General features: G+C 40.9%; 5 protein-coding genes across 6 annotated transcripts; 2 read left to right on the forward strand and 3 right to left on the reverse strand.

Moving 5' to 3' along the window:
* Nucleotides 1-9607: 9607 nt before the first annotated feature.
* Nucleotides 9608-12316, forward strand: marcksl1b (MARCKS-like 1b). The gene is made up of 2 exons (XM_062436109.1): nt 9608-9884; nt 10888-12316. The coding sequence occupies exons 1-2, from the start codon at nt 9798-9800 to the stop codon at nt 11449-11451; spliced, it is 651 nt and encodes a 216-aa protein (XP_062292093.1). The 5' UTR covers nt 9608-9797; the 3' UTR covers nt 11452-12316.
* Nucleotides 12317-16047: 3731 nt separating this feature from the next.
* On the forward strand, nt 16048-22007 carry hdac1 (histone deacetylase 1). The gene is made up of 12 exons (XM_062435514.1): nt 16048-16130; nt 17175-17287; nt 17572-17689; nt 17782-17856; nt 18123-18261; nt 19036-19177; nt 19264-19356; nt 19454-19562; nt 20094-20474; nt 20559-20714; nt 20796-20841; nt 21072-22007. The coding sequence occupies exons 1-12, from the start codon at nt 16082-16084 to the stop codon at nt 21097-21099; spliced, it is 1449 nt and encodes a 482-aa protein (XP_062291498.1). The 5' UTR covers nt 16048-16081; the 3' UTR covers nt 21100-22007.
* A 786-nt stretch (nt 22008-22793) lies between these two features.
* Nucleotides 22794-27064, reverse strand: eif3i (eukaryotic translation initiation factor 3, subunit I). Its single transcript, XM_062436439.1, has 11 exons — nt 26952-27064; nt 25899-25991; nt 25727-25814; nt 25560-25625; nt 25306-25455; nt 25049-25176; nt 24677-24787; nt 23928-24017; nt 23738-23811; nt 23475-23567; nt 22794-23364 (listed from the first exon to the last, which is right to left on the reverse strand). Exons 1-11 carry the CDS (start codon nt 26952-26954, stop codon nt 23283-23285), a joined length of 978 nt encoding a protein of 325 aa, XP_062292423.1. The 5' UTR covers nt 26955-27064; the 3' UTR covers nt 22794-23282.
* A 2405-nt stretch (nt 27065-29469) lies between these two features.
* Nucleotides 29470-35807, reverse strand: txlna (taxilin alpha). 2 transcript variants are annotated; one of them, XM_062436180.1, is made up of 11 exons: nt 35748-35807; nt 34749-34952; nt 32936-33196; nt 32737-32828; nt 32422-32592; nt 32128-32322; nt 31890-32009; nt 31716-31790; nt 31522-31614; nt 31329-31424; nt 29470-30595 (listed from the first exon to the last, which is right to left on the reverse strand). In XM_062436180.1, the coding sequence occupies exons 2-11, from the start codon at nt 34939-34941 to the stop codon at nt 30227-30229; spliced, it is 1665 nt and encodes a 554-aa protein (XP_062292164.1). In that variant the 5' UTR covers nt 34942-34952; nt 35748-35807; the 3' UTR covers nt 29470-30226. The 2 variants fall into 2 exon arrangements, with proteins under 2 accessions (XP_062292164.1, XP_062292163.1); XM_062436179.1 differs by lacking the exon at nt 35748-35807 and adding an exon at nt 35188-35240.
* Nucleotides 35808-40713: 4906 nt separating this feature from the next.
* On the reverse strand, nt 40714-50022 carry kpna6 (karyopherin alpha 6 (importin alpha 7)). Its single transcript, XM_062435564.1, has 14 exons — nt 49920-50022; nt 47489-47622; nt 47245-47337; nt 46148-46247; nt 45965-46059; nt 45372-45503; nt 45192-45280; nt 44993-45092; nt 44350-44513; nt 44182-44260; nt 43684-43809; nt 42645-42772; nt 42129-42313; nt 40714-41875 (listed from the first exon to the last, which is right to left on the reverse strand). The coding sequence occupies exons 1-14, from the start codon at nt 49921-49923 to the stop codon at nt 41688-41690; spliced, it is 1617 nt and encodes a 538-aa protein (XP_062291548.1). The 5' UTR covers nt 49924-50022; the 3' UTR covers nt 40714-41687.
* Between the last annotated feature and the right edge of the window lie 21470 nt (nt 50023-71492).

A 71492-nucleotide genomic window follows, 5' to 3' on the forward strand; every position in this document is an offset into this window, starting at 1 on the left:
CAATCACTCTCCATTCACTCACCCAGTGCAGCCAGTTGTTTCCGACAGTGTCCAGAATGGGACCCAGTGAGGCTGCAATGGATAAACCTGTTCCCTCCGCAGGTTCAGAAGATGAGAATGAGAGGTAGGGAGTCCTCAAATCCAAAAACAAGTCAAAAGATGAAGCGGGGCACTGGTGTTGTTGTGCTTGGATATAAAATATATATAAGAACATCTGGAGCCTGAACCTGTCCAAATGGAACAAGTGAGGAAACACAGGAGTAGTTGAACTCAAACAGTACAATTTATATATCACTTTGTTTCCTGCAGTACACACCAATAATGGCACACTCCTCTGCATGGAGACACAAGAGATATCTCAAAAAACACATGACGTCTTCACTATAACTTTTATTCTGTGCTCCAGGTAAGGCCTACACTATAGACACGTCACATTTTGGCTAACGCATGAGGCTATAAAAGGTTAAGGACCTTTCAAATGACTTGAACATCATATGAAGATCATCCTTAAAAGACCTGAACTAAAGTCCCTCTCGCCCACACTCAAGAAAAAAGGATATACTTTGAAAACTAATAGGCATTACAATCCAAAAATACATTTGACAGATTTAGAAAAACCCAGTGGGGGCTAAAGTTGTGAAACCTAGTATATGCTTCCTGTGCGGGCACTGCACTGCTTCCTCCATTTCATGACCTTTAACAGCAGACAAGTCAGTGATACAAGCAGAAGTGTACCAGTGTGTAGTTTCAATGTGTAATTCAGCTGTACATATCCTACAGTAACAATAAAACCACACATGATGAACAACTAATCCTGGCTTACACTCCTTATAGAGTAAGAGGAGAAAAGGTTATTTCCCCTCCTTTACGATGTAAGGGAGTTGTAAGTCCAGTTAAAAAGGCTATTAATTAGTGTAGATGTATCAGAGTAAATGTGTGTTCTACCAGGCCAAGTGAAGCCACTGGCAATGCAGCTGCAACATTAGTGGGTCAGTGTGCCATCAACCCATTCATCAGCACTTCTCCCTGTCTTCCCTCAGCCTCCATCTCCCCTCTGACTCATCACCCATCCATCTATGCCTCGCTCTCCTGGCTCGTCGGGTCTACCTCGCACTCCCTCCCCTGCTCACTTAAGTCGGTGAAGTGTGCACAGGCGTACTATTTTCAAGTTCTCAATGAAGCCTTTCAGATTAAAGGTGCCAAATGAGCAGCCCGTCCACACAAGAAAAACGATAGATTTTCATATTAGGAGGAGGCAGATTGGGTGGATGGTTGGATAGATAGATGGCAAAAGACCGCTGTTCGCTTTCCATTTCCAATTATGAATCGGGACATTTTATTAAAAACCATAACTTTGATTGTAGTGGAATTACTGTTGCCACGACAACAAAGCTAACTTTCACCACATTTCAAGTGATCATTTCAACCCAAACTATGATATTTCTCTAACCCTAAGAAAGTGGGGGGGTTTTCCCTTAAACCTAACCAGACCTTAACCACAGCATCGTCACACCATTAAACACCATTATTTTTCACCATTACTGCAGATATAGGCAGCGTATTTGAACCTATAGGCCATGGTAGAAATGTTCTTATAAGTCGTTCTGGAGTGCAGACAATTGAACTATGTGGTCATTATGAGGACGTGTTGCAAATGAGGTGTGTAAATGAAAGGAGCTAATCGGGTGCATGCAAGCAGTCAGTGCAAATGTTAACAGGTTCCCATCAGCGATTTGATTGATTAAGATGTGCAGGTAATGGCATTGAGATTCTTCAATTTGATGTCACAAAACAGCTTTTTATACCTTTGAATTTATAATGTTATAGTAAGATATCTTAAGTCGTAAAGATGCTCCAAAGGACAGGGGACACCACCCTAAACTTAAGCATATATTCACCCTGATTTCAACATGCAACAGTCAACATTTTATAATAATGAGATCCGGAAAGCCTTTTATGTAATTGATCATTGGCTTAACCCTTCCTTCAAACATTGCTTGCCCAATCATAGCTTAGCAATTGTAACTAGCACATGTTTGCTCTAACACAAGATGCTAACATTAGCATGCCCGGCTAACAAGCTTACTAACTACAGAACTAACATTAATGTGGCCTTACTTTTAAAGCCAAAATAGTGATATGCTAGCTTACTAACTAGCCTACTTACTAGCTAGCCTACTAACTACAGTAGTAACATTAATGTAGCATTACTTCTATAGCTAAACAATAATATATGCTAGCAGCAGCTGTCATTTCAGCTGCAAAAAATGCTTACAAAAGGCATTTGCTTTGATGTAACAGTTAATATGAAATACTGAGCTCCCATATTAAATGCTAGGCTCATGTGCTACAGTCTCTTTAAATAAAAAGTGCAACATCTCTTTTTATTTATTTTCCCTTTCCTCGAAACCGCCTGCCATGCATTCATGAGATATATATTCTAGTGATGAAACACAAAAAGACAAGACGAGTCCATGACTCTAATACTGTTGGTCAAAATAGCATGCAAAAGCACAATTTTTTTCCCTCTTTCCCGGTCTTCCCGTATTTCCCTACTTTCCTCTGACATTTTCTCTCTCTGTCAGGATGGATGGAGGAAAGCGAAGGAAAGAGGAGGAGGCAGAAGAGGAAAAAGGGAGGGGGTGGATGTGTTGTTCAGTTCTGCTGAATGCGCTCACATGTATGAAAGAAGAAGCATTTATTTTAGGACTCTCGCGTGGGTGTACACAGATTTGAAAGACACACACGCACACACACGCACACACACACACACACACACACACACACACACACACACACACACACACACACACACACACACACACACACACACTGGGGAAGTGAGAGCTCGCAAGCCCAGAGATAGGCCTGACCTACCTTTATATCAATCTTGTTTTGAAAGCTGCTGGAAGGGTGCTTTTCCTCTCTACCTCTGAGACATTTCCATATACCTGAATTTTCTAAATGCGTTACACATTGCCCAACACAGACAAACACACACACATACACACAGAGAAAGAGAGTGAAAGAATGGGGCACATGAAGCATAGGAAAAGGACATGAACCACAAGAAGCTGGAGAAATACAGAAATGGAAGAATGGGGGTAAATAAAAGGCGAGTGGTTCACCTCTCAGCAACACATTGCACAATAACGCGTCCACGTTGTTGTGTCATATAGTGTCAGCATTGCCACAACGTTATTATCCTGTAGAAACTGTTGTCATGGTAATAAGGTCACTGGCATGCTCATATGTCAAAAGGGATTTATACTGGGCTGACACAATTTCCAGTGCTGCATGTGCCAAGCGTGTGTGTATATGTGCGTGTGTGTGTGTACAGTATGTTAGACAAAGACCAACTGGGAAGCTGAGTCTGATCATTTCTTGGTGTTGAGCAACAACCGAGAAATTCCACATTTAGGAAAAACTCAGTTGTATTTCCTATAAGCGTAGGCCGATTTCAAAATCAGGCCTTATACCAATGACCCATGGCAAAAACTGGAAGTTATCACATTGTTTAAAACTACCTTACAACACTGAAAAAGTCCTCTTTTATATCTACTATAGTCCTTACACAATGATACATACATATGAACACCTACTCTGGAATCTCCACAGGGATTCCCCCTCTCTGACTTTAAATCAATGAGAGATGGAGAAAGAAGAAGTATAAAGAAAATGAAAGTAAAATGTAAAATGACATGAATAACCATTGCTGTTAAAGGTTCAGTATATCAATGGAAAGTCCCTAACATTTCCCTGAAACTGTTTATTGCCTGTTTAGTATTGTCACGGTTCCTCAGTCAACACTGAAACTTCTTTTGGTGTCAAACTTTCAATTGAAGTGTTGTGTTGTACTGTCAAAAGTGCTCCTTTGTCACTCCACGCAAGATGTAAATGTGACCTACTTAGCTGGTATTTAACCACAAAACTCCACCTCCCTGCTTCCTTGTGCCATTGTTGGTTGGCCCCCAACTCTGACCCCCTTGACCTCCAAGTCACTGAGGCAGCTCAAAGCTAAAGTCATGATTATTTTTTTCCTGCTTTCTATTTGTCCGGCGTGGACATCTGTCAGCTCAAACGCTAAGCCATATGCTATTTATTGTCCCTCTGTGAGGTCCGGGAATCAGTGCTTATACGATTGAGCACTTAAGAGATATTGACCACAGCTAGGCTGGCCTTGATTAAAATTACTGATTATAATCAAGGGTAGTCACTGTAAGCTTTCCAAAAAATTTTGACCCATTCATCTTAACATGAAATTGATTATTTGTGTATGATGGCGATGTCCAGAAATGGCACAAGGACGTATACGTTCATGAAGTATGTGCACTCTCTCTAATGATCAGCTCAGTTTCTGCTGATTTAATACCCATAATCCCTTGTCTTCACCCTTCACTGTCTCTATACCCACCCAGCGCTACCTCTTTGCAACCCCTCCAGCCGACTTGTGACGCTCATCCATAGGGTGACGATGCGCAGAACAATGGGGGCCCTTAGGAGACAGAGCTCGCTCACTCACAGCGTGAAAAACCCAACATCCAGGAATACATATACAAAGCTTCATTGACTGCAAGCCAGACAAAAAGAGAGTGAGGGGGTGGGGTTTGGGATCATACATTACTTAAAAAGAAATAGCTACGTCTTGGGCTGACATGAAAATAAATTACTGCCCCGGGATAAAAGGGACGGGGCAGGTAAAAGTCACCCAAAGATGAAGTCAGCATTCCTACACCAAAAGGAATGCGTTCTCGGTTGCAGTATAGTTGTATTACGAGCCTCAGTAGACGGCTTCCAGCTAGTGATCAAAAGGGAGTGGAGGGGGGGTAGCATGCCAGGTCAAAGGGCAGGGACAGCTCAGAGTATACCCCAAGGCCAAGCACTTTAGCTTGGTGTGACAAGGTGACAGCAAGCAATGAAGAAAGTGAAAGGGAATGATTGGCTCAATTAGACTTCCAATGAGGTAGCCAGTCCTTAATAATAATTTTCCAGCAGTTTGTGGGTGAAAAACGATTCTGACATCTGCCCTTTGATGCTTTAATGGAGTTATTGGCAGGTTTTTAATTTTTTAAATACAGGCAGAACCTTGAAAGTGGATTGCTTTCAATGTTAGCTGAATATACAGGAATGAAACGGAGGGTAGACCCACGTCAAATCAACTGAAGATTTACAGCACAATACAATTTCCACCTGTTAATATCCTGGAATATTGATAGTACGTCAGTCTAAACTGTGTCTAACTGTTGTCATTTAAAGCCTAAAGGGTCTTTGAAGTGCTGTCATGAAAAAAAATTAAAGGTGTGGGAATTTTTCAGTTTCCCCCACCTACTACTACCCCACCACCATCATGACATCACTCTTTAAAAGACAACACAAGCAGAAGTTAGGTGACTTCCTCTAAAGAAGGTGAAATACCCTTGACTCACCTCACCGCTTCAGAAATATTAGTCAAGATTTATGCCATATTGTTGTATACCTGAAAAAAACATAGAGGCATTTTGCCAGTCGTCCATGAGCCAGAATTTTAATTTCAACCGCATCCTCAGCCTTAATTATTCCTTTTACTCATCCTAATGCGTTCTTCCTTTCTTCCATTAACCCCCAGGGTCAGAATGATATGCTGCGTGCTCATATTGCCAGGATGATCGCCCAGGTATGTCATCTAACTCTACTATGATGGATTTTTATGCCAGGAAATGTTCAGGTAGTCATTTTTTTCACGTAAAATTGGCCTTGATACAATACAGTTTAGTCAGGTTCCAATCAAGTCATTCTTCTTAATCAGAGGCTCTTTCATCAAGCCAGGAATAATACTGGGGGTAATGTTGTTTTTTGGGGCATTAAGCATACATATTTTACATTGATCATACATCATTGGCCTTCAAATCCCATGTCCGTTAAACCCCACTCTATCCTTAAATTTCTTCCTTTCAGTTTTCTCCTCTGCCTCCCTCATGGAAGTGTGTGTGTGTGTGTTTTTGGGTGTGTGTATGTGTGTTTGTGTGCTTGTGTGTGTGTAGTGGGGGGTTTTAAGTGACGTTTGACGACCTCTTAACACATCTCTCGACCACACCCAACGCTATCACCCTGCAATCAGCACATGATTCCTTGTCTTTCATACAGAACAGCACATCCAAACAATGCTCCTCTACCTCTGGCTGTCTTCTTTCTTTTCCACAATCCCTTTCTTTCCATCTAAGGCCTCGGCTCTATCATACAGATCAGAACAGATCCCCCCCACCCCCCCACCCCCAGCCCCCACCCCTCCTCGTCTCTGCATTCCAGCCCTCGGTGCATCTATATGAACTCTGTCACAGCTGATGCCCTCCTTGCTTGGTGTGTGTGTGTGTGCGCGCGAGTGTGTGTGTTTGTGTGTGTGTGCGGGTGCATAATGTGTGTCTATGTGTGAAGGATTGCTTCTCTGTGCCTTTCACCCCCTGACGCTCACTGGTCCCATGACAATGCTTCCCTTATATGCACATAACACACGGACGCACATGTGCAAACACACACACACACACACATGTATAGCACAGAGCAAAGTGTCGATGAGGAGTTGTGCTTCAACACCGTCGTCATTACTATTACACATGGACGGGGGGTTTTCGTGGAAGAAGAAGAAGTAGAAGAAGAAGAAGAAAGGGGCACTTGATGTAGTTCCATCTGCGAAAGTTAACCATGATGGCGTCTTTCTCTCACACTCCTTTTCATCCCCCCCTTTACCCCCCAACCCCCAGGCTGTGAGTTACCTCAGGCAGGCTGAAGAAGCCCATTCACAGGAGAAGATGGCTTGAGGAGACGGGAGGGCCTGCGTGCCAGGCATTCCACAGCACACAGTGGACACATTATTATGACATTTACAAGGCCAGTTAGATAGATACAGCGTGATACATGTGTGAGAAAAGGTTGTCCTCTCAGTGCGACTGCTATGAAATGAAAAGAGCGAAGGGCAAAACCAGAGTAACACGGAGTGAACGGAGCAAGAGAAGCCTCTGATGTATTGTAAGACAGCAGAGTTTATGCATATGTGTTGTAGCTTTATCACGTCTGATTGCATAGAAAAATCTAGACCTGCAACCTAAGCACTTACAAACCCTCATAGAGAGCTGAGCTACTAATTTAGATCCTCAGAGATGTGAGATACATGTATTATTCACAAAAGGTCTGATTATTAATAATCAACCTCATCATCATCATCATCATCCCACCTATTCAGCTGTCCCAAGAAGCCCACGTCCTGTAGGTTTTCTGACTCTTGTGTAAAAAATCTCCCGCTTCCCTTTTCCACCAAACTCCTTGTGTGCGACTATTGCTTCCATTTTACAACAATTCTTCTTCATTTTCGGCTCAACATGAGGAATTCGCACAAATAAATAACTTTCAAGAAGTGTAAACAATTCCAACAGTAAGTGGAAACATCCTACATAGACTTTTGTGCACTTCTGAGGCTGTTTTTCATGATTTGGGCTCCAGATGAGGAATATTTTAACACTTTACCATAAAAAAAGATATCTAGCAAAGCCTTCTGATCATCATGACCCTTGCTCTAGATCGCAGTGACTGCACATAACACAAAGTGATGAAAGAATGAGGAGAAGCAGCAGTATTCAAATGAAATGTTCAATAATCAAGTATGGGTGTGTCCACTGACTTGTGGACATATAGTGTATACACATGCTCTAACTGGCCTATTGATTTGAATAATATCATCAGAGAAAGATTATAACTGTGAAATGCTTTTACTCATAGCATAAACCCATCACATGGATATAGCATTTGGAATTTTGTAAAATGGTATTTACCACATTAATAAGATGTTTGCATGAGCTGCATAAAACATAACTGTCTTAACTGAATTATGATCGCATTTTTAATACTTATATAATGTGGCTCAGCATGCAATAGTCAGCTTTGTTCTGTCACATGGATTAAGATACGTCACCAAAGTGTGCATGAACTTACATGCGGATCGAAGAGCTGATTTTGCATCAAGACGGGCTGCTGACATGCATTCCGGCGTTCCCGAGTCTTTACGAAATCAATTAGGCTGATTGGTCGCAGTGAAGATCAATTTGTAACATGGAAAACACAAGGATCTCTTCCTACCATAGCTAAGATTTGTAGCTTTATGACAGCTGTTGTGAAGAATGTGTGTGGGAGAAAATGATCAGGTGGAATGTGCATGATCATCACATTGACATATTTTGCTCCTGGTATGTTGTTGACAAGCGGAAGTGAACAACACATCTAGTCATGGAGCCATGAAGAGACATCGTGACATGGTGTTAGGCCCTGACGCGCCGGTCAGCTCACCCAAAAAAGAAGTGTCCTTATACCCACAATAAATGCACAACACTGAACAATAGTTTAGACCCTTATTCACCATTGTGTGACTAAACTTGGTCTATTTGACTATTCAGCTGCTCCTGCTACTGGTCAAAGAAAAAAGCAGAAACAGTAACAAGTAAACAAGTCACAGCAAATCTTAAAATCCACTTTTTCTTTTCTCCTTTTCAGCTGAACTTTTAACCTGTACATTTTGTCACAATTCTTGTCCTGTGTCATGTCATCCGTCACTTTCTTTTTCCAAAGGGACCGTAATCTCATGACCATGATAATTGACTTATATCCAATCATTGCCGTGCTAACTGGCTAGCAAGAGCCAAATGAAAATTAGTCGCACGGTGCTCTGTCTCTGCTGAGTTTTGTGTGGAGCAGATAAGAAAATCAAAATGTTGGCATTTTCTGGATTTGCTAAGACTATGAATGACTCTGTATCACAATGTGTAGGATAACTTTGCTTCTGACAGCACCTGTTGCATTACATTTTACTGACACTCTGACTAAGTGCTGACTCAGACTGTAGTTCAAGAGTCCTGTGCATTTAGGGGAATGTTTAGTGATAATGAAACCAAAAGAGGCAAACTCCCTGGTTGCTTAAGAGACTGCAAAATGAAATTGATGGCATGCAGAAAAATGCATTCATTCCAGTTACATGTTAATATTAAAATTGAAGTGGAGTGCAGGAGCTGACCACAATGTGACCCAGGTCCTCAGTTGTCCAGGCACTTGCCTACACGCTCACATGACACACACATACATGCTTTACAGACTTTATAGCCCCTCAGAGGCAAATGTATGGTCTTGGGCTGTGATTATAAAATTGATTGGACTGTACACCCTTATAATAAGTACATATTAACTAGTACTCATTCTAGCCTCAACTCCAGCAAGATGTTGGATGGATTGTCTTTAAACACCTCATGAGAATTTATAGGTTAAAGAAAAAACAGTCATAGAGATAGAAAAAAAGAATTCAATGGGGTAAAAGTGAATCTTTTATTTCAATGCCATGTTAGTGTTGTGTTTTACGAACATGAAAGTAAAACACTGGATTGAATTGGATTCATTGCTGGGGGTCTACTGGCGGGGGCGGGGAGACTTTCAGGGTGTGTGCGGTCATTGGCCAGAGGCGGGTAGACTTTCCCTTTCTGCGGACGCTGATTGGTCACAACCTCAGCAGGTCCCACCCAAAGGCGGTGCCTTGAACCTGCTGTATGTTGAAGCGTTGCGTTCAACAACTGATGAGTTTAGAGGGTCTCTCTCAAGCGGGGTGACAAGTCCGACAAGAGGAGCAAGGGAACTAGCTGCCATTTGAAGAAAATTAAAAACACTTTTCGTCGCTTCACCGCTGGATAATAACTCACCCTGGGGTTGGATTAACTTGAACCCACTCTTTTTTAGTTTTTCTTTTTCATTTGCTTTAGAAGAACCCCCCAACCAACTCACCGAAGACAATGGGATCCCAGTCATCCAAAGGAGAGGTAGCCGCGGAGGCAAACGCAGCCACAGCCGACGCTGCAGCTGTCAAAACCAACGGACAGGTAATGACAACCACTGTTACTCTTCTTTTTTTCAAAGGTGGAGAAACGTAGAAACGTAGAAAAGTTTATTTTCTCACATAAAAACATTAGTTAGTCGACGCTGAATTGATGAAACTTGGATGTGAGGAGGTTTTGGGCAGGTCAGGTGGGGCTTTGAGCATCCTGCCCGCCGCTAATGGGCTGAGCACGGAGCACCTCAAAAACAACAATAAAAACACACCTGCCATGTTTGTCTGTCTGTTTCTTGGTTTATGAGTTGAATTCAAGTTGAGTTTAAGTGAGTATGTTTGTCAGAATCGGGGTCTATCCCAAAAAATCCGCACAGCGTGTTTGATAGTGCCAGGCTTAAAGGGGGAGGGGGGCAGCAAGAGTGCACGTAGGCAGTCTACACCCCCTGTATAAAACAGCTACAAGCCTGCTGGTGTGTGTCTGAGCACCCCCCCCCCCCATTTATTTTTTTACAAACTGGGGCTTTCCCAATTTTAATATGTGTAATATGAGTCACATTTAGTCATAAAATTGATACTTTGGACCCTCATTGTGAATCAATCTCCACACACACAAGTGGGGAAAAAAAATTCAATGATGAGATGAAATTTGTGTTTTAATATGTCAATTGATCGTTTAACATATAATTATTGCTGTTTGGGTTTTACAAAAATGTCAATTGATGTGTTTTAATGCTGTCATGGATGAGCTCCAGTCTTGTCTTTGTTGAGCCGATGTCTGTCTGGTACTCTGAGCGGTCTGCGTGGCGCTACCGCCGCCTATAGTCTGATTAGGGTACTGCAAGGCGTCGCCTCTGAGCCAGGCGACACGGTGGTTAATTGATGAGCACGACGATGCTCTGAAAAGAAAAGAGGAAAACGCGTCTAAAATCGCTCCGGCTCGTATTTAATGCATATGCAGACATTTTTTCATATATATAGACATGCATTTTTTTGTCAGATGGTTTGGCTTTAGAAGCAGATTATTGATTTTGTGACTTATGTGTTTTTTCCAGGAGAATGGTCATGTGAAGACCAATGGTGACGTCTCCGCAAAGCCTGATGGGGATGCTGCTGCTACCAACGGCTCTGCTGAGGCAGCCAAGGAGCCTGAAGCCAGCGCAGGAGGCGACACCATTGAGCCGGCGCCGGCTGCAGATGGAGAGGCCGCCAAACCTGAGGGCGAGGCCGCAGCTAAGGAGACCCCCAAGAAGAAGAAGAAGAAGTTCTCCCTGAAGAAGTCCTTCAACTTCAAGCTCAATCTGAAGAAGAGCAAGAAGAGCGAGGCCGTCAAAGAGGAAGCAGCCCCTGCCACCGCTGCTGCTGCCACTGAGGAGAAGCCTGCAGAGAACGGAGCCGCTGCTCCTGCAGAGGAGAAGAAGGAGGAGGTGAAGGAGGAGGCTGCTGCTGCTGCTGCTCCTGCTGCTGCAACCGAGGCAGAGGCTCCAAAAGCAGAGGAGCCGGCTAAAGAGGAGGCCCCCAAGGAGGAGGCCAAGGAGGCAGCTGCTCCAGCCCCTGAGGCCACAAAACCAACAGAGGAGAGCAGCTCGACTCCTGCTCCCTCTGAAAAGAAAGAGTGATTGTACCTTTAACTCACAATGAACTGGGTGAACTGTTTTTCAAGAGAGAGAGAGAAAATTTAAGAGTATATATATATATTTATATATATATGTGTATATGTATACATATGTATATGGATATATGTATATGTAAATATATACACATGTATGTGAGAGACTCCTTCGACGTGCCACTTTTCGTCATGATAACAAGACGACAGACTAGATTCACTAGATCACTTCCCTGGTTACTGCTCGACATCTGGACCCGGACTGAGTTTTAGGCTGTGGTTTGGTCGCTGTGTGTGTGGAAAATGTGGATTTTAACGGCTAGAGCGCGAGCTAATGACACCACAAAGTATAGATGAAGGATGGATGAAGAAGGATGGAGTCAGAGCATCTTTTTCCCTAAAGAGCCTCTTTTCTGAAGGAAAATGAAGCTAGATAATATACTAGGACACCACCACCACTTGAAATGACTGTTAAATAGAACAAAAAAACAAAAAAAATGAAATCAGACAATTAAAGAGACTCGCCAACTTTTTACATTCCTATATTTTAACCCAAATTTGAAGTATTTTGTGGTGTATTATAGAGAACCATCTTAAAGATTCAGAGAAGCTATGTCTTGTTTGTTAAAAAAAAAATAGACAATGTTGATTTTTACCTTACTATGAGAAAAAAAAAAGAACACTTAAGCTTGCTATGTTCACTGTTGCGGTTTGATATGAAGCAGAGTTGTTTATCTGTCGTGTGTGAGCCTGAATCTGCTTTGTCTCTGTAAATACATTGGATTGATTTCTGTTCTTTATTTTGCTAATGTTGACAGATGTTAACTGGTTTTATTGTAAAGTTGATAATGGTAAATAAATGTTGGTTACCTGCCCGTTGACGTGTCTTTACACTTATTTACACTGTACATTACATTGTGTTATTACAAGGCTGTGTAGTTTATTGAGCCTATTCGTCATATGGGAAGTTTTTATCGAGTCTCGGTGCCAAATCACACCCACAGGCATTCATCTGGCAGCCGCTGAAGCAAGCACTCGGGATACATCATTTTCATCCAATTACTGAAAAGACCATGTTTATAGGCTGATTTGACAATAAATCCATGACCATTTTACAGTGTGTTTTGGTGTCTGCATATTAGACAGATTAAAGTGACACGATAAACTATTTTTAGTTGGGGGGACCTCAGCCTGTCACAATAATTACATTAACAACATACGGTACTGTAATTATCAGCATCATCATGTCTATATATCGACTTATCGCACAATAATTGTAATTATCAATATGATGATGTCTTGACTTGTATGATACATGGACATGACCCTCATTTTTAACCTCAATATTGCCACACTTCACATTAGCAGATAAGAGGATATTCATGTCACATTGACTAAGCAAGTAGTTGCCTCAATTCCTCACTGTGCACGTCCTGAGTGGAGACTGTCGAAGCAAGCAGCGCCGCTCATATGGAATTAAAGGTAAATAACGACGACAATATCGTTTATCACGATTATTTCTGAGACAATATATCATCCAATAAAAGCAGTTATCGTGACAGGCCTAGTCCCGACCCATAATGGCAGTCTGTTCTTACAGAAGTGTAGCACGCACTCTCCAATCCCACCACCCACCCCCCTTGCATTGTTACGCAATTATAAATATATCAGTGGTATAAAATGATCTTCAAATGACAATAATATCATGTATCGCGATTATTTCTGAGACAATATATCGTCCAACAAACGTAGTTATCGCAACAGGCCTGTTGGGGGCACCTGTCCCCTTTCCGTCCAATTTTGACCTCAAAACCCACTTCAATTAAACATGAACACATCACCTGAACACTACAAAGGGATTTATAAGGATTCAAAGTATAATATCTGATCAGCTGCCACCCAGAGAGCAAACTTAGATCAATAAAGCCTTGTTCCACTCATTCAGGTGATTCTTAGCCAACGCTGGAGTATCAGATCCACCTTGAAACAATACAAGAACAAACATGATCGATCCATGTGTAGAAAAGCAAAATTCCACCATTACACACACTGGCTTTGTCATTAATGCAGAGTCAACAAGTCTGATTGATGATTGATGGATTAAGGTGTCAGGTTGTTACATTCCCCAGATGGCTCAGTCTGTGATTTTTTCTTAGCAACAAGAAACACCCACAACTTTTTAACGGATTGGTTTGGAGGTAATTGAACGCACTGGCGCTACAGTGTTAGCCCCCGATGAACCCTATGCCTCTCTATTAGTATGCTGGCCCTGAGATCAGCACTATTACTCCTCCCCCCCATCTTCACATCTCCAGTCTTCCCTCCATCTGAAGGCCTCCTGAGCATCTCGGCTAACTGAACGCAGCGGCAGTCCTGCTCTGGGTGAGCTGACCTAGTTCACATGGTGATATGATGAGTTGAGATCTGAGCTAAATTTGGAGCCAGCCTTCAAACAATTAATGAATTATTTAAACAAAGCTGCGGCTTCAAATTGATACAACTATTTGCCCACTGAAGCAAATACATGTGTAAACCTTAGACTGTAGATTTCCAACATTTTATAGCTGGCTTGAAATTGTAAGCAGCATCATCTCAACTCAGACCCTACACTGTGAAAATCTCTCTTCTTCCACTATATACTGGCAGTCATTACGTAAATTATCAATGGATGCTCCAGAAATCACCATGTAACCATATGAAAATAGATCCTCCATTATTTATATTATTATTTTATCTGCATGGTAAACTATGCTCAAGATTCTGTCACCAATCAGCTCAGGTGCTGCATTTCTCGTTCAATTAGAGTCCACAAAGGTTTGTAAATGGTAGTTCAACACAAGTGAACTGAGAGCACCACCTGGTGGAGAGCCACAGAACTGATCCTGATTGGCTCCAGTGTTTTTTAAGATGCTGGAAGTATTCTTAGGATAGCATTAATATACACAATCTTTAATATACAGCCTCAGTGTACACTACAGTATAAAACAAGGCAGTGAGATTGGAAAATATACACATTGTATTTCATGTATCCTACATTCCTCTGTCATCCTTCTTATGTTCATTGTTTTGAAATGTACAGGAATTGGCAAGAGCATGCGTATATACATGTTCCTGTCTTATATTTTTTTAAACATTTAAATGGCAAAAATACATGACCTATATTAGATTCATCAGGTGTCTTATTTATTTTTATTTTTAGGGGATCACTTCTTCACATCTGACCACGACAACTGACAGCAATTAGCATTTTCTTTTGTTGATCATTGAGCAAATAAACTACTAAAATCAAAATAAATATACAAATATCTTGACAAAATATATACAAATATATTGCATTTCACTGTTCAAGTTAAATGCCAATTCATTGCTGTGTGTATATGTGTTCCTTTTGATTTTTAAAGATCTACACCTGAAGTTGATATGACTTCTTAATGTACGTTTAGATGCACATTTCAGAGAGATCAGGCTAGATTGAGTTAAACTAGAATTCAATTAGATCACTAAACCATAAATACATGGAGAAAAACTTGTCTGAACCCAATGTATCAACCTTTTAAAGCTGGAATAAAGGTGTCTTTATTTAAGGCATGCAAACAATATTGAACTGAGGTAAAATACTGACTGCACATACTCTATAAAATGCTATACTAAATAATCATTTTAAAATAGAAATTGTAAATGTTAAATAAATAAAATAATGGTGTTATAGGGGAAGTTAAAGCCATGTCAGCAAGACAAAAGTTGCTCAGGTGTGATTACCCGAGTATCAGCAGCTGGGTATGATAAATTACCCAAAGCTATTTTAATCACCTCTGCATCACCGAACTAAACATAATAACACTTTCTGTGCCAAGGGATTTGCATCAGTCTAAACCACTGGTTCCCAACCTGTCAAATCAAAGTGGTCATGAAATGATAAGACAGGATAGGATACAGACTTTTTTTGGTGTGTGTGTGTTCTTTTTAAGTTTTTATCTGATTTTTGCTTATTTTCTTGTGGATTAGGCTACTGTGCTTTACCTCCTCAAGTCTCTAAAAGTACATAAAACAAAATAAGTCCTTTTCTTGGAAGCTAAGTCGATTAATCGATTAGTTGATCTACAGATGATTAATCAGAAACTAGGCTATTTTGATAATGAAATAATTGTTCAAGTCTTTTTTTTTAAAGTAAAAATGGAAAAGAATAAGCTGGTTTCAGCCTCTAAAACGTGATGAGTTATCTCTTTTCTTTTGTAGAACATAATAAACTGAATATCTTTGGTTTTTGGGTTGTTTGTCAGACAAAACCAGACATTTGAACGCAACCCTGGACTGTAGAGAACTTTCATTGACATTTTCCACTATTTTATGAACAAAAAACGGTTTGGCCAAGAATTAAAACAATAATCTGTAATTTAACTGCTAGAAAATGTAACATGTGAGGGGTTCCAGGTAGACTTCGTTTGTTATAATGAGTCACAGACCACAAAGGCTAGTAACCACTGTATACAGTATTCAGTGGCTTCAACCGCGGCGGTGTTCGGTTTGTAATCTGGGCACCTCCCAGGCGGGCGGGTGTGCCTCTGTGATTGGTCGACCAGAGCTCGGTGCGAGTTCAGTGCAAGAGCAGAACCGGTGGGCTGAGGAGTAATTGGTGTAAAATGGCGCTGTCTCATGGAACAAAGAAAAAAGTTTGCTATTACTATGACGGTAAGTATCCCTATACTGCACACTAGTCTCTCGGGCGATGGAAGAGGCCACTGAAGCACGTTGATACATGTGAAATTCCGCAGGTTCATCCTCTAAAATGTTCGCTGAACGAGCGAGCTAGCCAGGCTAACGTTAGCATCCACTATTGGTTTGCTCAGCTAGCCATTAGCTTGTAGCGGTAGCAGCAAGCGGTTCATTCGTCGCTGTTGCAAGTTATCAAATGAGCACACAATTTGCCTCAGTTTATTATCACACTTTATTAAGATGTGTATTATGTGTGTAAGATAATTTGTTCATTCTGGGATTATTAGGCAGCCTGCAAACGAGCCGGCGCTAATCACATCAGTGTTCCCATTAACTCGCTAACAACTTCCGAGAAGTCGGCACTGATGCACCGGCTGCCGGTTTGATCGTTTAGCAAAAACTATGCGCGGACACAGGTGTATAAACGTTATATGTCTACTTTTTCTTCTGTTATACATAAGTACCTTTCATACAATGTCTGAAACTATAACTGTGTAGAAATAACTACAGTATCTAGTCGGACAATTTAGCTTCACTTTCTTTATGCGAGTTTTACATTTCTGTTATCCAATTCAAACGACCTGAAGACTCAATATTAAATAAACCTTGCCATGTATGTTTGCATCGATTTTAGACAATGAAACGCATGGATTTTTTTTAATCAACTATCAACGCCAATGTCCAGTCAAAGTGTCACCAGCATTTAACTCAGTTGTAGTATCAGGTCATATCAGCATCAGCAGTGTATTTTACTGTAGAAGATTGTCTGACTTAAAGGCAAATCTGTTATAACAGCTGCCGAATTGGACCAATTAAAGACTTGTCACCAGTAATAAATAAACATGCTTCATTTCATGCATTAAATAGCAATTGAGCAGTTGTTGATTAAAATTAGATATTTCTGAATGGAGTTTGGCATTAGTTCTGATCTCAAAGCAGATTCAAACTAATCTGGGCTGACTTGTTTTCATTCATATTTTGTGATGTGCGTAATCTTTTTTATTTGACTATTCATTGTAGGTGATGTGGGAAACTACTATTATGGCCAGGGCCACCCTATGAAACCTCACAGGATCCGCATGACGCACAACCTCCTCCTCAACTATGGACTGTACAGGAAGATGGAGATATATGTGAGTCAAATCACTCTACACTCAACTCCTACACAGTGTGTCACTACGCTCCCTCACGATAAGATCAGTTGAGAAAAGTGTAAAGTGAGAAATGTTCTGAGCGAACCTGCTGGATCATAATCAGTGTGCTCAGTAACTGCTACAATAGCCACATTATTACTGTGCATTCATATTAATCTAATAGTGTAAATACCGGCTACATGTTTGCATGTGTGGGATATAAATCCAAAGATTGACAAATGGAGAAGTGCCCTCTTCCTCATGACCTTTCTGTGTGTTTCCAGAGACCACACAAAGCCAGCGGTGAAGAGATGACCAAATACCACAGTGACGACTACATCAAGTTCCTGAGGTCCATCCGACCGGACAACATGTCTGAGTACAGCAAACAGATGCAGAGATGTGAGTGTTTGGTTTTCTTACAATATACAGTGCTGAAATCTTTTTTTCACAAAGTTATATTAAAACTTTCTGTCTTCTTCTTTTTCTCACAGTCAACGTGGGAGAGGACTGTCCTGTGTTTGATGGTCTGTTTGAGTTTTGTCAGCTCTCTACGGGTGGATCTGTAGGTACGTTTCATCAACCACACTTCCAATAATCCTCATGATGCACTGTCATCATACAGAGTGATATACACAACACAATGTACACATCCAGTTTGCTAAATAGAGTACAGGCCTCAATCTGGTAAACTACTACTCCTTCCTTTTGTGACAATGCAGGTGTACTTTTGGTTAAAAGTGGATCTCCACTTCATTTTCTTCATAAATGTTATTAAAAAAACAGTAAACACACTAAAGTCCATCAAACTGACTCTTTGTTCTGTCCTCTCCAGCCGGGGCTGTGAAGCTGAACAAGCAGCAGACAGACATCGCCATCAACTGGGCCGGCGGACTCCACCACGCCAAGAAGTCTGAGGCCTCCGGTTTCTGCTACGTCAACGACATCGTCCTCGCCATCCTCGAGCTGCTCAAGTAAGCCGAGCATCACTGCTGCCTACTCTCTGTACTTAACCACCTGTCTGTCAGGGTTTTAGTTCTTTTGGACCCCTAAAGGAATTTGGCATTGGCAGAGCTTTATGACAGACAAATAAAAAGTCTGAGTTCTTCTCTCCATGCCAAACAGCAGACTGCTGCCTTCCTGCAGCATTTAAGCCTTTTCAAAGATGAAAGTAACTGCACCTCATCTCCCATTTATTAAAACACACAGTTTTTGTGTTAGAGCTGCAATGGTTAGTTGATTAATCAGTTGACAGAACTTAATCTGCAACTATTTTGATCATTATTTTAGTTGTATTTTAATCACAAATGCCAAATTTTAGGTAGTTTCATCTTCTCAAATATGATGATTTAATGCTCATCTTTAACATGGTGGAATATCTTTGTGTTTAGGGCAAAAAAGATAAAGACCTCATCTCTGACTCTGGAAAATGATGCATTTTTCCAAATTTTCTGATATTTTATGGACATAATGGATTAATTGAGAAAATAATTAGAAGATTACTCCATAATGAAATAATTGTTAGTTGTGACCTTTGTCTGATTCACATGGACATTAATTTGATTTCAGATGGACACACTTCATTTTTGATAAGATTAGATTAAAAAAAATCCATATTAATACACAGTTGTGACAAAGCATAATGTTGAGGCTGCTGTCTGTTCTATGTGCTAATTACTTTGTGTGCATATTATTTGTACGTGCGTTCATCTTCAGACATCATTAACTGAAGTGTCTGTCCTGTCCAGGTACCACCAGCGAGTGCTGTACATCGACATCGACATCCACCACGGTGACGGAGTGGAGGAGGCCTTCTACACCACAGACAGGGTCATGACCGTCTCCTTCCACAAGTACGGGGAGTACTTCCCCGGCACCGGAGACCTGAGGGTAGGTTGTGTGTTGTCTCGTGAAAATCATCCGTGTGTCTCGTGCACATGCGAGCGTGATGTTCATAATGTGTGTAATGTGTTCAGGACATCGGAGCTGGAAAGGGCAAATACTACGCTGTGAATTACCCGCTCAGAGACGGCATCGATGATGAGTCGTATGAAGCCATCTTCAAACCTGTAAGTTCTCCCTGAGTGTAAAGTAATCACCATAATCAGATTCTCTCCCTGAACTACGTTGTTAATATATATGTCTATTTGTTTATGTGTGTGTTAGATCATGGCTAAAGTCATGGAGATGTACCAGCCCAGTGCTGTGGTGCTACAGTGTGGAGCTGATTCCCTCTCAGGAGACAGACTGGGCTGCTTCAACCTCACCATCAAAGGTATAAACACACCTTACACTCCTGATACTACGTTAAAAAGTGCTTTGAGGAATTTAATCCATCAATGAATCAGCCTTTATTGGTAAAGCACTTTCCATACATAGCAATGTATCATAAAGTGCTTTACACACACACATTGCATGCACAAACTATCTATCATACTCTCATGAATCTGCAATAAGGAAACACCAAAGGGAGGATACAAATGTAAAAAATTGAGAATAGCCAAATAAAATAAAGTGAAAGATAATAAGAGATTCATAAAATATAATAGATAAATAATCAAAAAGTGCGTAAAACCAGAAGTGGGTTATTAAAAGGAAAATTAAGATAAAAATACCATGAGAATAAAATCATAAAAGCAGACATAAAAAGTAGGTTCTGAAGAGGGAAACAATTAAGAAAATAAGAGTAGAATAAAAAAGGATAAACCAGGTAGTAAAACATGCTAAAACAAAGATAAATAAATAAAATTCAATTAAAAAGGTCAGTTTTGAGTCTGCTAATGTGTGTGTGTGTTATCTCTTTTAGGCCACGCCAAGTGTGTGGAGTACATCAAAAGCTTCAACCTCCCCCTGCTGATGCTTGGCGGTGGTGGCTACACCATCCGCAACGTGGCGCGCTGCTGGACCTACGAAACAGCTGTGGCCCTGGACTCCTCCATCCCCAACGAGCTGCCCTACAACGACTACTTCGAGTACTTCGGGCCCGACTTCAAGCTGCACATCAGCCCGTCCAACATGACCAACCAGAACACCAACGAGTACCTCGAGAAGATCAAGCAGCGCCTGTTTGAGAACCTGCGCATGCTGCCGCACGCCCCCGGAGTCCAGATGCAGGCCATCCCCGAGGACGCTCCCCATCCGGACAGCGGGGACGAGGATGAGGAGGACCCCGACAAACGCGTTTCCAGTAAGAGACTCAAATGCTTGTCTTGTACGTCACACTCGTTTAAAAACAGCCAATGAGATGGTGTGGGTTTTTTTTATTTTTCAGTCCGGGCTCACGACAAGAGGATAGCCTGCGAGGAGGAGTTTTCTGATTCGGAGGACGAGGCGGAGGGACAGGGAGGAGGCCGCAGGAACGCAGCCAACCACAAGAAGCCCAAACGAGTGAAGAAGGAGGAAGAGAAGGAAGATGAAGAGAAGAAAGGTGAGACCATTCATTAGATTAATTTATACTAGTGCTGTAGATGAAGAAACACTTTATTAATCACGTCTCTTTGCATCCTAGAAGTGAAAGAAGAAGAGAAGGAGGAAGAGAAGATGGATACAACAGGGTAAGAAGATTGTAGATTTAAATTTTGATGAAGTGATTGTAGAAAGGAGCATTTAAAACCTGGAATCACAGTATGGAATTAATCTAAAAGACTGTCATCCAGTAGTTTGTGAATCATATACATTTTTGCTGTTTTTTTTTGGTTGCTGTAAAACCGTCATTGTCAAAAGCTGTTGTACAAAAACAATAAGTTACCTTGTTGTTTTAAGTCTTTAACTGTTTGTGTTTCAGACCAAAAGAAGAAGTGAAGACAACTTGAAGTCTGAATTGAAGAATCTGACGGTTGTACTGTTGTCCTCAAAGCTCCACTGATTCCTCTCTCCTCCTCCTGCATTGATAGGACCTTTTTTTTGTATTCCTATTTTATTAACGTTCTGACGGGCAAACCTGGTTCACACTCAGTTATCAGCATTTGTTTCCTAAGCACTGGAGAACCAGGCGGTGGGCTCAGTACAGTTAACACAGCATCGTCAATTCAGCATGAATTTGTGTGCACTGAGTGTAAGCCCCACCCACCTGGAGCTCCGCGTAGTATAAAACTAATGCCATAAATCCTCCTCAGCTCTTCTGTGTGAACCAGGTGTGCCTAAACGTGAAGAAGAACAGCCAGAGCATTACTGTTTCCTATCACGGTGTTTTCACAGTAAAACACCCACAGAGATGCAGATAACTTCTAAAGTTCTCACATGCAAACAGTCCTTTCTGTTAAGTTTTTAAACATCTATTTATGATACTGTTAGGATAACCAGCATCTGGCAAACAGCTGTGTTCATTTCTTATTAAATGCATGTTTAGAATAACCTCGCCTTCAGCATGTACATAATACTGTCCCTCTGTCCAGGCAGTCACCATTTCTGTCTCTGCTCAGTAAGTTATTTTAAATCATGAATACAGTTGATCCCTTTTAGCCCGTCTTCCTATAAATATCTGCTCAATGTTTTTTTCCTTCATGCAGTGTTTGTATGTGAAGTGTGAATGGATGTGAACCCCTTCAGAGGGTGATGTTGGGAAGTGACTGACTTTGTTTTAGATATTTTGTACCATTCTACATGAAACTGATGAAACTGGAGCGACCGATGAATGGCTCTCTACATTTGGTTGTTTGGAGTTCTATCCTTGTGAAATGTGCATTATCATAACTTTGTTATAAAAAATAAAGAAAACTGATCTACATTTAATTTGTACTATTTATTTCAATTGTATACGCACACCTTGTGAAAGTGTTTCCAAAGAGGTTTAGTGTAGTTCAGGGTTTGTCTGAGGTGGCTTGGTAATGTTAATAGTGTTATACCCTATAGTGGGTTAAATATTTGTATGCAATTATACATTAATAGGAGGGGGTAGACTATCAATCTGCAATGTATTGTCACCATTAGAGATGCACCAGTACACTTTTTACACTGGTGAAACATTCTGATGGTATTAATACTGCTAACTATTTCTGTGAACATAGAGCAGTGTTCCTTTTTTTAGTCAGTGTCAGTTCTGCTAGTGTTTCTAAGCAGTTATGTATAGAAGCTGTGCTTAGGGACAGTTAGCTCTACTGATCTGTAAATATAACGTGTGTGTGTTTACTCACTTTTCAACCTTGTTAAACACATTCATCTGTTAACAGCCAGCAGATAACACCACAAGTCCTACTACAGAGTTCTTGCACTTTACAAATAAGTAGATGAACGTGTGTAGAATCTAAGAGACACTGAGCTGCGTTTAAAGTGATTTCCAACTGATACTGAACTATTTGTTATTTCTTATTAAGAGTACAGACTAAGCTGCAATATACAGACCTCTTTTCAGTGAATAAAACCTCAGGTGATGATGTTGGGAAATCACTTAACTACATTGTAGCACTAATAGAAGGATTTCAGGAAACACTGAAGCTGTTGTTTTGGACTGCATTGTATATTACTCATTGAATGATTATAAGAGTGGCATAAATCACACAAACAGGACTTGAATAAGTAACTTTATGTTGACTTTTTAGTGGAATGGTTACACAACAGAAAAAGCATTATGAGTTCAAATCCTTCTTTGTAGAATCAGATTAAATAGATCTGGGAATCAGGGAGTGTGAAATTAAGTCCAGTCGTGACAGCTTTTGAAGAACCACTGTACAAAAAGATTCAACTCTAGATTCTCCCGATCCCACCAAGAAAGTTTCCAAGTGATGTTAGAAAATATTCCTTTTTAAAAAAAACACCACAAACCCCTCTTGTCATTGAGATGCAGTCAGTGGTCTTCTGACCTCTTTAACTTTATTTGAACTGATCTGTGACACGTACACAAAGCCGACCTGAATCACTGACTTGTACCCTGACTCCAGATCAGTTCAGATGAAGGGAGAAGAGGCGAGGTGGTCGGTCAGCTGTAAATTCACACCAGTCCGTTAATCCTTCCTGACTGGACTGAGTCCGATGTTGAAGCTGGAGCTGTGGGGTCTGTTTACGCCTCCAGCTCAAAGTCAAAGTACTGTGGATCAAAGTAGTGAATCCTTGTGTATCCGTCCTCTCCTCCACTGGCGTAACTGTAGAACAGAGTACAAGAGCGCTGTTAGCACCGTGGCAACAAACAAAGCACTTCTGATCAGACTATTTCACATTTGGGGATGTGTTTTTCCATAAAAGTGTCTCATACCTCTTTCCATCCGGGTGGAATGCCACGCAATTGATGGGACCGAAATGACCCTTGACCCTGCCAAACTCCTCTTCATAGGCAGCGTGGAAGAACCTGAGTAGTGAAGAAAAGCAGGTTACTATGTGATCACAGAATTTGGTTCCTGATAGTATAAACCTCAATCTGAACTGTGCCCAGAATAATAAAAATCAAGCGCAGCAATTTGCTTCAACGTCTTTTATCACTCCTGTCCTTGTTATCAACTACAGCCTTATTTTCCTTACCTGGCCTCAAACTTGCCGATCCTTGTGGATGTCGTGGTGACCTCCATGGCTTCCTGTCCACCTCCCATAACCACCTGAATAACACACATACAAAATCATACACGAGTCAGTGATGAGACAATGTTTATTGTTGCAAAACCCTATGAAAAAAACAGAGGAGTATGTCATGGTGCTGTGAGTGTTCTCTTACATGATCCATGATGGGGGAGATGGCAGCAGAGTTGACGGGTCTCTCTGTCTTGAAGGTCTTGATGTGATCCAGAGAAGTGGAGTCGAACAGCTGAGAGGAAACACACTCAACACTCAGAAACACAGTATGATATCAGACAGACATACATGAACTGTGGATTTAGCAAAATAAATGATGATAAACGTGTCACAATAAATATCAAATGTTTACTCATATTGAATAAGGCAACAAACAAAAGTAGCAATTTGATGACTTGGATTTGTTCAGTGTCTACGCTGAATAAATGAGGGGAAAAAACGAGGGTGTTGTCAACTGTGTAATGAAAAAGAAGTGATAATAGTATTGATAAAGAAGTGGACTAACAAGTACTGTGCTGAAGAGTAGTAGTATTGATCAAATCCTAACAGAAGTCAATACAGCTGACTGATGGCTACTCTCTATGTGAGGATGAGTAAATTCACAGTTGAAATCCATTCACTTATAAGCCTTAGTTTATTAATGTGCTTATGTAATTATCGTTTGAGGCGTACTGTTCTGAGTGCATTGTGAAAAACTCATACCTGAGGTGTTTGTATTAATAAATATTGTGATGATAATGGTCCAAAATGATTTGAAAATGCAGAATTCTCACATTTTTTTAGGGGAGGACTCCCACCACTACAACACAGCACCTCAACCCTCCAGAAACTAAACATCCACAGCTTGTATGTTTCTGGCTATGTGAAAGCAGACAAACAGATGAGTCTTACCTTGGCAGTGTTGTCCTTTGAGGCGGTGATCACCATGCTGAGATCCACTGATGACTGGATGTCATTGATCTGCCTGCTGTGCTCCTTTATCTTCTTCTGGATCTCTCCAGTCTGTCCATAAATACAGAGTAGCCACGTTCATTTTAATTCAAGAAACACTGCTCTCTTCAATTCCTGCTTGAAATCTTACATTAATATACTTCCCAACCTACATCACTGAAATATGTTATCTTTATTGTACAAATTTACTTGAAAACTAACCAGATATTTCCCATTCTAGTTCATTATTATTTCACAGTCTTGATAATCAGTATCAGTCTTTTTTACTTCACATAAAGCTACATGAACACAGTTGGCTCCAGTGTGACCTACCTTGGCATTGAACTGGTTGATCTCTCCGTTCTCGTGGCCGGCGATGACAAACTCTCCCAGAGGTCCCCACACAGCACTGGTGATCTTGTGCTCGCTGCAGGGTATGGACAGGTAGGGCTGGTTGTCTTCTACATAGACCGATGGAGAGAAACACTCATTACAGCAACAAGAAAAACTTTATACTGGAACTGTGTAGTCTATGTTAAACACTGCTACAGAGCTACAGCCTCCATTTTTATTTAACGTATGCTATGTACCGATTTGCTGTGGGTCCCTCAGGTCAAAGTAGTTGAGGAAGCACTGGTAACCCATCTGCTTGTCTGTGGAGAACATGATGATGTTGCCGCTGAAGTCGAAGCCGCACGTCCTGACGGCAGAGTTGGTGTTGAGCAGGGCCAGCTGTTTACCTGAGGGGCGGAGACAAGGAGGGAGGGGGGGGGTTAGATGTATTGCACTGACAATATCACACAATCTGTGTGCATCAATCTAATACAAACACGCTTTTATGTACCTGTCTCGCAGTCCCACAGTCGACAGCTGTTGTCTGCTGATCCTGTCAGGACATTTTTAGTGTCCCCTGAGGCAGGACGAGTTAAGGAACACAATGTAAAACTGCAGCTTGCATTTCATTATTTGACAATACTGCGAGTTAAATCACTTTATTTGAAAAAAGGATACAGTCACAGTCGACACACCACACAGCTCCTGTGTGTCCGTTGTAGGTGCCAAGCCTCTCGCCATTGACTGAGTACCACACGTTGGTGACCTACAGCAGGAGATGTAACACAAACACGTTAATACCGATTACTGCTGCTAACATTAACACATAACTGATTTACTATGAACTCACTGTGTCTTTAGCTACAGAGAAGAGCAGGTCTCCTTCTCTGTTGTACTTGATTTGAGTGATGGACCTCTCATGGCCCTGGAGCAGGATGGGTTTCTGTGGGAAAAAGAGCACAAATCAGCATCTGGATAGTGTTAAAGGACAAGTTTATAATCTATTAAGTGTGTCTTAAAACAGCAGTCATTTGTCCAAATAGTTTTTTCTTGCTGTAATCTTTCCAGCTATTCACACTTAAAAGATTCCTTCGTAATATACTTTCAGTGTAAGTGATAGAGGCCAAAATGCACAGTCCTCCTTCTGTGCCAAAAGTGTATTTGAAGCTAATATGAAACTTAAATCATCCAAATTACTCAAAAAAGTAGATATCTTTCAATGTTAGTCCTTCTTTCTGTTACTATACTTCCACCACAGCTCAACAGGACAAAGAGGGAATTTGATGCTAAAAAGACTGTAAATGTGTCATATCCACTTGATATGATGAACTCAGACTGCTGAAGCCTCATTTCAAGCTTCTAAATGCATTTATGCACACACTGACTGGATGGATTTGGCCCCCATCACTTCCATTGATAGCACATTACAAGGGGCTAGTATAACAGTGTTTATGAAGAGCAGGAAGGATTACAACGAAAAACCTCTTTCACTGTAAATTTGGGCACCCGACAGTTGCTTGAAAACCGACTTGAAAAATAGTGAACTGGTCCTTTAACTGATTAGAAAAGGCCTTTATATCATCTGTCATGTAGAGATAACGCTAGCTTTAACTTGTGTCTACAGCTGTAATGTTAGAGCACTGTCTCTGTGATTACAAACTAAGTAATAATGTTGTGTTTATTTTATCTTTACAAAGAGTACACCTGTGCAGCTGTGGCAGCTGTAAAGGAGGTGAATCATCTTGCATCACCTCCATCATGTAGCTAACAGTAGTGTTAGCGCTGGCTCGCCTAAAAGCTAAGCTAACGTTAGCTAAACCCGCGCTAACGGCCACTAGAGAGAAAGCCGCAATTGTGGTGAAGATATAACTCAAAGCTAACTGTTAAAGAAGAATATACGAACCATTTTTGTGAGCGAGGTGTTGCCAGTCGTTCCGGTATATCAACTAAAGTCTCTTTACGGAGAGAATAGATGCACACTCGTGCTTCAGGACGCCGGAGCCGCGGCGGAAGAGGAAGGTGACGTAGTTACTGTGTCACAGCAAGATAACGGGAGCGCGCCCTCTAACGTCGCTTCGGACGTACTGCAGCCAGACCGGCTTCACATGATCATTATTATCCCAACAAACTGAGAGAAACACAGCACACATATCGATAACACATGTGACTGTTGGAAATAATTAAGGATTATTTTAACACTTCAACCATCCAATTAAACCGGAAGCTAAGGATGTAATACTATATTATGAAAACAAAAAATATAAAGTTCAGCAGACTGTCAATTTATACATACTGGGAATATTCCAAATCCACAAAAGTATTGAGTCTGTACAATTTATAAACAATGACAAATGTACATGTACACTAAGTATGCTCTGTTTCTTTTCTATTTTTTCTGTTACCTTATTTTTCCTATTCATTTATTATTATAACTTTGGCTCTCTTACCATGTTGACTATCAACAAACTGAAAGGGAAGTCATGTCATGATATTTTCATTTCATTATAATTGTTTTCTGTTATTGTATTATAACACACGTGACGCTTTCTATCAATAAAGTGATGGGGGAAAAATATATACGATACATTAAATTAATAAAGATAAATATAAAATATATTCATGTATTTGTGATGGGTTTTCTGCATGTTTTAAATGTTTAAGAAGAAAAACCCCTTTAAAAGGCAAGAAATGGAGCCATGTCATTATATATTATGAAAACATTAATTCTATAATACAAAAATCATGTATGATACGTCACGCTATGACTGATAAAAATCAAGAGTGGGAGTAACCAAGGGAGTGTTTTACTCATCTCCATTAAAAATCAAAATCCCCTTTACCTGAAAGGCTTTAAAGTGTGATGTATCGTAACTGAAATCTTACTTTGAAGGCCATATTTGATGTGAAACGTATAGCTGTTTGCAATGCAGACTGTTGTGTTTTGTCACAGTATAGATGAGTAACTTTTTTTTTTCTGAAACCCACAAAAAATTGATTATCTTTGCTCTACATGTAATATAAGTATTATAATGTGCACAAATTGCTTTAGATGAATGAACAATGCTGGTTCTGGATTTCTATACATCCACTTCAAATAATCCAACAACTCAAACAAACAGTTACATCTTTTATTTAACAAGAAACAAAATATACAGGGCCAGATAAAAGTACTGCAAAAGACAAAAAAAAAGGAAACATCTTTGGTTCCTTCTCATGGTCAATGAACCTCCATCACCACTGCAGGACCGGAGGTACAATGGAAGAAATAAGGTTCGCCATTTCTACTGAAGTTATCACCTTGTTACCAGTGCTACATATTAAAGTAGTACATAACATAAGAATGAATGTGTGAAGAGAAACAACCACTCAGAAGACCCATAACACATTCGCTCTCAGTTTTCCTTCCGTGTTTCGGCTCAGACGCTGCAACTTTTAGAAGCACCGGGGGGAGGAGACGCACGGTGTTACGTTTAAATAACAGGCTTCAAACTTAAGCGGGAAAAAAAAAATAGAGTTCTGCTGTGAGATGTGTCGTTTTCTAGAGTACATCCATGCAGGACAGTGGATATGATGAGTATACATTCTCAGTTAAGTGCTTGTCAGTTCTGACTGCCACAGAATAAAACCAGGAGGCAAAGCGTTGCATAGAGGTCCTTGAACATTCTCTTTGTTAAAACCTGATTACTAGCTACTGCAATTACCCAGGGGGGAGTTGGGGATGAGACAATCTTTGCCAAGTGAGTGACACACATACACACACACTCACATATACACACACACGCACGAAGATGGATTTTAAAGTGGTCATCATTGCGAGGTTGTAAGCTGACTGCGGAACATGTAAGAACAAACATGTAGCGATGAGAAAACAGAAGTCAGGAATGAAAAGTTCACATTTAAATGATGTAAATTAATACAAAATAAACTTTTTTTTTATACAGTGGTGCTCTTTAAAAGATACACATCAGATATAATGCTTCAAACAATAAATACAGACCTCACTGAAAGAAGTGTGATGCAAACAAGAAAATTAAAGGAATGTTCCCCTAAAATAGTAACAACTGAAAACTGATCTGTGAGAAAAAAAAACAGAAAAAAAGACAGTGAGAAATTTCCTTCAATAATTTAACAGGATATGTAAGATGGTAATTATTTATTTTAATGTTATTAAGAATTATACTGACTAAATTATTTGACATCTCTGTTAAGACTTCACCTTTTACAATACTGCGAAGCTATGAATCGAACCCCTTTCAACCACACTGAAAATGACACACACACACACACACACACACACACACACACACACACACACACACACACACACACACACACACACACACACACACACACACACACACACACACACACACACACACACACACACACACACACACACACACACACACACACACAACAAATCATTCAGCCTCTGATGATTTGCCAAGCTGTTCTGTGGTCAAAAAAAAAAAGGAGGGAGGAATGTGAAGTAAAAACATCACGACGCAGAGGCGGTCAGTGCATTTACACGCACCATGATAGGTAGATTATTACTGATCATGTAAACTGAGGTTGAAATTGAGAAGGATATCAAACTGTGATATGTTAACACCATGAATCTGATGAGTGTCAGTGTGTAGACTGAAAGCAGCATGTCTATGTAAGTTTTTTGGGGCGTCAGCATTAATTATTTTGCAACTAATGAATGAAATCGAATACATCACTTACTTTTCTTCTTCTATAGTGTAGTGATAATAAGATGTTTCCTTTAGGCTTGAGGATGTTCACCAAACTCTTATATATAAAGATATGAATGTGATTATTGGGGAAACGCTTTGATCAAACTATATTAATGCGGTTATATTTGCAGTATTTGAGTTCTAATGTGCATGTAAATGTACTGACAGATGAGGCACAATCTTCCCATCACCTTATTAAAGCCTGCAGAGTTGTACGAGCAGGACCGCAGGGCTGATTATTCTGCCTAAAACATATAAAAAAGGTGAATGACTGACTGATCTGCTTCTAGACCAGCGTTTCTAACATCAGCTTCATCCAGCAGGAGGTGTAGTGGCTTGCAGGGCTGGTGGCTTTATTGTTTTGGTGGCTCGACGCTGGAGGAGAGGAGGAGGAGGAGAGGAGGAGAGGAACCCCTGCTCTCCTCTCTAGTGAGAAGCTTCATTCCTGCGCGACGACGACGGGCTGAGGGCGAGCCTCTTCTAGAAGGGCGACCGCATCCAGTTCTGGCTCACAGTGGCAGGAGTGTGAGCAGGAGGTGCTGTCAGGGGCGGGGAGGCTGCTGCTGCTGTTGGTGGTGGGCTCTAAGCTGCCTTCCAGCTGCAGAGAGTCTGTGGGGGGAGGAGGGGAGGGGGAGTCGGTTCCAGGGTCGGTGATGGGGGCTTCTGCCGCACCACCGCCGTTCTGACCACTGAGGTTCTGCACCTTCTTGTTGAGCTCGTTGCGTTCTACTTTGAGCGCCCTCCGCAGCTTCTCCAGCCGCTGGACTTTACCCTGCAGTGCCTCGAAGTCACGATCCCGCACTGATTTCTGTAGAATAACACACACACACAAAGATACAAATATACGTTTACTCAAATCTATGATTCTGACTTTATTAATTTAATGAGCCAATAACATATTATCCGCATTAACGGAAGGTTTTGCAGTTATTTCAATTCTCTGATGTACATATTGTAACATTAGTACATGTAACTTGTGGAAAAGTCCATTGTAGTTACCAAAACATTTTTTCAACAATAGAGCCCGACCGATATATCAATCAGTCGATATTATTGGCCAATACTGACCTATCACAAATATATCGATATCAGTGTATATGCTGTCCAATATATTTTTTTATAGGCAGCATTTATGTACATTTGATCCTTTTTCTTAAAGTTTAATATATGTATTTATGTTTTTTTTTAATATATTGAAGTTTACTGTTTCAGTGCACTGATGTCATTTTATACAATACAGTTTATTGTTAAACTGTAAAATATCATGCATTCATTACATATCTTTGTAATAAGTGTTTGATAACTACATTTGAGGCATCATGTATGTATTTTCTATGTATAGATTATCGGCTAATATATCGATATTGGAATTTTTTAATCCCTGATATCAATATCAGTATCCGCCAAAAAAAATCCAGTATCAGTCTAGCTCTAATAAACAAATAGAAATTGGTACTTATATTAACAATTTCATTAACAGTCAATTCATGTGCATTTACACTCCGTACATAAAAAACATTAAACACCAAAAGTTTTGTTACCTCCTCTGCCATCTCCAGCAGAGCCTTATTGCTACTCTCCCATCTGGAGCGATACATGGCCGTCTCCTTCTCCAGCTTTTTGATCTTTTTAGTCATCTGTGAGCATTAAAAAGGAAACAAGACTGTCACACCAGCTGATCAACACAGGAAAAAGTTTGTGCACCCCCCCACTCAAATCACAGTGACGCCTCACCTTCTCCATCTCCTGTTTGAATGTGGTGAAGACTTCGTTGCTCTTGGACAGAGTGGTCTGGAACTCTTCGAACTTCTCCGTGTACAGTGACAGCTGGGGGAAACAACACAGGGTTTATCGTATGAAGAGAAGATGTCACTGAGTTATTTCACTGTCAAACTGTACAACGTAAAGAGCAAAGAGTCATGGGAAACCTGCTGTTTGAGATGAACTTCCTGTTGCTTCATCAGCTCGCACATTCTCTGAGACTCCACGGCTTCTTTCAGCAGCTGGAGGAGAGAGAATCAGATGAGGGGAGAGGATAAATACATGCAACATTTATGTTATAATAGCGGATTACATTGTGTGTGTATATAATGTATAATTACAAAGTCTTTCTCTCTGTCGTGGCGATCCTCTGACTCCTTCAGCAGTTCCTGAGCCTGGTGAAGCTTGGTGTCCACCAGCTGTTGCTGCAGGTCCTTGTGCTTTACCACTTTATCTATGTGCTGTTAGAGATCACACACGGTCAGAGTTAAAAACCCATCTCACTGATCCTGTATTAATGTTGTCAATTCACATAGTTGTATAGTGCTACAGTTAAACAATAACAAAGAGCTGACTCACGTCTTCCCTCAGCTTGTACTGTTCATAGAGCTTCTTGAGCTTTTCGGCCAGCTCTGTGTTCTCCTGTCTCAGGCTGGCGTTCCTCTCGTTGTGCTGCTCCATCTGAGCCTGGATGTCGTTCAGCGTCACCTGAAAATGAGACGTCACCTCCTTCCTTTTTTCCTCCTCCAGACGAGTTCTCTGCATCCCTTCATCCTGTGGAGACAAAGCACACATTATCGCATTAATATACGTTAAAACAAATGAACACGTATTATAATGAGCTGTCACAGGATCACTGTGCCTGTGGTGTACCTTGAGTGTGCGGTTGTGTCTCTGCAGCTCCCTGCAGAGGCTCTCCAGCTTGCTGCGGGCCAGGATGGCCTTGCTGTGTTCGTTCCTCAGGTTGTCTTTCTCCTGGACCAGCTGGTTCTGCTTCTTCTGCAGCACTCGCATCTGCTTCTGGGTATTACGGTGCTCCTCCAACTGTAGCAAAATGACAACATGAGGTGAACATATGTAGGAGTAATCTCTGTGAGCTTCAGACCAAAAAAATGTCATGTTAATTAAAATGGATCAAGCGTAACATCATAAAAAGGCTTGAGAATTATAAAAAGGAAGTCCTCTCACCAGTTCTGCATACTTCTTACAGAGACCTGCCAGCTTTTCCTCTGGGGTGCTCAGTGTGTTCAGAGTCTGCATGAGGAGGGTGATCTCTTTACCTGCATTCACAAGCCAGAATTAAACATCAGTGCAGCTACACAGTCTAAGAAAATATACACAGCCTCTCTCAGGTGAGCAGTGCAATAGATTCATAGCTTCTCCTCACCCAGTCCCTTCACTTTCTTCTTATCCTGAGTCTTCTTCTGCTCCTTCTCTACTCTGCTGTCGCCCCCGTTGACTTTGCTCCCCTCCGGCTTGTAGTCCCTCTCGTTAGCGAGGCCGTTGAGCTCCAGGCTGTGCGATTGGCCGTTGGGCAGCGTGCTGGCGTCGTCTGAAATGGCTTCCCGGCAGTAAGTGCTGAGGATGTCTTCCAGCTGCCTGCTCAGCTGTTCAGCCTTGTCGCACTGAGATAACGCTGCTTCTGCAACTGGACACAGCGGAGGGAACAAAACACAATTAAAAAGAAAGCACAGTTTGTCACTTCTTGACTCTAAAAAACTCAAACCTGGGATTTGAGATGGCTTCTGGGCATTGCATCCAGCATATTTGGCTCCTAGGCTTCATTTGTCATTTGATTTGTTTTATAGAACAGCAGATTTCACCTCTTAAAATTAGATCCCACCAAATCACAGAGTAATGGTCCCTCTCAAGCTTTTAGATTGATATTCTTCTCACAATCTACACTCATAACCCACAGCAACTGCAGACACACTCCCTGTGGGTTGTCAATATGAATTTCTGGGATTCAATTTAAAATGTGTTGGACTCTTTCTAAAAAGCTGTCAGACATCTGCAACATCAAAAGTGACAAGGGACTGATGAAAAAAACACTACTTTGACAAACTCTCCAAATCAATTTTGAAAGCAGAAGACTAAACATAATGCACCAGTGTCTTTGCTGAGTCACATGCATCAATAACAAGTAGCTCAATCCAATTTTTGAGGAGGAAATATTTTTGAAACCATGTCCTGCTTTGCACATTATCAACTAGGGATGGGAATTGAGAACTGGTACCATTTAGAACCAGTTTCAAATTGTTGTTAGCCGAGTGGTTACAGCGCATGCCACATAATGGCAGCATCCCTGGTTCGACTCCTGTAAGGAATCTTTGTTGCAGGTCTATGTTTCATATATTGATCAGCATGCAAGGTCATTAACAAAACAATGGATATAATAAAACAGTTGCGTTGTCACTGAAAACCTGTGCATGTCAACTTTATTCCATAAATTGAACAGGAATTGATTAGAGAATCTGATAAAGAACTGGACCAATAAGCAGAATCGATAATGGCACTGATAACAGTCATTGTTGTTTTCAGATGGTCTTCTATTACAACATACACTTACCAAATTTCCATAACAATCATTTTAGGATTTTACTCATTACTTTTGAAGCACTTCATGGCTTAGTGATCAGCTGAATTGCTGAGTTATTACTCCCCTACAGCCTGGAGCACAGCCTCAGATCTTCAGACTCAAGAGTAAAAGGGGACCAGGCACATCCAATCAAGTCCCCTCAGCTCTGAAACTTCCTGCCTGAAGATTTGAGGCTTGTAGAATCATTAACATAACATCAAATCACTTTTCAAACCTATCTTTTTAGGAAGGCCTTTATTTTCTTGATACCAGTTTTATCTCCAACATATCTTGTATTGTATGAATGTATTTCATTACTACTGTTGTTTTATTATTATTACTTTTAACAGATTAGTTTTATTTTAATTAAATTGTCGGATTTTGCTTCAATGTTCTAACCATGTAAAGCACTTAACACACCATTGCTTTGAAAAGTGCTGTGTAAAAAAAGATTATCATTATAATTATAATTATTATCATTAGTATTATTATGACATATCCTTCTGTGACAGGCAGACAGCAAAGCTTTCTCCCTGCTAAGTGTCAAACACAAGCTTCTCATGTACTTGAAACTATTAAGCAAACAACAGACAATTTACATTTAAAATAAGCTGAATCTCACCCTCGCTTCCTGCGTCGTCACTCTGCGGCGGTGTATCTGTCTGTGGCGTCTGTGGTTCAGACTCTTTGGGGCTGGGGCTGCTGTCCTCGCTGTCTTTCGCAGCTGCAGGTGACTCGGCTCCCTCCACTCCATCTGTAGGTGGAGCATCCTCACTGGCCTGGCTGGCAGACTCTTCTGTGTCTTGTTTTTTCATCTCTGATATTTCTATTACAAGAACAAAATGCACATGATGACATTCTCAGTGTTTTTGCTAATGTGTCTTACTGAGTGTGTGTGTCTGTGTATACCCCACACCCCTACTATGGTGAAGCCATCCCTCCTGCACAATGTGTTATGACAATAAATTGCATTGAAAAACACCTGTGATATTTGAGTTATTTGATTTAAAATAACATGACGCAGGCTTATTTAATCATGAGCCAGCTCTAAATAGGCCTACCTGTGAATGACTCAGTGGAAAAATGAAACATCACTCACGTTCTTCTTTTCAAGGCCCAAAACAGGCTCAACTGTCAGGAGACAATGTCGCATAAAACACCAACTTAAACCACTTACTGTCATCCTGTCGTCTCATGTTATGTAAAGCTGATGCAGTTTTAACATCACTCAAATAAAAATGAAGGTTGCTTTGTTTGGTTGGTGAAAGCTGAACTGACAATTTTCAACTGCCACTACTGCAGCTAACATCTCATATATATGATTCAGTCATGCGATGTTAGGTTAGTTAAATAACCTGTTAACACCACGTAGTTACAAAGGTAGCACTTCTAGTTTAAACCTGACGTGTGAACTTTAAAACCTCCCGTTCAGTTTCAGTTTCAGCGAGCTTTTACATGACGTTAGCTCGCCCAAGCTAACGCTCGCTAGCCGACAGTTAGAGCTAAATTAGCCTTTCGCGGCTACGACTTAGCTTTCTGTTAGCTCGCGTTAACTTCCCGTACAGGTTTAAAGCGTACACACACACTACTAATGGACTTGTTGCAGTGGGGCACTGTTTACCTTTAGACTCAAGGAGGAACTAGCTGATGCGTCTGTGAACTGCAGGTTTCCTCAACAGCGTGAGCCAGAAAAAAAACACTTCCGGTCATAACTTTGGATTCTTCTTCGTTGTAGTATTTCACGGTGGTTTCCATCAGCAGCTCGATTGTTTGGCGCCATCTACTGGACTGTGTAAATTAGCACAGGTGCCTTTCAAGGAAATCTGTGCTATGACAAAATTCATTTTTATAACAGCATAAACCATTGCTTTAAAACAAAAAAATATCACACTCTTTGTATTTGTCAATTTAATGTTTAAAAATAATCATTTTTAAGCTGTAAAGCAAATAATTAACTCTTTCACAGACTTATTCTGGCTGGCTTTATAAAAGGATTTGGAATGCTCGATAAGCAAACGTTCCACCTTTTTTCCCCTCACTTCCTCACACTTGTTTAGGCTTATTTAAATCAAGGACGACACGTACTACTGAACTGAGCTAAATGAGGTTAAAATAAATAAATAAGCTCAAACAAGACACTGAGAAAAGACACACATTTACAGATTGCTTTCATTAATGGACTACAGTGTTTGGTCATGCACCAAAGGCCCAGTGTGCAGTTTCCAATTGTCTGTAATATGGGAAATTGTTCTCCCATGAAATGAGAGCAAAATTTAATGGACCAAATAAAACATCCAAACTGCATATTGTGGCATGCTGCAATTTGAGTTTTTAAAAGTCGAAACAGACTTGAAATAAGAGTTTATAAGTAATGCAATACTGGTAAAAATATTTCACATTTGTTTTTGACATTTTGTACGATATAAAGCTTAATTCTTCCAATTTATACATAAAAACACATCACTTTAGCCATGTAGATGCCACCTGAAAGTAAAGAGTACAGTAACATTTCTTCACAACACATGCCTGTGACAAAACAACAAACATATGCATTTAAAGGGTTGCAACATAACTTTATTTGTTTTGTACAGTATTTCCACTGAACAACTTTAACTTTAATATATTTTCTTTACATTTTTTTTAATATTGTTGCCGTTTCCTATATGTATTTTTTTTCCCATGTTCATGTTTGTGTGTCATGTTCAGTTGAAGTGTATTAGTTTCTCGTCACTCATTCATACCGTCGGTAAAGTCAAGTCAAGTCACAGTATTTAAGATGGGTAAATTTTGAGCAAATGAAAAAAAAAAAACCCAAAAAAGAACAAAAAACAAGAATAGAGAAAATAAATACATGTAAAAGAAATGAGAAGACCAGAGCAGAGAATACATCAGCGCTGGTCAGTGATGGCATATGAAAAGTATTTTACAAACATGTAGCATTGTAAACATTTGTAGCGTAGACAACATTACTTGACCAAGCCAAGCATGGCTTTAGATTTTGATATAGACATGAACACCTTCTAGGACGGAAGACAAGTCAGATTTCGGGATATTTAGTGACGTCTATTCAATCCCCAATAGATAACAAGGTTCCTGATCATGCAAGCCTGACTATAGGACAAACTTTTATTCTAAACACAATTATCCAAAAATATAGCCCAAAATATCCTGATCAGGAAAAAGATCAAGAAAAGCAGAAAAAAAGGCTTGTATCCTCACCTCCTATTTCAATTCTTTTTTTTCTTCTGTGACGTGTTCTAATGAGGCTTTTTCATCCACTTCTCAGAAGTGATTAGAATTGCATCTGAATCCCTGTCAATGTATCATAACATACATATAGTTTAACTTATAATACTTTTTAATGTAAATAACTGCACAATTTCTGAATCCCAGATTTTTATCTTAGAAAAGTGTCAAGTAGTTGCCTCCGTTAGCTCCACCCCAGTGGAAGGAGCATCACCTTTGAGAGCAGTTTAAACAGGTGGATCTTTGCCTCCAGGGTGCCTGATTTTGGACAATATATTATTGCAGTCTTCTGGATTGTTACGCAGGTTTTTCGAACTCTCCAAACAGTACTTGGAACTCAAGAGAGAAGAAAAACAGAGGAGAGGGACTGAGCTATTGCGGCTTCTAATGAAAAGAAGCGAGTTTCGATGGACTGAAGCGAGCTCTCATTCATACGGAACTGGGTCGACACAAGCCAAATTACAAACTACTGAAAAAACAAAACATCAACTCAATCAGTTAAATCAGCCTCAAAGATGACGGAACTTTGGTAAACTAACTTTGACAGTAAGGTTAGTACATGAAATTGTCTGCTATGATAGTCGCTTCAGTTTCTGCGATTTGCATCATGTGCCACGTTTAAGTACTACAACATTTCTATCAGCGCAGTTTTCTGGGGTTTTTTTTGCTCGGAGAGGGGCTGGCTACAGACCAACACGTTGAAAAAAATGCTTAATATTATACTCTGTTTCCACAGCATGAAATCAATTCTTTGATTCCGAAATGTTTGCAGCTTAGCTATGCACAGTGAAAACCATTAAAGTTTAGAAGACTGTAAGAGTGGGGACCATCACACCAATGGAAAACGGGTCGGTGGAAAGACCAGTTTTATGAAGTCAATCGAGTCCTACCCCCATCCAGACAATTACACTTCCTTAATTCAATTCCTTATGTAGGTGCCCACAGTAAAGAATGCCACTCCTCCAAAGAAACAATGGCAAATAATGTAACTTTTAAAGATAAGGAAAATAGAGCAGCAATGTTTTGCACAATATGTGTGCACATTCAAGTAAATAAAAGATATAAAGAAAAAAAAAACAAATCTACAAGTCAAAGACAGATACATAAGAACCTCCAGTCTTTGTTGGTCGGATTGGCACTTTTGTGAATAGGAGTGCATTTTTCATTTTTCAGAAATATAAATATGTTTTCCTGGTTGATGCACTGATTTTTTTTTTCTTTTTTCTTTTCTTCAAACATTGCAATTCTGGCATTATTTTGTAGGCCAAGCGCAGAATTGGCCATGAAATCCAAGACTTCGGTTATAAATGCTCCTCTACACATCTTGTCATGTAGAGGTATGTTCTTGATGCTCAATTATACATGATTTGACCTCTTTTACAACTACGAGGAGCACGCATGTTCTGTGGATAACATTAACTAAGCCTCTCTAACATACTGTATGTTAATTAATGCTTTAACGGATGCACATAACTGTGGCAACTTGCACCACAATATTCCGCACTGACACAGGAAGTTCAATGTAAAAAATATAAAAGTGAAACCAAACTAGCAGAAAAAGAAGTATGTATATCCAAATCAAAGAAAAAATGTTGTAAGTGAAAAACACAATTAAAGTAATTGTGTCCACAGTTGTGATTTAATGTGAGGTCTAGTTTTAGTAATCCACAGAACAAGGGCTCCCAGACTCTGATAGGGACATAGTCATAGAGTCAATCAACCTCTTCCTCACACAGTGCCTGTCAGTCAAACATCACACGACCACAGTTCTGCTCATCCGCAACACCCGAACGCTGACCCCAGATCAGCTTCTGATCTAAGGTCAGCGTTTACAGGGCTAATTTAAACCATCGTAAGTCATGTGGCTAGAAACAACACAAAAAAGAAAAGAAAAAAAGGTTCAATGAGACCTTCGTGTGCGCCGAATCGCTTTTGAATTCAAGAAAAAAAAAAAAAGTATCTTTTTCATTTTCTCAATTAAAACAGAAAACAGTCTCAATTAAAACGCAACCAAGGGCAGCGTTTTTTTCTTTCGTTTTTTTTCATAAATAAAGAAAATATACTAAGTGCATTGAAACAAATAAACCTAAAAAAAAAAGAAATAGCCAAATTGGCAATTTTCAAACTTCGGAGAAAAATCCAAACTTTAACGCAAACCAAAAAAAGAAAAGAAAGAAAACCTATGGAAATGATTTTCTTTGCCACTAGCCACTCATCTGTGTGAGGTGTGTGTTCAGTGTCTGCTGGTGTTGTATGCAAGTGTGCATGAAGTGTGCGCAAATATATATATATATAAATGCAGATATATAAAAATTCAAGTATCCGTATACTTGAACTTCAGTTGCAGTTAGGCTTGTCACGTATCTGAGATTTATCCCTAGCCAAACTCTGGTTGTTGTTAGACCCACGAGGGGGAGAAAGAAGCGGCATTAGACTTTCCCAGCAGCCGGGCAGAGGATCGGCTATATACATCAATACCTATAATATCACAACGGACCCATGCAAAAAAATCATCATGTTTCTCATTGTGATAATGAATGCCATATAAGTTCTATATCGACTCTAACACTATACAAAAACACCAGCACCGTCACTACACTATCACTGCTAACACCATCAAACCAATACGCCCAGTGTGACCCAAATCCAGCTTGTTACAGCCACGTCTCACAGCGTCTTCACACTGTTCTCTGTGCCGGCTGTGTGTCTGGCCAGGGATACTCAGTGACAGTAGGCAGGGTAATATAACACCATGCAAAAAAACCCCACCGCATATAACTGGGGAGAGAGAGGGGGGAGTGCAGGGCCTTCGCTAAAACAGCACAGCAGCAACAGGTTTACACGGGGCATTGATAGTATCAGGAAATTAAAACTAGAAACATTATGTCCTCATCGTGTCTGTACCACAAGTGGCTTTATTTTGCCCCCATTTTGAACATCTATGATCGCTATAGTTCAGTTATATATTTATATATAAAAATAAATTTGCTTTGCTGCTGCTTCTGTCGGCTCTTCGTCCTCCCCTTTTTCCCCAGCTACGCCTCGTTTAATAGTTAGATCACTTCATAATTCAAATGTTTTGTTATTAATAACACAGCACACGACGAACATTGGATCTCTAACTATACCACCCTCAAAAACCTTGAATTTTCCTTTTCTTTTTCTGTTTTTTTTTTTTTTTTTAGATCTTTTATAATATCCTCTAAAAACCCCAGTCCCTTTTTCCAATATCCCATTCGGAGCCCCTCCTAAATCCAGATTATTCAGTTTTCTCTGTTTTTACACTTCTTCCCAACCTCGAACCCCTACCCCCCCCCCCCCCCCCCCCAAAAAAAAAAAAAAGAAAAGAAAAAAAAAAGAATCACACTTCTTTGCTTCAGCGTCAGAATTGGGGCCAGCAGAAAGCCCTTGACAGCGAGTGGGCATGTCGCCTCTGAAGCCACTGTACAGAGGTTTTTTTTGTGTTTTTTCAGCAGATATGCAGAGACCAGCCCTAAGCCAAATGATCAGAGAGACTCTTGGTTGCAAACGAAGTGCTTTCCATGGTAGGAAAAACCCCCACAAGTACTTAAAAAAAGGGAGCAGATAAATAAAGGGTTTTGGGAGGAAATAAAAAAAATTTAAAAAAAAAAAAAAAAAAAAAGGGAAAATGTTACATGTAATTTTGTTAAATTGCACTAAGTCAGACTGACATCAAGAGCTGGGCATATTTCACCTCATGCACCCCGGGGTCTGTTGCCTTTTTGCATTGGGGAGCAGGGGAGGGGTTGTGTGGGGTAATCCTGAAAATAGGAATGTCCCATTGGGAAAAAAAATCAAAGTATATATATAAAGATAATAACCAACAAACCATCGTTACTGCTAATGAGAGAACTTAAGATGTCTGTGTGTGCGTTTTAAAGTCATGGCAGACTCGCACTTTTGGCTGGATTATGTCCTCTTTTAAGCATAATGGAGTTTGTGTGCCGCTCCCCTGTTTCGCCAGCTGACATGTGAAGTCTGCCCTGCGAAGAAGTCAGTCCACTGGTTTGAGAGGGGGGAAACAGGGGTGTTTTATTTTGGAGAGCGGGACATAGTTTTAGTTTTCCTCCAAAGGATGGGGGTTGGGGGAGAGGGGATTTGTTTGTTTGTTTGTGGCGGGACAGTGGCAGATCATCAATAAAGGGAAGAGGGCGTGGAGGTATGACACAAGCATCTAAGGGGGCCCTCTATGAGATGGTGAGGTATGGAGAGGGGTTCAATGGGTGTATTTTTTTTTTTTTTTTTTTTTAAGAGTAGAGAGAGGTGGTGGTGGGGTGGGAGGGGGGTTGCTGCCTTATAGCTGGAAGCCCTCCATAGGGGCTTCCTGCTGGGGGAAAAGGAACTGCTGGTTGGCCTGGTCCACCTGGGGGGCTAGACTGTTGTCCTCATCCTCCACCCCGAAGTAGTGCTCGATCAGGTCGAAGGCCTTCTGGTAGATCTCCTGGTTGTCGTGACTCTGGAGGAACTCTATCTTGTCCAGACCTGGGCAGGAAAACAAAATTACACTTTTAATATAAAAATTATAATCACATCGATACCAGTACTATCACTTATATTGTTTTAATTAAAGTTTTTTGTTTCAGTGGACACTTTTAGCTCCTACCATTCATTGTAAGATTGAATATCGAGTAAGTAAAAAGCACATTTATTATCCAATTTTGCCTCTCTACATCCTCATATATCATATATGCTTTATTGCCCGTGTACAGATGTGTGTGTATTTGCTGTACACTACCATAGGCTTCTTCGATGAGGCTGCAGTATGGATTGACTCCGGTACCGTTGTTCTCCTGCTTAGCTTCCTGCTCGCCCAGCCTCAAGATGTTCTCGAGCCCGTTGAGAGCCACCTGAACTATCTTAGAGTCCATCACTGTCAGCAGGTCGCACAGGGGCTTAATGCAGCCCAGATTCACCAGATACCTACACAGAAAAACACACACAGGCCTGTAAAGACTGCACGGGTGTAACAACACATTTTCAGATCTGATCATCCATTTTCATTGCAGTGTTTTAACTTTTTAATTTATCTAATTCATTCACTTAATTTCAACTCATTTCAGATAATTCCTCATGGCTCATTCTCATTATCAGCACAATGGTACCCAAGTGTGCATAATATTGCCCTATTTTTTACTTTTTAATCACCAACTTTCTCTGTGGGGAGATTCATTTTTCCAAATGATTTAGCCTGAGTCATTCTTATCCTAATCAATCATTCTGAATACAGCAGTTTCTTTACTGTGAGTCTGACCTGATCTGTTCTGGTGTTCCTCCGGACGTGGCGTTGGTGATGGCCCAGGCCGCCTCTTTCCTGGTCCTGAACTCTGCTTTCTGCAGGATGTCGATCAGCACTGGGAAGATGTTGGCATCAATGACCGTCTGTGGAACAGGATAAAATAGAAAGATCAGGGGAGCGTCTCATGAATCAGCTGCAATAGTTACGACATATTTACTCTAAAATCAATCATGTTCTTAATCGTCTTTATTAAAGATACTATAGGTATTTGGAATAATCCAATCTATATTTTATATTAAGTGTAATTACATACATAAATAAGCTGTTGGTCAGCTGGTGATAACTGAAACTATTAGCCAATTTTACTGCAGCATTTTCAAACATGATGTAAACTGATTAAAACAACTCCTTAATGGTATTAGAAAACATTCATGATTTAAATATATTTGTATTAAGTGCTCTAGCCCTTTTATTTAAAAGGCTTTAATTACATTTGACCATTAAAACATTTAACATATGTATTAGAGTTACCACATGCAGCACAGAATCATATTAGAGGATTTAAAATAAGATGACAGCACATAAACACAAAAGAAAAACATTTTCTAAAGTGAAAGAAGAATCATTCAGAGGGAAAAGGATACAGAATAAACACAGAAATCACTGCTAATATTTGTCCTCTTAAGTGTGTAATAGCAAACTTTTATATTGATGCGGTTACTACAAAACGATACAGCACAGTAAAGTGAGTTTCTGCTGCTGAGGTTGGAGAGGATTACTGATGGAAAATGTCAGAGTGCACTTTAAACGTATACTGTAATGAATCAGTGTGAACTTTTTCTAGGTAAGATCATGCCCAAAAAATATTTGTATCTTCTCTGATAGAATGAATTGTCAAGTGATGTTGCTCTGTGAAAAGCTCTTTTTACAGTCTGATTGACTATACAGAATACAGAAAAACATAGTATTGTATTTACCTCAATTGCTTGCAATCCAAATCAATCTATTAACTAACCATGAGAAAACTGGTTTGTTGCAGGTGTGTGTGTCTCACCTGTATCTGTGCTCGGTTTCCTGCTGTGATGTTTGAGATGGTCCAGCAGGCCTCTTTGCGGATAGACTCTTTAGCGCTGCTGAGAAGGTGCAGCAGACAGGGCAGGGCCGAGCAGTTCAACACCACCTACACAACGGCAACGCAGTGGATCAGAACCTTAAAGAGCATGCTATATCCAACAATGATTTAATCTCTCCAATAATATATCACTGTGCAGCCACAGCTCAACATAATACAGCAAAGGGACACACTGCCAAATAGATGAAATATTCCTTTATTGTGATCAACGTGGCAAGTGTTGATTAGCTTGTCAAGCTACTTTTATGACACTGTAAATCAAGATGGAGAGTTTCTTGAGATTTAACATCCTCGCCATGTGGATTGCAATAAAATACACCCTTAATGCAGCAGTGTTTTCATGTGTTTTTAAATATTTTTATCTTGTTATGTTGTGACTCTCTCCCCATGAAAAGAGATTGAAGTTTAATATCCTCTCACCTGTGTCTGGATGTCATCTCCAGTGACGATGTTTCCTACAGCTCTCAAAGCAGGAGAGGCCACTTTATAGTCTGTGTGCCTGCAGACGGGGAGGGGAGAGAATAGTAAAGGACTTAACAAGTCAAATTTACCGTGACGGAGACGACAGAGACTAAAGCGTGGCCTTACATGAGTAGTTCTACGAGGCGCCTGCAGACGCCGGAGTCGATGACAGCCTGGATCTTGTCGTTGGGGCCGTCTGAGAGGTAGGACAGTGCCCAGCAGGCGTCTGCCAGCAAGTCTGGGTCGCTGCTAAATAAAAGCCTGGAGAGTACTGGCAGACAGGGTGACACCTAGACAACGCAGATGCAACACAAACATATGATGAGAGCTGTTTGAACTGAGTCGTGCTGAAACGTCAAGTCGAAAACTGTTCAGTAGATTAGCCGCTGTGGGGGACTAACATGTCACACTAAGCAAAGCACAGGTGTGTATAATAAAATCTATGATGGCAGTCTCCTGTTTAGCTGCTTCAGTGTCAGAGTGCTGCAATGCTGGCTCACTGTCACACTGTCATGACTTACAGGGACGCTTAAATAGAACAAACCCATCGTTAATGTTATTAATAACACCTGAACTTTTCCTACAATGACCAGTCAAAATGTCTGCAGTGAATCAAAATGGTTTTACGTGATACTATTTATGTAAGTCAGGTGGAACTCTGTGGTTTAGGAACAATATTTAATGAACTTCAGCTATAGATCAAGTTTTTATATGAATTTCAGTGTTAATCCATCACTTCTCAAATTAGAATTTTCGATGTTGACGGCACCTTTTCAAAAGCAGGTGGAGGGTTTTTTCCTCTACAGAGATTAGATAGAGCCCACACTGCATTCCTAGTCATGGTCAGTCTAGTGGATTTGGTCAGAAGCCTGAAATGAGAGAAAAAAAAAAAACCCTCATTGCATAAGACCCATCACACATTTGCCATAGGTGTAACAGCTCGAGGTTTGAATAGATAGTGGATTTACATTAATAGTGGTGGAAGGATGTTGCAGTTCAGCACATAGTCCCTGCACACTGCGCTATCCCCCGCAATGTTACCCAAGGCCCACACTGCCTGCAGAGGGGGGAAAAAACATAGGTGAAATGAGTGGAACAATACAATACAAACACTAATCGTTACACTGATCAAAGTGTGTGTGTGTTACCTGTTCTTGGACGTCCTCAAAGTCCGAGTTAAGTAATTCTATAAAGATTGGCACAGCTCCAGCCTCAATCACCGTCTTTGTCTGCATGGATGTGCCTGATGCTATGTTGGTCAGTGCCCAAGCTGCTTCAAACTACAGCACAGAAAGAAAAAAGTGGCATTTAAAACATTTTCTACCATGGACCCATAATGTGAAGAAACTTATATTTCAATTCATTTTACATTAGTCAGCAACTGAAGTGTTGATGACAATGGACACCTGGCTGCTTTGTGCAGAGCAGCAAAACAAAATCTGTTTAATGCAAAGCTATGTATTGCTTTGACTTGCTAACCATCAGATAGAGTGTATCTGATGGTCTGCGTCAACAAAATCTCAGGCGGTATGCTGTGTATAACTGAATGGAATGCATCTGATAATGTTTAAGGAGGTTAGCTGCAGCCAGGATGTCAGGTGACATGTCCTGATTCAGGATGTCAGGTGACATGTCCTGATTCATCAGTGAGGCACACATTTTATCACTAGATGTCTATTAACTTTTGATGTGTTGTACAGCGAGGAGGTTTGAACTGTGAGTGTTTTTTTCATAGACTGACCTGTAGTGTGCAGTTGACACTTTTCTTCAGGAACTCTACAAACCTCTCCACAACTCCAGGCGTGTTTATAACTTCATCGATTGGTGGGTTAGGCTCTGAAAGGAACAGGTGTAATACAGCATGTAAGTATAGTTGTTTAGTCAGTGACTGTTACGTGGAGTCATGATGAGGACACATACCAACCTTTGGAAAGTAGTTTTCTGAATTTTTGTGTTGTGGTGAGCTGAAGCTCTGGGTCCTCTGAAAAGAGCATCTCCACCATGTCTCTGGTGATGACTCCTTCCTGCAACAAACACATGCACAAGCACTCTGAACACTTCCATCCACTAAACATGGACTCCAGAGATCTCAACCGACAGACTGCAGATCCCTACCAGATGTGTCTCCCTTACAGTCGAGATGGTGATGAAGATAACACACAGGAATTTACTCATCTCGTGCCTAACTTGAGCAGATCATAACATATTGGGTATGGAATTCATCTGCAGACGCTCTGGTTCAAACTTTTCTATAGAAAAATGTAGCCTGCAACAGACTAATTAATCAGTTTTAGCCTTGCTCACTGCCATTAATAACTTGTTTCGATTGCCTGCCTATTGTGTATATGTGTGCGTCTAATCCTTTTTAGTGTTTTTATGCCTCTCAAGCAGCCACAGGGTTCAGCTGCTCCTTCCACAGGTTAGAGTTAGGCAGTGAGGTTTTATTTTCATTTAGTTTCTTTTAAATATGGAAATATAGTTGTAGCTTTTGTTTTAAAGAGCTAACTTTTGGTAATTGATTTGAACAGCACTCACAGGCTCTTAACTTTGCAGTTTTCCTTTTGCATTTTTGTATTAAACAATCTAATTTCCTGGTTAATAAATAACTTTTTTGGGTGCTTTCCTTTCCCTTAAAGCTCTGGGTCGTAATATACTTTTCTTTAAGTCGTAACACATATCATAAGATGGTGAGGACTGCTGAAAAGATGAAAGTCTAAGCTTTATGATGGGCTCATGAGGAATGGCATTATAAAATAGGTTCTTTCAAAAATTGAGAAATCACTGCAACCATGAGAGTCTTTGAGCTCAAGTCATAAATGTGCACAAAAAAATATTTGGCTGATGGGTCCAGTAGTGTGTGAGATAAGCTGCAGACAGATACACACACACACACCACCAAACGCATGATCTCCTCCAGGCTTACGGCCGGCAGAGATAACAAAACGGAAACACGATGTAAAATAAACCTCCGGTGGGTCCTATGTAATCCCCTCTTTGTCTACGCTGTGCGAGTGCACTCACTGTTACTGCAGAGCTGAGGTGGGAGTCCACCAGTGGACTCTCGAACATGGCTTCCTCTTCATTGAGAACGTCCACATTCCTCCTCTTGAAAAGCTGCGATCACAGAATCATCAGAGTCAACAGAGACACGTTTGGGCCAGACTGTTTCCACTACACACACACACACATAGACTACAAAAACTGATAAACTCAAACTGGGAAATAAAAGGACTGATAAAGATTTGTTGAGGTTTTGGTGCGTTACCTGTTGTTCTCGTTTCTGTTTCCTGAGTTGGATGCCCTCCTCCTCTCTCCTGCGCCTCATCTCTTCTGGGTTCAGTGCTTTGTTCTTGTAGCGGTTCATCCTGTAGTTATCCTTGGCCGGACTGGCTGACGGCTCTGATGGGCGACACACAGGTAAACATCACGATAAATCAGTAAAGTAGGAAACTATCGAAGTCGAACCTAATGAGAACTCCATGTGTTAAGACAAAGTTTGTATTTGTTTTGTTCCCCTTGCATCTCTAATAATAGGCCCGTGATGATGAAACAGCATGTACACAGGTCTATATATAAAAAAAAGCCCTTGAATAAACAGGCTCAGAGACTGGACAACGCGGCCCAAAAATACACAGACATGCAAACACACACTGCAAAGCTATTCATCAACTAGTCAGCTGGCGGCTAGAACAAATGTAATTATTCAGTGCGGTTAATTCGCAGAGTTAGCATAAACCGGTGCCCACACAGGACAAACTGTCCATTCTCAGCATTTGTGCAGTCATGCCACCAGCACAGGGCACCGAGCAGAACCCTGAGTCACCCGGGGCAACGAGAGAGACAGAGAGAAAGACAGAAAAAGAGAGAGAGAGAGGTAGGGACAACATTGAAACCTGCCACCGGCGCAGAATGGTGCCAACCTTCTGTGCCAAAAACGCCCCGTCGTAACAGCGGAGAGGGGGGTTTCCGAGGTTAAATATCGGAACGGGTGGCGCAAATTGAGGTCATGCTTTCGTTTAAGGGCATCAACACAACACAAGCAGGCTCGTTGAAAAGCTTATGCATGTGTGTGTAATGTGTCCAGACGGTAAAGCCACAGGCGCAGGGGGGCGGCACACGGGCACATGTTGCGACTGGATGCTCTCGTTTTTCTGTAGCATGTTTGTTACATTAGCCGGCGTGTGTGTGTGAATGGTTTGGGCTTCATGGCACAGAAATAACCCAGCTGAGAGGAGGTCTACGCCGGCTTTACACTGGAGGAAATAAAGCAGAATGTTGAGGAGGAGATCAATCATTTATTAACTAACAGCAGAGTGATTGATGCAGTTTTAGATGCTGATGTTTTGGATGAGCTACTACTGAGATTTCAGCAACCGCCTTAAAACAACAGGGATGCAAATCGTCTGTTATTTAGAGGGTACAGTCTCAGTAGCAGATATATCTAAACCTCTACAAACCATCTGCAGGCCTACACACTATCAGTTGTTGTGGGATTTTTGGCAACTAACCCAACCAATTCAAGGACACTTTTCCAATACTAATAAAAAAAGGAAACCTGAAACTATAATGACTAGAAGGTTGTGATCCAGCTTGATTTCTGTGTATATTTGGTTGGATTAATATTAAAAACTGCCCCTCTTTCTTTGTCCTTTTTAAACATATACTTTACCAGTAGTGATCCTGTCAATTACAAATGCTGAGAGAGGAAAAAACAGGTTTGATTATGTGCAGGAATAGTCTGGAAAAACTTGGGGACCTCTAGTGTCACATGTGCGATGCAATACGTCAATACATTTTCTCACTGGTCTTAGCAATCGAGCAAAAATGTTCCATGTGATCTCCCAGCTCACCGATTCCCACTTGCATCCTCCCACTACTTTTAATAAGAACAATTAATTCAATATAACTTAATCGTATTAAGACCAGCGTGTAATCCGGCGCATTTGAAGAGGCTGACTGACATGAGCTAACGCGGCTAACACTGATGCTAGCACTCAAATGAGTGGCTAAAAATATGACGATTAACTTCTGTCAGCTCACAGGCGACGACGTAAAGCCTTTTATTAGTTGTTGAGAGCCTCTTATCGAGTCGTAATCGTCGCACAAACGAAATAGTACCAAGCAAACAGCTACATGACGTGTGAAATGTCTAGATAGCGGTAACTTTGCTAACATTACCGCTATCCACATTGCTAGAGGTAAATGAACAACAGTAGCCAGAGTGACAGGCGAATATAACGGTACAATTGCTGATAAGAAAACATATTTTGATATAACAGATAGTAACTTTAAACCTGAGCTATATATATGTGTGTGTGTCCCCACCTATTATAAGAAAAGACGGCACGGTGCGGTGCTAACCTAGTTAGCCATTAGCCTTACGTTAGTTTCTTTAAGTTTGCTAACAGATGTCACTGGTTGTTTTTTCTTATCAGAACTATGTTAGTTCACCTTGTATGATACATGGTAGTAAATGAAACATTGTCATAACACTCTATAGTTGTATACGTAGCAAGTGTACTTACTGGCGTTGCTAAAGCTACGCAGCAAAGTTAAGTAGCAGCCTAGCAGCTAACGAGCTAACAGGCTAAATAACAGTGACAGGGTTTCATAACCATCACTCCCGACGACACACGGCGCAACCTTTAACCAGCTAAATGTAACATCTGTGATCCTGATTTATCGATCAAGCTTACCCATTGTGTCCTATGTGGTTTGAGTGTATCACGTCGTGTAGATATGAGTCAATTTTAAATCCTTTCTCTCTTCTAGCTTTCCAGAATTTGCTCTTGTAAGCAATATGTCTGCCGGGAGACGGAAACGTCAAAATATAACACCGACTTCCTGCCACCAGAGGACGCTCCAGCTTCACTAAACACTTCACACATTTAGACACACAGTAGAAGATAATACCAACTATATTTAGGGTTGGATTTATTTAATTAAAAAAAGGATACACTAGTCAGTCATGTTAGCCTCCTACTAGGCACCCACAAGCCTGAAAAATAATGTACTCCAATAAGGTTAGTGTTCTTCAACCCTGATCACAGTCATAACCCTGGTCTCAATTAAAAGGTAAATCTTTACATTTCTCAACCCAAAAAATCTGAATGAATAGAAGTGATCCTGAAAATAATGCCACCAAGGTTTAAGTGTCCCACAGGTGAGACAGTATCGCTTAGCAGGTAAAGCTGAACTGTCCCAGTTCATTCATAAAGACAATATCAAACCAGTCCTTAGGGGAGGACAAGTGGACACATGACTTAATGTTAACATGTTGTAGTCTTCCAAAAGCCACTGTTTCTCTCCACTGTCTCAATTTTGCATACCCTCTGGCATGGTTCTCTCTGTCTTGGATCTTCCTCTGTTCCCCTGGCTTTGAAATGGTGTGTGAGAGAGAGACAGAAAGGATGTGTATGTGTGTGTGTGAACCGTCAAGGCACCCCAGTGCTTTCTCAAATTGAATGTGACACAATAATACAGGTGAGGGGCATCCATGGTCAATTTGCTGGGAGCAGGTAGTAGTAAATTACTGCACTATATTGCAATGCAGTATTGTCCTCTGACACAGGCTCCCCGAGGAGGCATGAAGAGACACACCAGAAAAATACTTTAGGGGGCAATGTTGTACAAATAAAATGATAGCAACGGGTCACACACTGCTGTCAGGCTTCCCCTATTAGAAAGGATGTGGGAGGTCAAGTCAACTCGAGCACGACTGAGATACTTTCCCATGATTACAATTTCTTAGCAGACAAGAATAAATATTGTTCATAGATTCAGGCTCTTTCAGAGTAGACGAGGGTTCTGGGTTGAGCTTCATTCAACCGAGCCATGAGGGCTGACAGTTCACATCCTTTAGCAGGTGTGCTGGCACAGAGATGAATCAAAAGACACTGCTTACTGGAGAGCAGCTCTCCACCGGTATCAAATAACACAAACACACAGGACCAATTTGTGCTATGGTGGCAGCATTCAAATGCACTCATATCCAGTCGGCAGGGCTGTAGCTGGGGCTCATCCAATCCGATTTCACAGGGTCTTCTACCTTTCTCATTTCTAGGCCTGCTGAAGCACATCATACAGCAGCCTACACTTTGCAGAGAAGCAAAGGCTATCCATTAGTTAATGCCATAGTGTAAAAACTGCCTGTGTAATGGAATCATGAGAGCAAAGCAAGGCCTATAACCGAACTGAAGCACATAGGCAACGATCCATTCTGTCGTAGTCTCGCACTCACCATCATCTCATTATGACGATATAATAAACACTAGAAATCAATACCCACTTTTCACACCCACAATCAAACTGCTGTAAATTAAAGAGAAAAAAGATCTAAATTAACGAAGAGGAAGACCTCTCCTGCCGACCTCATTAGTGGCCATTGCTCATCCAGGCTAAGTCAGCAATATTGAGAAACCGCACTGCATTTCCAACAAGCAAATTAACACCGCTGCCACAGCACAATGAGAGCTACAATTAGGTCTTGATTAAGTGCAATTTCATCAAAATGAGTTTTTAGTTTTGTCTGAGAGGAAGATACAGTATTTGTTAATTGTATTTCTGCTGCAGGGCCCTTCTCTGTGACCAGATTTTGAAGGAATTAGAAGAGCTTTGTCTAGAGATCTGCACATCTATGTACATGTTTGCTGAATGATTGCATGACTGATGATATAAATGCGTTTCACTTGTGTAGAGTCTACGTTATCCAGCCAAGAGGTTTCATAGGCAAATGTCTGCCCTGTTTTTCATCATGCTCCTGGCTTCCTATTCATGATGAAACATCACATAGGTCTCTCATCTCTGCAGGTGGAAACCACAGCAACAAAAAAAAATCTTTTACCCGGACAAAACTAATATGTCCCACATAAGGAGGCTAATTACATCAAAGAGCATGTTTGCGGTGTAAAAACCCAATTATGAAGCGTCAAAAGCTGTTTAGTTTTGATTGTGCTTATTGGATTGCGTAAATATACCCGGTTTAAACGGCCCCTTAATTCAATTACACTCAATATGATAATAAGGCTAGTTTGCTGAAATGTGAGAATGTGGTTGGGCCGCCTGTGGGAGAGAGAACATCTGCAAGACTCTGTGCTGAACGCTTTGTGTGAGAGTAATAAAGAGTGAGAGAGATAACGCCATGGGGAGGATAGTATGTCGAGAGAGCAGTGTGACAGTGCATGTGAGGCGTGAATGGAAGAGAGGATATACTGTATGTCTTCATAATATAGTGTTGAAAATCCATTCAGCACTGTCCATTCCTTACTTTTTTTTATCTGAGGACTGGGGCCCCCCTCTCTCTCGCTCTCTCTTGCTCTCTCTCGCTCCCCATCTCTCTGTCTCCCCCTCGCTTTCCGACATCTACCAGGTGCTGGAGCAGATAAGTAAGATGCTGAGTAGGTAATTTTAGAATATTCTTGTGGATCATTCGATCATTCTTCGCATGTGAGGGAGAGATTTGTGGGAACCATTTGAATACTAATGTGTAATTTTCACCTCACGGGATAAAACACTCGGAGAAACAAATCTGTAGCTGGGTAGTGAAAGCACTGACTAAAAATGACATTGAGCATATTGACATATTGAGCAAATATGACAACCACTTTTCAGTTGAGACGGAAAGAGCTGTGCAGATCTCAATTTATCTCCAACTGTCTGTCTGGGTTGTCCTGGTGTGATGATCCATCTGTCTCAATCCAATCAGACCTCTCAGGCCATCTTATGGTTGTTATTTATAGCACTGGTTCTTCTAATTTCCAGAGGTTGCCAGATGGTTGTGGAAAAAAACATAAAATAACACATTTTAGACTGAGGAATGTTTTTTACATTACACCGTCTGTACCAGTGATATCATTTGTTTTAGAGTAGATTTTATTAAGTGTTTTTCTTGGACACCCAAAAAAGAAAAATTTCAGATTCATTTATTATTATCATTTCACAACACAAGCTTGTATAACGAAATATAGTTTGTACTCTTTATGCTACTCACAAAAAGAGAAATTATATAAATGGATTAATAAATAATAGGTTATAAAAAATAAAACTTATTTTATGTTGGAGTGTGGAGGAAGAACTGAGGAGTCTCACAGTCTGAGAACAAGAAGCTGCTCTGTAGTCTGGTGGTGGAACAGTGGATATTTCTGTATCTCTTGCCAGACAGCAGCAGGGTGAACAAGCTGTGGTTGGGGTGGATGTTGTTTTTCACTATCCTTGGAGCTCTGTGCAGGCACCTCACCTCACCTCACCTCACCTATATATCACTGATGCTCAGTAGATGGGTACCAATGATGTTCTGTGGGGTTTTATTGACCTGCTGCAGAGCCTTCCTGCCTTGGGCCTTTTATATCACATACCAATTTGTGATGTTTGCAGTCAGGATTCTTGCTCCTCTGTAAAATGTAACAAGAACTTGGAAGGCAAATTTTGTTTTCTTCAGTTCCTTTAAGAAATACAGTCATCCCTGAGCTTGGGTGGAGATTTGTGATGTCCAATACAGGTTCTCTGTGATGCTGATTCACAGGAACCTAAAACTGCTCACCTGCTCCACTGCTCCACATCAGCTCCTTGGTGTTGTTGCAGTAGGTTGTTCTCTGTGCAACCCAATATAGACTCTCATTGTTTGAAATCTGGCTGATGACGGTGGTGTCGTCCTCGAACTTGAGTTCTCTCGATGTTGGGGGTTGCGGTCATGGATGTACAGCATGAATAGAAGGGGGCTGAACAAACTACCCCGGGGCACTCCTGTGTTGCAGAATGTGATGCTCAAGCCCAAATGTTTCAATCAGTTTCCAGGGGGAGATTGTATTAAATGCTGAGCTGAAATCAACTAACAGCATTCTGATATAGGTGTTGTTATTTTCAAGTGGAGGACATTGGAGATGGCATCCTCTGTGGATCTGTATGCAAACTGGTGATGGGATGTTGTCTTTGATGTGCTTGAGAACCAGTTTTTTAAACTTCATTAGAATAGGGGTGAGTGCCACAGGACGGTAGTCATTTAAACTAGATACTAAGACTTTTTAGGTAAAGGTGATGGCTTAAAGCAGGTGGGAACCCCCTCCAATGACATTGAGATGTTAAAAACGTCAATAATAACATGCTGGTTGGCATGTTTTTAGTACACAGGCAGGGATGTTATCCAGGCCCAGCAGCTTTATTCATGTTCACTCTCAGCAGGATTCTTCTCACATCCGCTGTGGATACTGATAGTGGCAGGTCCTCTGGAGGCGGAGTAGACTTTACAGCTGACTCTTTGTTGAGGATATCAAAGCGTGCATATAATGAGTTCAGCTCATCTGCCAACTTGGCCTCACATATTATAGGGGTGCTCCTTCTTTTGAAGCCTGTGATGTTCTGGATCGCCTGCCACATATCTTAGGTGTTGGTGTTGAGGTCTCTTTCCAGTATCTGCTAATGTCTCCACTTTGCCTCCTTGATGCCAGCTTTCAGTCTTGCTATAGTGGTGTTGCATGCTTCCTTGTCACCTAACTGGAAGGCAGCTTTTTTGGCTCTGGAAAGGGCCCTCACCACTCCATTCGTCCAGGCTTTCTGGTAGGGGAATGATTTTATTGTCTTTGTGATCACCACATCATCAGCACAGTTGCTGAGTTTTGCTAGCTATCACATGGAACAACTACAGAGCTATCGCTTCTAAGAAAAAGTATTCCAGCTCAAGACTCCAGGCGGTGTCTTAAGATGGGTCACCTGAAAGTCCAACAGCAGCACCATCAACTGAGAAACGAAGTGAGATCTGATCATGTAGTTAGTGGAGACACATTCTAATGCTAGGTACTTAGAATTGTCCACTTGTGATCGGATTCTCAAAGTTGTCTGTTAATGTCAGATGTGAACAGGTTGAGTGTATAACCTAACCTTTCTATTATCTATTTCATCTATCTATTATATTTTTAGGCTTATGTTTGGTTACTGTGTGTGTACCATGTATTCCTCATGTTGTGAGGACATTAATCTGTTTACAATCATGTGGGGACTCGCCTCCCTTTTGGGGACAAAAAAATATTCATAATAGTGTAAATCGTTAATTTTATTTTTATTTGTGTTTATTCGCTCCAAACAGTCAAAACACCAGCTTTATGTTACCTGTAAATTTGCTAGCAATGGATGTGGGGATGTGTTCAGTTCAACCTCTGAACTCAGAACTCATGAGAAACTGGTTCATTCTGTCATTAACCCCAATCGCCTTCATTTTCCTCTTTTCTCTGTATGTTTATGAAACCTATCTTAAACCTCTGGATTACCTGGACATTTTTCACTCAAGTTAAAACATTGTACGAGCAAATCCGCATGTACGAGCAAATCTGCATGTACTAGCGTCTTTCCATTGACTTTATATGTAATCACACCACATTTAAATTTAAAATGTGCAGAGAGAAGAGATTTCATTCAAAACTGAGTGTGCAACCCGTCATGACTGAATGAATGTACTGATTATAATGTCATCGACAAAGAAACCACATTTAACGACAACAGGTCACGCCATGGCTGACTCCTGAGCCATAAAACAAGGTCAGCGTTTTGGATTGGTGCATGCCTAATATTGACCCCGACCTATATTCTTTGGGAACCCAACATCATCGTTCGTCCTGTGCATCCCCGCCTTCATGCAGAGCTTGTTAGCTGGATGGCTCATCAACCGAGTCAAATTATCCTGTGAAATAGCGCAGCGATGTCACAGCGTGGGCTGATGTGGCAGCATGTAATGCAACAGTCTGATGCCAAAGAGTTAGAGAGAGGTCGACAGAGAGAGAGAGAGAGAGAGAGTGAGGGATGGGGGGGGCAGTCTTGCATCAGAGAGCACTTAGGGATGCCAGCAGAGTAGATGAAGCAAAGAGATCAATATGGCACAATTATTGTACACACTGTAATTGATGAACACGTGGCTCAGGAAGACTTCCTCTCCACTCTCTAAACCTTACAAGCCAATTTCAGCCCAATCGAACCGGCTCAATAAGGCCTATTAACTCGAAGTGCTTTTATTTACCTGCGATGCGGCTTGCCATCGACTATCAGGGGACATCCCTTTTCTTTTTACAATGCAGCACATTCAGTTCTTTCAGATTAACATTACACTCAGCTGCCATGTATAATACCTGAAATACCAGCTCTCTCAACTCAACTTCTTGCCATGCCTCCTGGGCAGAAAATGTAACACAGAAAATAAAAATAGTCGTCAAATTATTCAGCTTTGAATCCAGCTGGGATACTTTAATTAAAGCACTTTGATAGTTACTCTCCAGCATTTCCAGTCCCACTATGGCTTGCTCTGATGTAAGAATAGGACAGGAGTGACCATAAAAGTGATGTGTATGGCTGTGGATGTGCTGGAGCACCTAACTACCTCACTACGGGGCTTTCACAGCCTCCCTGCGGTGGCTATAAATCCACCCTGTGATTGGAGAGCGGAGGTAATGAGGGGGCCTGGTGCACTATGCAGGCACACACACACACTCACACACATCTCTCTGTAAATAACACCACCACTGACCCTGACAGCAGTCTGATCATCTTGGTCTGCCACAATCACCTTCTTCCAGTAAATCTATCTAATTAACTCCGCAGCTGAAATCAAAGAGTCTCTCCTCCAGTCAGTCAGAGGTTGCTGTGCCGTAATAGTTCCTGACAAGACACAAAATTAACGGAATGAAATTAAAATGCTTTTTCCTCTGTATTCTTGCTTTTCTCGACAGTATTAATTGTTGTTTTCAAACGTGTTGGACGTGTGGAATTAATGGTCACAGGAAACAATTTCAGTCGAGGCGGACGAACGGCTTCTAAGTTAACTTCAAAAAACAAGGCTGGAATTTTCTCTGACAGCATGTCACGTATCTGGATGTATTCCTGTACTGTGCTTAATGCTGCGCCGCCGCCGCTTGTTTTTCAAACGGTCTATTATTGATGTAACAGACAGATTGAGTGGAAAATGGGGGAAACAGCACGGCTTCATGATAAGTGGATTAACAAATTGCCTCCCTGGCCTTTCGCTGGCTTGCAAAGTGCCTTTCTTGTTCTTTACTTTTGACTGCTACCAAACCAAGCCCAACCTCTACTGACCTTTCACATGTAGCATCTGAGTAATTGAATGAGAACCTGGATAAAGTTAATTGGCTGTTTCCATATACTCTGAAAGCTGCTGATAATTAATCAGAGAGAACAAAAGCCACTACATCACCACCTAATTATGGGTGAGCACTTGGCAGGCTCGACACACTGGATCCTCGTCGGTGTGTTTCTTCTTTTATCTGCAGAATGTTTGTGTGTGAGTCTCTTTGTGTGTGTGTGTGTGTGTGTGTGTCTTTCACGCACAAGCATTTGTTACCTGCAGTTCTGCCTCATTACGTTCTTAACAATAGGTTTTGATTATCACAAGCAAAACATTCTTGTAACATATTTCTGATATTTGGAATCATTTCTCAAAATCTAATTAGCTAATATTATGGAGTGTCAGCGAAATGTGTGAGTGGGTTTTTCAAAGATTAGAAACTCCAGCCTTGACTTTTGTGTATCAGTTATTGAGAAATGTAGATTAGTTAAAGGGAACGATTTATCTTTTCACACATGCAGGTCTGTTTTGTACCAGAGTTTTTCTTGTGTTTGTTTTTAAACACTGCAAATAGAATATTCATGGCCAAGTATTATAAAAAAAAACTCATGTTTAGCTAAGGTTAATGCACAACCCACACAACCTAGCCTTCAATTTTCAGAGTAAACATACAAAAAAAGACTAAGAGTCTACAGCCATGGCTAGCATGTATGCATAACTCATATCTCAACATGACAAAGAGAACTAACTTGATTAAAATGTGATGTTAACAAGATATGTGAGTCATTGAATAGCCTGTTGATTTGTTTTTGACTGATCGATCATTGATCAGTTCATTCTGGCTTTTTTTTAAAAATCTTAAAATGCAAAAAAAAGAATGTAAAGATTACCACTTGCTCTAAAACTTGCAATAATTAAGGCCAGCTCTATTTAATTTAAAAGATGATTGAATTCATTATCTCATCTCGTCAGTCCCTGTTATGATTCTGAATATGAAAACCATCTTTTAGTCACCCACTGGTGGGATAAATAACAGCATCCCTTTTTACCAGACACTTAGTTTTATCTATGCACCGGTTTGTTCCATAATCAATTAATTAATCATTTTGCCATCAGAGACTTCAGTTCGATGTCTGATGTTGTCACCGGCTTTTATTAAATCATTTCATCAGGCAGGTCTTCTCTATCTTCCACATGATTGCATCGCCATCTGAAAAGTGAAGAATGTTTTCTCGTCTCCTTCTGTGTTTCCTCTCTTTCCATTTTTCTGCCCAACCCTCTGTGCCTGTGGCATCAGCCTTTTATTAAGGGATGTAATATCCACCATACCATAGGGCCAGTATTCCTCAGGGCTTCTCTCCCTCTCTCTTCCCCCCTTCTCTGTCTACATTATTTGCACACACAAACACACACCCACATAACCACACACGCTCGGCATGGCAGGAGCTCCATCTTAAAGAAATGAGGGGAGCAGGGGAGCAATTAGATTCAGATGGAGACTTTTTAATGTGAATTCCTCTCCAATGCTGTGCTGTTTCCCTCTGGAGAATTCTCAAAGTCAAATATAGGATCTTTGATCATTTACAGCCATATGGCACGGCGAGGCATGAACCAACATGATGTGTGTAAACGCATCTGACTGTCTGCAAGGTCACACAATGCAAAATTGATTCAAATGGCATACCTCGTCCCTAGTTACAGATTCAACCGAAAAGTCAGATATGAGGTGTTACTCCCAAGTTTGTTTCCGAAAATATCTGCAAAATGAACTTGGTTGGAAATTAGTGGAGTTATTTCACTGAGGAAGGTCCAATGCTGATGTGACCTTTGAGATGAGGAAATTAGTTAGCAGTAAGTTTTATTGGACCATACAGACTTTGCCTCCTTGTCAAGAATGCCTATTTATGATCAACGCCTGAAGAGGTTCAGCAAGGTCGATGTAATTTCCTGAATTAACCTAATTACGATGGGCAGTTAAAGGAAAGAGGCAGAGATTGTGTTCGGGTTGGGGAGGATGTGGGAGAAAGAAAGCAGCAGAGAAGCAAAAGTGTAGACATGGTTGGAATCCCCTGATGCTGGAATTAACCACAGCCTGTTTGGTTACTGGTCGACAACTTAGGTTATCTGCACACACAGATGTGGATGAGATCAATACATTTAATTTGTACCTCACTTTTGATTCATAGTGAAACTCAAAATGTTACAGTCTTAATAATATAGGACACACAGTGTAAAGAACATAGTAATATGAATGAAGATGAAACAGCCTTCTTGAATAGACAGGTTTTAGGCCTTTTTCTAAAAGAGTCTAGGGTCTATGCTACCTTAATGGTTAGGAAGGCTATTCCAAAAGGCTCGATCCCCCATGGTGCGGAGCTTAGTACTCGTGTCCCGGAGGCACAAGCTACCAGCAGATCTGAGGGTGGAGGTGGAGGTTTGTGTTATGATCAGTTCCTGTAGGTAGGGAGGTACCTGTCTAATGATGGATATTTTTTGAGTAGCAGGACTTTGTAATCAATCCTGAAGTTTCTATGTGTCTCACAGGGTTAGAGATGGTTGTTTAGGGGGTTTAGAGATGGTAGGTTGGGCTAAGAGACTGTGAGGGTCTTAGGGGTTGTAGGGGTGCAGGGATATAGGTGATGAAATATAACTACTGGAGACCAAATTCATTTTGAATGGTATAACATTTTTTGGCATTTTTTTATATTTCATTGCCAAGTTATCCAGCACAGTAATGTACAACTTTAATTTGCCTGCATTACATATTTTCAGATGATTAATGTAGATTATTGTAGGACTTTATAAAATTGAGAGTTCAATCAGGAAGACTATCCTTATGTTAACTCTGTCTACACTTTTCCTCTCCCACCTCTAACTCAAACAACTGATTTTCGCTTCCAGTCAGATTTAGCCACAATCTCTGAGCCAACATTATTGTTGCTGTCAAACTTTAAATTGTTGCCTGCTCATTGTCTGAAAGATAATCAGTAATGGTTGCGACTATTTTTCAGCATCTTGTCATTGCCACAGTCCTCCCCTGTCATCTGCTCATTGTGTCATTTCTGTTCCTGCAGTTTCCTTCAGAGCAAGTGTCAAATTTAGTCGCTCTTCTAAAGAACAAGGGGAAAATGACACTTAAACAATCCAGATGAGCGATATGCTAAAAGTAACAGATGAACCAGTATTTTAGCAGGCTATAAAGGCTTGCTTTTTCGATGAACACTGAGATAAATGTGTTCAACTGGCCACTGAAGCGATGCAGGTCATCACAACTGTTGAAAAAACACAAGTAATTCATTAAATACAATGTTTCAACCTTGGAATTTGATCATCATTTGCTGTTAAATATTGCTACAGCTAAGACAGTATGATAGGTAGCCCACTGTCTAACAGCATGTACCCACCGCTGCAGTATGTTCTCTGGACAATGAAAAAGCAATGAAACTGTGGGATCAATTGTCTTTTCTCTCTTTGGACCTGATTGGAGAGAAATGAAAAAAGGCTTTGTATCTGTCTTAAAAACTGTTGCTCGGTTCTATGTTAACATGATCAGTAAGGCCGACTTTGCCTTATTTACTTCTGCGTCAAGAACTTCAAACAACACAAAATAAAGCAAAAAAAAATTAGATCTGAAGTCAGTTGAATTATTTCTGCCAGATGTCAAGATAAAATTGAGGCATAAATAATTGAATATGAAAGTGAGTCTTGAAAGGCAATATAATGCAACGTTAATAACAAGAAACCAAAAGTTGAAAATAATAGCGGAGAACTATTGTACATTTAAAAGGATTCCCAATCTCTCTGTCAAAACAGTCAGATAACAACTCTCTCAACAGATGTTGACTTCGTATTGTATATTTTTTTATGACAATGCTGAGATGAGATTGGAATAGAGATATATTTCTTTTCATCTCTTGTGTTGAAACCAGGCGGGGAGTTCCGGTCCTCTGAAATGAGGCCAACACGGAAGTAACTTAAAACTGCATTCTATCAAAAGGCCACCAGGGGGCGACCGTTTTGGTGTCAAAAAGACTTCCCTCTCAATACAAGTCAATGGAGAATTCACCAACTTCTCACTTGATTTCTAACCTCAGTAAACGTTTTCAAAATGTGTTTATGGTCTCAATCGCTAGTTTAAAGCATTCTTCAATGCAGTATGATGTTCATTTGTGAAATTTTGGCCTCCCTGATTTTATATTTGACAATAAAGCAGGGTATGCATTAGGGCGTGGCTATGTCGTGATTGACAGGTTGATTGGTTCACAGGTTCAGGAGGTTGCCTCATGCCCCTCCTGATGCCCATTTAAGTAGAATCCATGTTTTTATTTTTCCTGGCATGCACCTGAAATTTTCAAGATGGCGCTGCTCAGATCCGATACTATTGGCTTCCGAGCAGTAGTCCACAAACCAATGGGTGACGTCACGGATGTTACGTCCATTTCTTATATACAGTCTATGGTTGAAACCACAAAATGTTCACTTGTTTTATTGTCAGCAAAGATGGAGCAATTAGGCCTACTGTCATTCTTAGCCTGGGTTGTTTTCGTTTGAAACATTTTTACTTTTGTTTGAAGGGGTCCTCCAAAGATTTAGTACCAGTCTTCCATTAAATTGAGAAACCTACAACAGATGGATTAGCAGTTGGTTTTTTTACTCTTCGCTATCTAAATGTAATTTGTTAGCGTGCTACTAGTCGATAATAAGGACTAAATACAAACTACAACTCAGGCTTATGGTAATGTATTTAAATTACACTCAAACAACAAATGTCAACCTTATGATAGTGCTAGGGGAAATGTCAATTGGATTCATCATCCAGGGAACGTTTCACAGCAATCCATGCAATTGTTATATATAATATTTCAGTCTCAACCAAAGTAGTGGCAAAACAGGCCAACATTGCCATCCCTAAATCCATACCGCTAGTAGTCCCTAGAATGGGTAAAGCTAGCTAGCAAGATCATACACTACCCATAATGCAACCAATAACATTTTAAAATTCACGTCCTATGCCTAGTCCATGTTTATATTTGTAGTCTCCAAACCCAAACCGAGAAAACCCTCACATCGTCTGGGTTATTTTCTAAAACATGACAAAGCCCCTCCAGACCCCCAGAAGACATTATACAAAGTCTGGAATGTACTCCTTCTGAAGAGCAAACTGACTTTGATGTTTTACTTTTTAACTCAAATACTTTGCAGAATTTTGAAGTGCAGCCATTATAAAATTAGAAAATGAAATCATCTGTGGGCGCTCCAGCAGGAAAAGGACAGAGGTAAATTAATTTTGGATCAGGCCTGAAAGAAACTACACAAACTGTATAGCTACTAGTAAGTCCATTCACAATGGTGCAATTTCTGGGATGGTTATCCTCTTTGTTGTCATACAAGTTGGCTAGCTTTGATGCATGAAACATCAATGCCGGGCCATGAATCAGTAAAAAGAATAAATGTATGAAGTTATAAACTCTGACCCATTCTGTTTGAATACCACTGAAAATACCATCTTTTACAATGTTTTTCTCTTTAAACCATCTGAACTCCAACTCTCCCAGTTCTCCCCTTCAAATTTTCCCTCAGTGTCTTCAAAGCTAGATAAAACTTTTCACACTTTTTACTACCATATTACAGTCTGAAGTCTTATATACTTTAATGGTATCCCCATTAAATTCACATTGGAAATTTTGCTTATCTTGGGCCTGATTTTAAATCAATAGTCAGTGAATTCACCATTTGCAGTGTAAGGAGAATTTAAAATAAGTTTCTGTGGGTTTTAACAAATCTTAGCTGAATAACATATTCTTAATGTGGCGCCCATCAGATGTTCTGTGAGATCCGGCCGTCAGTAACTTTACGTGTAGGAAAAACAATCCCCATGAATGTGTTGTAAACTTCAGTAGAGGTACTGTTTTCAGATTTCTTTTCAGATGTCTTAAAATACTCAAGGTCTGTGTTTATCTCTCAAAGCTGAACTGTTCTTTTTCCGGGAAAGCGTCGTCAAGGCTTGCCCTAGTGCATTTATAAAATTGCTGACTTGGTATGTTTTAGAGCACAGCGAAAGGTAGCAAGGTATTAGAAAAATACTCTGTCTCTTCACTCCACAGAGACTTAAACCAAATTTACTATCTGCAGTGCGTGCCTCACAGCTACACTGTTCTCCCCTCTGAGCGGAGAAGAGGGGAAAGAAATAGAAAAAAGGGATGAGAGACAGAACCATCCTAATCCCTAACAAGCGAAGTTGAGATAAACTTACCTTGTGTGAGTGTATGTGAGTGTGTATGTGTGTGTGTGTGTTCCCCAGCAGTGATGTGGCAGTATTAGTGAGATTGTCAGACCCAGACTGCAAAGCTCTGGCCTGGATAAACCAACACAGGAAGAGGTCTCACCTCTAGTTAGTCTCAGCAGGACAAAGTGTACCAGTTAGATGACAGAGAACTGCTACTGCTGCTTTCCAGTCGGTGCAAAAGGATACAATTGCTTGGTGTGTTGGTGTTTGGTTCTGTGTTTCTGATCTGTGCACACATATATCAGGGAGCTGAGCACAAACAAACACGCACGCACGCACGCACGCACGCACGCACGCACGCACGCACGCACGCACACACACACACACACACACACACACACACACACACACACACACACACACACACACACACACACACACACACACACACACACACACACACACACACACACATCCATCAGATGGACAAAAACCAGTACAGGCCTGAATGCTTGACCCCTACATTGAGGACATCTCATCTACATTGAGCGGCTGTGGCTTAGGAGGTAGAGCGGTCGTCCTCGTATTGGAAGATTGGCAGTTCGATTCCTGGCTCCTCCAGTCCACATGTCGATGTGTCCTTGGGCTAGACACTTAACCCCAAATTGCTCCCGTTGCTGTGCCAACGGTGTGTGAATGAGAATGAATGGTTAGCTTCCCCCTGATGTGCAGGTTGGCACCCTGCGTGGTAGCCCCTGCCATCAGTGTATGAATGTGTGTGAATGGGTGAATGAGATGTAATGCAAAAGCGCTTTGAGTGGTCGTAAAGACTAGAAAAGCGCTATATGAATTCAGTCCATTTACCATAGTTCATTTACATCTGATGGCTCTGTTACGCTGTGGGGGGCATTTTGCTGGCATGGTTTGGGTCTACTTGTCACCATAGAGGGAAGGTGACACTGCAAAAAGTGGTTCTGATTGATCATCTTTATCCTATGATGAAACATTTGTATCCTGATGGGAGTGGTATCTTCCAGGATGACAATGCCTCCATCCATAGAGCACGAGGGGTCAGCGAATAGTTTGATGAGTATGAAAACTATGTGAATCATATGCTATGACTTTCACAGTCACCAGATCTCAACCCTATTGAACACCTGTGAGAGATTTTGGACGGAAGTGTAAGACAGCGCTCTTCACTAACACCAAATGTAGGAATATCTTTTGAAAGAATGGTGTTCATCCTTCCAGAAAGGTTCAGAGACTTGTAGAATCAATTCCAAGAAGCATTGAAGCTCTTCTGGTAGCACGTGGTGGCCAAACACCTTTGGTTTTTTTCTTTAATTTGTCACTCTTCTGTACATGTACCTGTACAAGAGTTAGGTAGTAATGCTTTACTTAGTCTATCAGTTGTTTGGACAAGCCATTCTATAAAAGTGAGTTTTCAGACAAGATTTAAAAGCAGCAGTCCTAATGCTCATTGGAAGGCTGTTCCAGAGCTGAGGAGCCAGTACTGCAAATGCTTGATTGCCCTTTGTTTTTAACCTGGTCTCTTAGAAGGTCCAGACTGGAAGATGTGAGGGGCCTGTTAAGACAGTAAGGTGTAAGGAGCTCAGTTAGCACCAGTGACTAATTACTTTTACTGTTGGTTAATTAGTGGAGAAATATAATGACTTCTTCAATTAGTAAAATTTAATCAGCAATGTGTCAAAGGACCCTGCCCGACCCTTCCTGTAGAGCTTCGTACACTCCCTCACACACATACAGCAGCAGAGTGTCTTAACAGCAGGGCAAAGTACACTGCTGAGAGACACACAAAGAATTCAAAACACGGGGCAGCTAGCCTCCAGAAACCCTGCCTGCTGAAGAGCAGTGAGACAAAAGCAAAAAAAATAACCCGAAGCCAAACCCTGAACCTCCACTGTTATTATCCCAGCGTCCTTACGGAAATAGACGGGGCCATTTCTGCAGGGGGAGAACTATGCGGGAGGGATGAAGGAGCAGAGTAGAAAAGCCTAAAAAGGCCCATACAGTAAATCAGATGATGTCTGCAGAGGCCATACCCTCCTACTGTCTCTCTCTCTCACACACACACACACACACACACACACACACACACACACACACACACACACACACACACACACACACACACACACACACACACACACACACACAGTGACACGCACACAGATAGACTGCCAGCCAAAGCTTCCTTGCATGTATGCAGGCGAGCACACACAATTCCTCTCTCACCTCTTACAGTAAAAGAATGCCGGCTATCTCCCAGAAGGAAATAATCAGCTTTCTGGCTTTTATCACCCCAACAGAGCTTATCCTTTTTTACAGATGGCTTCGATACACCAACCGTTTCTCACACTAAGATAAAGACACATGCTCAGATTAGTCTGTGGCATGATATGAATTTATTGACTTACTAGGCCAATTACTGTGCATATGGATTACCGAGCGTTACCTTCCCTCCCTTGGCTTTCACCCTTCGCCATTTCTCCATCGCTCCAACTGTATCATTTTTATCAATCCTCCGCACAACTCCCTCCCTCCTCCCCTTTTTAGTCTTTTCTGCCTGGAAACCGCCCTCACCCCTTCCGATGCCTCCTTTCCCTCGCTTTGTAATTCGCGCTGTCTGACCCCCGCGCCTCTCTCGCTCCGTCTTTCTCTCCTTTCCCCCGCGACCCCTGACGACCCCCTTCTGTATCTTTCCGCCTTCCTCCGGCGCGATCCTCATCTCATTTCCCTAAATCTCTTCCCATTCCTTCATGTCGGCGTGTGTCCCCGCTGTGATCCGGGTGACATTTCGACAGTCACGCCTGTCACGTTACACAGGAGGGGTGCAGCGCCCTCCGTGCACAGCCAGGCAACAGAGGTCCCCATTAATGTGTGAGCGTAATGCTCGTACAAACGAAGGGGCGGGGGCGTTCTCATTAATGTACAGCCTTTTATTTGAAAATACAGCTTTGTAAGGCGTGTGTGTGTGTTGAATATGCAAGAGCAGAAGAAGAAGAGGGGAAAAAAAGATGAGACAGAGGGAAACGAGAATGAAAGAGCATCTAATTACATGACAGACTTAGCCTCTGGATCTCCGTGATTGAATAGGGCACCCTTTCTTGATATTACTCCACAAAGCTTTCATAATATCCTCCCTCTATCTCTCATGCCCGTCATATTCTCCTCCGCAGATTGTGAAGCTGTGTGTGTGTATATGTGTGTGTATGTGTGTGTGTTCAGCCACTTTGGCCCCACCAGGACTGCCAATTCTGAGACACGCTTCTCGCCCCGGTCCCCAGCCTTCCCTAGGCTGTCTGCCTGGGTTAAATTAGCCCCCCGATATATTGACCCAGCGAATGAGATGAAGCTCGGGTAGTGTGTTATGTGTCGTCTTCTTCGTGCAAGTCCTAACGGGGATAACTAGATGTTATTCGCCCACTGTCGTTGCTGTGCAGTGGATCTTACTTTTTCGGCCACTGGATAACAAGGTTGACTCTGCTGGAGGAACTCTCAGCTTTCTGCTCTGTCTGGCTAAGCAGACAGCGCCTTGACTATGGCAGACTCTGTGGGCGTTCAGCTGCACTCTGATGCTTCTCTCTAGAGAGATTCTTCAGCGTGTCGGTGGATGGTCTGGTGGGTGTGCGCTCCGAAAAGGCATCCACATACATATGCATGTCTAAGTTCTTGGCCACTGAGGAGTTCTACATTGCAATTATTACAGAATTATAGCCTGAGGGAAACAGGTACTTTGAAATGTTAAATATTTTCTTACATAAGTACATAATATATTCCAGAAGCAAACTTTTATTCCTTGACAGATGGATTATTTCCTCAGAAAATAAAAACTTGCACGCAAATAACTGCCATCTTCCCGGTTTGATCTTGTTTCTACCAGTCCCCTAGCATCCAAACATCTGGAGCATTCGCAAATTGGGACGCCAAGTGTCTAATATATACTTGCACTCAATTCAGAGCAATTACTGAATTCAAACTTATAGACTCAGAGTATAAACTTTGTGTCAACAGGCAATCTTGGCCGTACAGCGACGATCCAGCTCCTGCTACAAACAGTTCAAGTAAATCCAAAGTCTTTGCACACAGACGTTTGACTGACGAGATTTTAACACTGTTTCATCTTCCATTCCCCATATATGCTATCAGATCACATATATCTCTGACAGCTATTGCTGTTTTTCAGTGGATCTGGGGCACTTTCTTTTATAAACAGACTGGCAGATTGTATCTAAACCCAACAAGACCTCGCTGGTAAATGCAGCGGGGTGCGTTCATTGTGAAAAATATCAAGGTGACTGATCTGTCTCACGAACGCAGGTCATTTCTGCAGGAACCTGTTATTTGGAATTAATTTCAGGACTGGAACTTCTCGTCACTCACGGCTTGTCAGCCTCCGGTGTTATTTTTCATCTATCTTTAGTTCCTCTTTTCGCAGCAAGACATGACATTTTCCAAACAGACAGGTTTTAATAAAACATTTTGTATCTGCCACAGAAAGGGGGCCACTAAGCCTGGGAAATAGCTAACCTTGTTTTTGTGACAGGCAAGCAAAGCTTTACTGAATATGACAGGGACGATTGCATGAAGAGCCTCAGAGGAAAGCTCTTTATGTTTACTCCTCTGTTGAGTTTTTTTTACTGCTATTCACAGATTTTCCTGTCTGTATTTCTTGGCCTCTGCCACTTCTCTAGGCTTTTCTCTCTTTTTCCTCCATCACATTTTCTCATTTCTTCTCCCCGTCTTCTGAGGGCCCTCTGGTGTGCTGTCAAAGTCACCCTTGCCGATCCGAAATGAACACAGCATCCCTGATGTCTACACGACAACAACAACAACAACAACAACAACAACAAAATTGAAAAAAAAAAAAAAAAACTCTGCTTATGCCCTACAGAGACATCAATTTACCCTGATCTGGATTTGGCAGTAATCATCCAGATTGATGGCCAATCAAAAGCACATCACACACTTGGAACAAAAAATAAATGAAAGTCCGTTCATCCACACATCTCTCTTTTCCAGTGAATGTGTCATGCCTTCTGTTCTCACACACACACACACACACACACACACACACACACACACACACACACACACACACACACACACACACACACACACACACACACACACACACAAAACGACCCCAGAAAAGTTGGTGTCACAATAGATTTTCTCCTAGGAGCAGAAAAGACAAAAATGATTTAAAAATAGATTTATTTTTTTTTATACCAGAGAGGACAACACGGTTTAAAGGCTTTCTGTGAGTTTCTCTCCTCTTTCTCCACCATTACTAAAGGAAATTTAGAGACTCCAAGGACTATGTAGGTTTTGCCACTTTATCTGGGATTGGTTTGGTGTGTGTGTGTGTGTGTGTGGCATGGCGCAGAGTGTGTGTCTTTGTGACAATGACAGCCTTTAAAATATTCTGTCACCACCTGAGCTCAACTGCTCCACATAAAATCAAAAGCGGATCAATACTGTGAGCTGGCATTTTATGATTAGATTTTATAAGCTGTATCAACATTTATTTTGTGGAAATTTGCCAAACAACACAATGAAAACTGTTGGCTGTTATCAGGTGAACATGCATTGCCAAACAACGTCTTTACACTCAGCAGATGATAAGTTAGAAAGAGAATCATCACTGTTTACTGTTGTAATTTTTATAGAAAAGCTAGAGGGGATCGCATCTTTTTTGCTGTTCAAAAACACCAACAGAGTTATGAGTTTCAGCCTCCAACAGCTAACACTGGCAGATCTGTCTGAATTCAGTTTGCAAAATTGTAGCTTTTGTAACAGGTGTGACCAGCAGATGCAGCCAACATCACATTCAGTAGACAACTACATAGCCGTCAATGTTAAATAGAATTCTACACACTTGTTTGGTTTTTTTTTTGGGGGGGGGGGCTTTCACACTCTCACACTTCTCAAGCAGAATGAAAAATATAGCTGAATAGATTTTTGTTACTTACTTATGTTCGCTTTGTATCTACTATTCCTTCATTTTAAGTGAATCAATACCTGCAGCAATTACACAGCAGCTTTAATTAAAAACTATTAGAAAAACTTAATAAAAAAAAGAACCCTTGGGACTTTTTACAAATTCAGTACAAGGATGGGGAGGAGTGTTCCTGCTATAAATGAAAAAGCAGATTGTTCTGAATAGCTTCAATTGAGAGAAAGGCTGTGTGTGTTTTTACATTCTTACCACAGCATCAGTGAAAATAAATGGAATCAGATGATCCACAGATCCCACTGTCAACAGTATTCACGGAGATAGTCTCTGACTGATGAAATAATCCCAATGATCACAATGAGATCTATACAAATTCCATTTACCTCCATTTTGTGTCTATTTGCCTGTATCTTAGAAAGGGACATCTCCAAACCTGGACAATGTGCAGCTCAAACTTTTAACTACATTTCTTTTGATATAAAAAGGTGTATGTATTTCATGTCAAAACCTGTGTTCATCTTCATGTGCCTGAGATTAGAGGGGAGATTTTGGTGGGGAGCGAACGACCAACTTGACTAGGCCATTACAGCAGCGTCTCCGACACACCGGCTGGATCAGATACGGTCACATTTGGAACAAATGAGAGAAATGTCAAGTCTGGATTCAGAATAGCAATGAGATTCTGAGTGTAGGCTAGTTTATCCCGGATGAACCTGAAAGGACACAGGCAAAGATCATGACGGATAACGTAGTGAGTCTGAAGACCTTTTTCTAACTTAACCCTTTGGCTACTTTACATCCCCATGGATTAATATAGATATAGATTTAATGGCAAACACACAAGTCAACATAAGATATGTAATTTCCCCAAGAGTGCTTACATACTGGCTTAATGTTGTATATATGGCTGTGTAGTTGTGTGTTTTCTTGCATCCTGAACCAACCACTTGCAGAAATAAAGACATGTTAGCATCTCACTTACGCTCAAAAGGCAGTTTAGGGAAATAGCAATAGGTTTGTACAGTGTGCATTAGTTGGCTAAACTGCTCATTCAAAAGGGCACTTGAATGCTTTGAGTAATGTGGTCCTAAGCCCTAGAGTGGTGAGTAGGTAGAAGAGGAAAAAGGTGAGACTCTTAAGGTTCTTTTTCCTCTTTAGATGAGCTCATAGGAACGGTTGAAGTGTGCGGCGAGCGTTCGCCAATGAAATACATCACTCCTACAGACGGCCCGGCTCAGATCAAAGCGCGACGGCTGCTGGGAGGTTTCAAAGAGCAGCCGTCATCTCATTACATCCACAGCTTTCATGTGAAATGTTGATGAAACAGACTGTCTTAACCCTGTCTCTCCATCATTCACTAGATATACTGACAGTTACATTAATTTACCTTGTGAACTACATTTTAGGTATTCCAAGAATGTTCTTGCTGTCTTACAATACTAGAACCAATCATTGGCTACATTTACATACACACATAAGTGCTGTGAGTTAAACCATGTTGGTTTAGTCACAGGCTACATAATTTTTAACCTGAGGCACCAGATGGTTGTTATACAGAACCATCTGAGAAGGAACTTTCAAGAAATAGTTAGCAGGTGATTGGATGAACCATCTGTCTATTACCATCCATCACCATCTTACCTTACAAGGCAGCTGGATTCATGAGATCTTAAGATCACGTGAGAATCCTCATAGGATGCTGAATGGTCCGAACCTATGGTGGTTCAGGTACAAGCACATAACTTGAAGATGGATATATGTGTGATCTCATGATGTCACAAATCCAGCTGCCTCGCAAAGTAAACCTTCCAAAATAATTCTATTTCATAGTAAAAGAGAGAAAGGAAGGAATGTACAATGTTAGCTATCGGTTAAGTTTTGCATTTTGGGTTGTAGTTTCAGACTTCGCTTTCCGATAGATTCAACACTTACCACATCCACCTACTATTAAAGGGGGCATATCATGCACATTTACAGGTCTATAACTTTATAATTTGTCATTT

This window comes from Scomber scombrus, chromosome 16 (assembly GCF_963691925.1).
Source record: "Scomber scombrus chromosome 16, fScoSco1.1, whole genome shotgun sequence".
Taxonomy (NCBI): Eukaryota; Metazoa; Chordata; class Actinopteri; order Scombriformes; family Scombridae; genus Scomber; species Scomber scombrus.

Bases quoted from the DNA above. Each gene is read 5' to 3' on its own strand.
- marcksl1b (XM_062436109.1), top strand. From the start codon at position 9,798: ATGGGATCCCAGTCATCCAAAGGAGAGGTAGCCGCGGAGGCAAACGCA. The intron at 9,885-10,887 runs GTAATGACAACC...TGTTTTTTCCAG, and splicing joins CTGTCAAAACCAACGGACAG to GAGAATGGTCATGTGAAGAC.
- eif3i (XM_062436439.1), bottom strand. The intron at 25,815-25,898 runs GTGAGTTCATAG...CTCCTGCTGTAG, and splicing joins TCTCTGTAGCTAAAGACACA to GTCACCAACGTGTGGTACTC. The intron at 24,788-25,048 runs GTAGGTCACACT...ATTTATGGACAG, and splicing joins TCAACCAGTTCAATGCCAAG to ACTGGAGAGATCCAGAAGAA.
- txlna (XM_062436179.1), bottom strand. From the start codon at position 35,218: ATGTTTCATTTTTCCACTGAGTCATTCACAG. The intron at 32,593-32,736 runs GTGAGAGGACTT...ATTTTGCTACAG, and splicing joins GTAAGAAGTATGCAGAACTG to TTGGAGGAGCACCGTAATAC. The intron at 32,010-32,127 runs GTGAGTCAGCTC...GATCTCTAACAG, and splicing joins AGTACAAGCTGAGGGAAGAC to CACATAGATAAAGTGGTAAA.
- hdac1 (XM_062435514.1), top strand. From the start codon at position 16,082: ATGGCGCTGTCTCATGGAACAAAGAAAAAAGTTTGCTATTACTATGAC. The intron at 19,178-19,263 runs GTAGGTTGTGTG...TAATGTGTTCAG, and splicing joins CCGGCACCGGAGACCTGAGG to GACATCGGAGCTGGAAAGGG. The intron at 20,842-21,071 runs GTAAGAAGATTG...TTTGTGTTTCAG, and splicing joins GAGAAGATGGATACAACAGG to ACCAAAAGAAGAAGTGAAGA.
- kpna6 (XM_062435564.1), bottom strand. The intron at 45,504-45,964 runs GTCAGTCTATGA...TCTGTGCTGTAG, and splicing joins GTGTCAACTGCACACTACAG to TTTGAAGCAGCTTGGGCACT. The intron at 41,876-42,128 runs GTAGTGTACAGC...TTTCCTGCCCAG, and splicing joins CCTCATCGAAGAAGCCTATG to GTCTGGACAAGATAGAGTTC.